General features: G+C 33.6%; 3 protein-coding genes across 3 annotated transcripts; 2 read left to right on the top strand and 1 right to left on the bottom strand.

The window, feature by feature from the left end:
- Nucleotides 1-22,942: 22,942 nt before the first annotated feature.
- Nucleotides 22,943-27,308, bottom strand: LOC143568123 (protein OSB2, chloroplastic-like). Its single transcript, XM_077054357.1, has 8 exons — nucleotides 26,956-27,308; nucleotides 25,779-25,917; nucleotides 25,595-25,714; nucleotides 25,394-25,475; nucleotides 25,215-25,285; nucleotides 23,394-23,571; nucleotides 23,246-23,310; nucleotides 22,943-23,176 (listed from the first exon to the last, which is right to left on the bottom strand). The coding sequence occupies exons 1-8, from the start codon at nucleotides 27,306-27,308 to the stop codon at nucleotides 23,027-23,029; spliced, it is 1,158 nt and encodes a 385-aa protein (XP_076910472.1). The 3' UTR covers nucleotides 22,943-23,026.
- A 20,234-nt stretch (nucleotides 27,309-47,542) lies between these two features.
- On the top strand, nucleotides 47,543-48,987 carry LOC143568122 (uncharacterized). The gene is made up of 5 exons (XM_077054356.1): nucleotides 47,543-47,688; nucleotides 47,745-48,012; nucleotides 48,094-48,360; nucleotides 48,424-48,585; nucleotides 48,640-48,987. The coding sequence occupies exons 1-5, from the start codon at nucleotides 47,543-47,545 to the stop codon at nucleotides 48,985-48,987; spliced, it is 1,191 nt and encodes a 396-aa protein (XP_076910471.1).
- A 4,747-nt stretch (nucleotides 48,988-53,734) lies between these two features.
- LOC143568121 (VIN3-like protein 2) lies at nucleotides 53,735-57,308 on the top strand. The gene is made up of 4 exons (XM_077054354.1): nucleotides 53,735-53,756; nucleotides 55,093-55,708; nucleotides 55,788-56,092; nucleotides 56,660-57,308. The coding sequence occupies exons 1-4, from the start codon at nucleotides 53,735-53,737 to the stop codon at nucleotides 57,232-57,234; spliced, it is 1,518 nt and encodes a 505-aa protein (XP_076910469.1). The 3' UTR covers nucleotides 57,235-57,308.
- Nucleotides 57,309-70,891: the final 13,583 nt, after the last annotated feature.

Raw genomic sequence — 70,891 nt, 5'->3', positions numbered from 1 at the left:
TCTCTTGTCTTCTTTGGGCTCGACGGTTTCTTGGTGGTTGAACGGGTTCAGGTGTTCGGTTTCGAGGGGGTTGTTGTTGTCTTCTATAATACCAACCCCCTTGAGCATCCTCCATCTCTTCTTCATCCTCGAACTCATGAAAATCATCGAACAACCTTCGCCAATTAGCGACCCTTTCATATTCAAACTCGACCCGATTGTGTGGCGGTTCAGACCTTATGGACCGATCATCCCTCATCTGGTACTATCTCTGAGCTCTGCGGTTTTGGTTTTGGTTAATATGTTGATTGAGTGGCGGGTTTGGTGGGTTTAATGGTGGCAAGTCATGGAATGGAGGGTTTTGTGGAATGTGTTGTGGAACGTTTTGTGGAATGGGTTGTTCTTGGTGAGGTGGTGGGTTAAGATTATCGGGTTGAAACACCGGTGGCATTGGGTATTGGTTATGTTCTTGATGATTCATGTCTTCTACTTTCGGCCTCGAGGTTTCACCTTTTCTTTGATTTTCTCGGTTTCTTCTCGCGGCTTTCTCAATCTCAGGATCAAACTGCAATACCTCCTTATCCCGGGAAAATCTCGTATGCATCAAGCTAAGAGATTAACTGCACACACCAAACAAGCACACCTCACGTCAAATCAACGAAGAAAACAAATAAACTGAAATTAAACTAAATTAAACTAAATTATGCTAATTTAAACTAAACTAAACTAGACTAATCTAGCACTAAGCACGTTGAGTCCCTGGCAACGGCGCCATTTTGACGTATGCTGTCACGGTCTACTCAAACAATCAATTAAAAAGACTTAAATACATATAACAAGTACGGGTAAGTAAGGTCGTCTCCACAGGGACTCAAGGAAAGTGCTAATTTAATATTACTAAATTAATTTTTAAACTAAGGCGGACAAATGATGTCAAACTGTTTTTAGAAAAGATTAATTAAACTAAACGATTACTTTGAAAAGCTTTGTAGACAATATTAATAAAAGTATTCATTCTAGGTTCGGTTAATGTGATATTCAACTTAATCCCAGATTCACTTACCTTGATTACGCAATAAACCTAACCGAATTGATGGCACAATTGAACTCGGTTTACCTAATTACCAAGTTATGTTTCTTAAGACCAATTAAGAGACAATATTTGATGATTAATAGTTCAATGACACAAGAGCATAACCCTAAGTGTTGATGAACAAAACCAAACAAGTGATGTATTAATTAATAATCCCAAACACAAATTGTTTAAATAATCAAGCAAGAATTAAACAAGACCAAAGCAATAATTCAATAAAGCTCTTAAACATTAAACATATGAATCTGGTCAGAAGTTAAAATACACAAAAACCTAGCCTAGAATGAACACGGGAACTTAGCCGAGCATCGACATATCGATTATAACACTTATCTTGATGAACATGCGATCAATGATGGAACAGGAAGCTTCGGGATGGATGAAAGTCGTTTTAGCACACCTCTTTTGCCTCTGGAAGTCGTGATCTCTCTAATAGGGTCGAAAAATCGTTTATATAGTGAAAAACCCTAACTTTTGCCGCCTTAAGCATCTTCGCGTATCGCGAAGATGATCTGGCTTGCTTCTTCGTGTATCGCGAAGGACAAAATAGTCGGGCCTAGTTTCTGCAACTTCGCGTATCGCGAAGTTGTTCCTCCTGCATCTTCGCGTATCGCGAAGATGCAATATCACAAAAATCATTTTTTTCTTCTTTTTAATGCCTCGTGATGCGTGCACTTCCAATTTCTCACTTCTAGATCTTCATTCCAAGCTTGTAAATATCCTCGATAAGCTCCATAACTTCCAAGTCCCTGAAAACACATAACAACTCTTGAAGTACCAATGTTCATTCACTTATTTAACTAAATTAACTAATTAATATATAAAATTAACTAATTTTTACCCAACCATCAATACCATTACTTACAGAGGCTGAAGAGACATCCGAGGGAGACTTCCGACCATCCCGAAGCTTCTGGTTCGTCTTGGGTTTGCATGTTCATCAAGATAAGTGATTTTAGCATAATGTCGATGCTCGGCTATAACCTTAGTGTTCACTCTAGGTTAGGGTTTTGTGTATTCTTTCTTAAGACCAAATTCATTGTGCTTCGTGATAAAAACATGATTGAATTTATTGATTTTATCTTGTTCTATTATTACTTGATTGTTTAAACAATTTGTGTTTTCGATTATTAATTAATGCATCACTTGTTTGGTTTTGTTAATCAACACTTAAGGTTAGGCTCTTGTGTCATTGGACTAATAATCATAAACTATTGTTACTTAATTGGTTGTTATAAAATATAAATTGGTAATTGGGTAGATCGAGTTCAATTGTGTCAACAATCTGGTTAAGTTATAGTTTGTTATCACAGTTAAACTAATAGGTCTAGTAATTACTGCGCAATCAAGTCAAGTGAATTTGGGATTAAAATTGAATATCACATTATCTGAACCTAGAGTGAATACCTTTTATTAATATTGTTTACAAACCTTTAAAGTAATTGTTTTAGTTTATAATAAATCTTTTCAAGACCGCTTGACATCGTCTGTCCGCTTAAGTTAAATAATTAGTTAAAAATTATAAACTTGCACTTTCCTTGAGTCCATGTGAAGACGACCTTACTTACCCGTACTAGTTATAGGTATTTAAGAGATTAAAATCAATTGTTTGAGTAGACCTCGACAGCCTACGTCGGTTTCATATTTGTTTAATAATTTATCTATGTTGTGACAGCAAGCTGTCCAAATTCTGTTTTTATCTTTCTTTTCCTTTTTCAAGTACAAGTTATCATATTATCTTACCATTATAATCCTTAGTTAATTATTCGTCAAACACAAACTAAAACTAGCCTCATTACTTTTATTTAGGGCTTACACATTAGGAAATTCACACGCGTAACCAAGACCTTAATCTTTCAACCCACCAAATTCAATGTGACTTTACATACCCCTTTTTTTTCATCTTTTATATATTTGGGGGTAGCATGTATACCTTACGTATTATTCGAATTTTATTACCACATTTACTCAAAACACAATTCAATTTATGTTTATATGTGATTATTGCATGCTCTATGATTATGCTATATGTGCTTAAATGTTTATTTATTGTTTGGTGGTATGGTATCCCATCCTCATCTAGTATGATCATATATTTATCAAAGTACGTTGATTTTGTATCAATAGGAACGAGTCCACATCTATTTAATTGTTTACATTTTCATAAGAATTATAATGCTCATTATTGACATAAGAATTGTGATTTTATCTATATACATCTAAACTCAAACTTATGTATTCTCACCAACATTCGTGTTGACAAATTCTATTTTTACATGCTACAAGTTCAAGTATTTGATGTAATAAAGATCGAAGAATAGTAAGTTGGCCTTAGGATATTTATTCAAAATATGTATTTGATTCGATTATTTTAATTGTGTACTTGTTTTGATGTTAATGAATTATACAATTATTGTCATTTTAATTAGTGTCTTTTGAGCTACTGTCCGATCAATACGTTACGCCCCAGAATGTTCCGTCGCTTTTGGTCGGGGTGTGACATAATCGAACTCGCTACCTTGCTCTCACTACCTTGCTTTTAAAATGCTTGTAGCTTACCAACTCAACTATGATGAATGATGTTAACCTTTTCTTTTTCTTAATTGGTATAAATTCACAAGATATGTTATTATGTATATTATTGAATTTAATTTTGTCTGTTTTATTTTCTTTACCAACCATGTATCACACGGGCTCTATTCTATTATATATATAATATCAAATAATTAATTTTCTTTATATTTACCATGTCTGAGTACTCCCTGAGTACACCAAAATCCTCAGTCGGTCATCTCCTGGTTTATTTAGTTGTATCGTCAAATATCTGTTTTAGTTATGGACTTGTATCAAATGTTTGTTTCATTAGCTTGCTCTAGTAACAAAGAAGTGTGGTTTATAATTAAATGGCTATGACTTCTAGTCTCACTTAAGACATGAAGTTAAACGGATGGAAATAACTTTAATTGTTAGAAAAAAAGTTTTATTCCTGGATTTGGTAGTTAGCTTTATAATATTATCATCATTTAAAAATTACACGGGTTTATTTTAAATGAATGTTAAAGTTGATTGTATATAATCATAGGGTCAAGTTTTTTATAAAGGGGGACAAAAATGAAAAAGATGAGAAGGATTTCTAGCCACACAAAATAAAACCCCATAAAAAAATAAAAAAATATCATAACTCAAAATTTAATAAAAAAACGAAAAAAGTAAAAACACAAAAAATGTTTCCACCGTCTTTCTCGTTCTAAAAAAAAGACACAATATTGAGTGAAAAAGATCATTGTGTCTTTTTGTTTATTTTCGTTATTGATTGTATCTTTTTTTCCTTAAAATTTTGTCTTTTTTTTCTTGATATTGTTATTCAACATTGTGTTATATTTTATTCAGCATTATGCTATATTTTACGATTTATTGTGTTTTTTTTAGTTTTAATTGTGTCTTTAGTTCATTTTCGTCATTGTGTCTTTAATCTCGATATTGTGTTTTTTCATCATTTATTTAATGGGAATGATGAGGGAAACGTTCTAATTTTTTAACTTTTTTTGTTTTTTATTTATATTTTGAGTTAAGATTTTTTATTGTTTTTCTAAATTTATTTTTAATAGTTTTTTTTAGTGATCATAAATACTTCTTATACTTCCCATTTTTGTCTACATTCGTATTTAACTTTACCATATAATCATATAATATATTGTATTTATTTGTGTTGAAATCACTTGGTATAAGTGTATATGTCGATATTATTTATTTATCCCGGTATTCAATATCATCATGGGTCCCACGATAAACCCTCTTGAATACTAAATTACATTGATTGACTTTTTTATTATTTTTTTATTTACTTATTATTTTTGATTAAATTTTTTAACTTTGAATCATCAAGTTCATATTGATATATAACAAGTTCATATTCATATATGTATCACTCATCTAATCTAACTATTATATTAAAACAATACATAGTTTACACATGGCATTTAACTAAGCTATCCACATAGGATTCCATCTCAACAATTTTAAAAATTATAATTTACACCTATTAAACTATTTAATTTTAATACTATTTCCATTTATATAATTACTAACAAAGCTACAAATATCACTTTAAATGTTGTATTATATGAGGTTTTTATATATTTATAAATTATGAAATTTTGTTTATCATTATTTATATCTTATGAATGCATAAGGTATGCTATTATTAAATTAAAATTTTTTTGTTACATTTTTTTTAACCACCCGTGTATTACACGGGCTATATCCTAGTTTAAATATAAAGCGTTTATATCAAGATAGAGGACAAACGGGTAGCGAGTTGCACCGCAAGCCCTTTTTGAATAACAAAACTCATTCTTTTAAACACCAAATCGATAGAGCTTGGAGTCATAACATTACTATGCATGACCCATTGGACTCAACTAAGCAGCCCTATAGTTTCAGGTTTGAGGAAACCAAAAGTGTCAAATGCGAACGGTATAAATATATGTTGGTTGTCAAGACAATTCTTTATTGTTCATTTTTTTAACAATTTTATTATGCAATATTTGTAAACATTTAAGTACACGATCTTGAATAGTTTACTTATCTATATTTTAGTAATTGTAACAAAACTAGTTTTAAGTTTCACGCGCTTCCTGGGGTAAAATCATGAAAAGGTAACGCTAAAACGTTTATATCAAACCCATGAGTTGATGAGCCAACATTTTATCGAACACATGTGCTGAAGGGGGGCATTGGACCCACACTTTGCGACAGTACTTTTAAAAGTTAAAAAAATATGAAAAGTGCACGAAAAAGATTTAACCAGGTTTTACGGCGGGACTTTTGACAACTATTGTTAAAAAAGCTAGGTCTGATCTCTTTCTCATTTTGTTGGGTGTCTTGGAGCCTAAACATTACTCTAAGCTTCCTCTGATCATGATCTTATGATTAGCTTCAAAAGCTAGAAACACCTTAATATTCAGAAAAGGCACTTGCTCCCCGTTAAAGCCAATGGAAAAATTCAAGCCTATGCCGCTTAATTGTATTAAAAATAAGTCTAATTTTATCGCTTGAATTGGTTAAAATGGTGCCAACCCCCTTTTTTCTTTCTCTAATTATATCTCGTTTAAACTTTGCTAGCACAGTCTTAAGTTCTTTTCAATGTTTTCAATGTAATGGACGTGGTTAAAAATTTATACAAGTTACTGTAGAATTTGGTAACTGATATTTGAATTGATACTCTTCCATATATATGAATCAATATGATTATTTAGGACATATTTGTGGATAATAATTTATTTATTTTTCTGAACGGCAAAAAAAATATTATTAATAAAACACGAACAAGCCGGCAAAAAAGCTAGATGAGAATATCAAACTATATTTAAGTAATAGAAAAATAAAGTTACACCAATCTAATCTTTTTACTCTAAAGTATGCATTTTAGACCTATTTCCATCCACAAATACACCGTCGACTTGTTTTTGTCGATTAATCCTTCCAACCATGGGTTTCTTGTCGGACAACACAGATTCATTTCGTATCCATATTTGTTTGAGTGACGTAACGGTATCCATATTTGTTTTGAGTTAAATCATAAATATTGTTATAGAGGCTAGACCCTGTAGTAATCTTTAACGTGACAACAAACAGAAGAGTATGTCGATAAAGACGTTACAAAAATAAAAATAAACAAATAGTAGTAGTATGGTAATAATAAATATGGAGTATTGAATATTAAGGCATTCTACGTGTCTTCTTTTTCATCATTTGTTGATCACTTAAAGTTGAGTTTTTTACCAAATAGTGTAGTTAATAAAATTAGTTATCAAAGTAGTGTACTTTGAAACTTAATTACCATAATGGGTCTTTTTAGTGGGACCCATCACCCACTCACCCACTTCATCTCCTTCCTCTTCCATCTAAACCCATTTTCCTCTCTCAACCTAGACCCGATCGAATAATCCGGCGACCACCAATAATCTTCCACCAATTACCATGCTAGTCCTAACACAGTTTCGTCGTTACTCCGTCACCGGAGTTCTCCTAACAGGTTTTTCAGAGGTGGTTATGGATCTTCGGGTTCACTGAGGCACTCCGCTGGTGGATCTTCGGGTTCACCGAGGCACTCCGCTGGTGGATCTTGCTTTGGAAAGCCAATTAACTTGTTTCATCATGCTGCCTGTGTTTTATCAAACTTCCTGTGTTGGTGTCATTGAGGTTTCCACAACACTTCCAGCTCGTCTTGCTTTAATATTGACTTGAAACGTCAACTAAAGGTCATGATCATATTGGTGGTCGCGAATCGGTGACGGAGTGATGGCGGAACTGTGTTAGGGCATGGTAATCGGTGGAAGATTATTGGTGGTCGCCGGATTATTCGATCGGGTCTAGGTTGAGAGAGGAAAATGGATTTAGATGGAAGAGGAAGGAGATGAAGTGGGTGAGTGGGTGGTGGGTCCCACTAAAAATACCCATTATGGTAATTAAGTTTCAAAGTACACTACCTTGATAAATAATTTTACTAACTACACTAGTTTGGTAAAAAACTCACCTAAAGTTACCATATACAACTACATATTTAGATACATCTGCATTAAAAGTATGCAAAGTTAAAAGTACACAATAATAAATATAGCATAAATGAAAAAGATATAAACGGAATATATGTTTGTATCTGATTTTTTGTTGAATTTTATGTGTTCCTTTTAACTTATTTTTGAACTAGGATAATAACCCGTGTTATACACGGGTGGAAAACATATCAAGAAACCATATAAAATATAAAAAAACATATTCAATCAACACAAATATTTGACATAAGTTTTTTACCAGCAGATATTACAAAAGATGTTAAACTATGTCTATAACATAAAAAAAATACTTTACAAATAACTAATTCAGTAAATAAGGAATAATATAACATAAATGAACCATTATACCTGAAAAAAATAAAAAAACACATTAGTAACAAATTTTGTAATATTATTTGAAAACTAAGCTTACAAATACATACCAGGTTTAAACTTATATTTTCACCCATATAGAGTTTTCGTTCAAAAACCTTTTGAAACAAAAAATGTCGGTTACAAACGATGGGGAGCGTTATGATTTGAACGAAGCATGTACCTTTTAAAGAAGAAATGATGGACAATTTAATCTTAGTAAATTTAATAAGTTTTATAATTCTAACAATAATTAGAATAATTAATATCATAATTACATTAATAAGTTACAAAAATATAAAAGTCAATATCATTGATTAAAATTTTATTGTGAATATGTGGAAAATAGATTTATAGAAGGTTGATGACATGGAAGTAGGCATGTGGAAAACTTAGGTGAAGGATATGTGGACAAAATTGTGTTGCTTTAATATATTTGTTAGATTAGATTTTATGTGTTTCTTTAACTTGTATTACCTATTTCAACGACGGGATTATATTAGCAAAAAAAAAAAAGAAAAAGAAAAAAAAAAGAAAAAGGAAAAAGATAGGGTCTCGGCTTATGCTTGTTACGTGAAACTAACCTTGCTATGCTAGCGAAGTGGTGGTGGAGGTTCAAAGATGAGAAAAAGGGCTTGTAGAGAAGCATTATTTGGCTTTTCATCACAAGGAAAACTCGCGGTCATTCATCCCGGCGAAGGGGTCCTTTGCGGATGCATGGAAACATATAGTAAAAATTTCAAGCGAATTCGTTGAGATGGGTGTGGATTTAAGTACCGTACTGAAGAGGGAGGGGAGAGGTGGTAATAGCGTACTATTTTGGCTTGAACGGTGGTGCGTGGAAGTGGCGTTTTAAATTCGTTTTCCGTTGCTGGTTCAATTAGAAGAAAACAAATGGTGCAAAGTATCTGATCGGTTGTTGATGAACTGGGGGAATTGTGCAGACAATGGGGTGGGCTAGGTCGCCATACGGGCTGACCGAAATAAATGAACTTCGTGAACTATTAATTGCATGCCAACCAGTTTACTTATATGAGGGTGGGATAAGCTTGTATGGGACTTGGATGATAGTGGGATGTTCTCTGTTAGGAAATTTCCTACATTAATCCCAGCTTGTATAGGACTTGGATGATAATGGAAAATACTGATTTTAATAATCCAAATTTTGGCCTATTGGCCAATATTAATCCTAGCTTAACAAATTCCCTACATTAATCCCAACTTTCACTCTATTAGCCTTCATTAAGCCTTTTCTTAGAAGGAACTAATGCGGTTAGTTTTAAGCTAAAATATGTCATTTCTCCAAGTTAGGGGGGGGGGGGGGCAAATAAAAAATGTCATTTAACATAAAAACTTACCACCATGACCATCGCACCCCACCACCGCCACCCTTGCAACCTCGCCACCTCCACCAGGGGGTGGCGGTGGCGACGGAGGCCGCGGTTGTATTGGTGGCGGTGTAGACGGTGGCGGTCGTGGTGGCGGCGGCAATGTTGTCGGCGGCGATCGCGGTGGTGGCAGTGACGGTATTAGTGGTGGCGGCAATAGTGGGGGTGGGGGTGGGCGTGGCCGTGGTGGTGAGTTTTTAAGTTAAATTACATTTTTCATTTGCCCCTCAACTTTGAGAAATGACATATTTTGCCCTAAAACTAACCGGCTTAGTTCTTGTTAAGAAAAGGCTTAGTGGAGGCTAATAGAGTGAAAATTGGGATTAATCTAGAGAATTTCTTAAATTAGGATTAATATCGGCTAATATGCCAAAGTTTGGATTATTAAAATCCAATATACCTATTTAATGAGGCCAAAGCATAAACAATAATTAAGCACTCGCGCATGTAATCATAATTGAGGCATATAAAAGTGATCAGGCAATTATTCGTAAATGAATATAATTATTGAATTGTGAATTTAGTATTGAGCTCTTAAAACTTGTAAGTTTGAATATGATACGCATGCTACCATCCAAAATTATAAAATGTAAAAACGGGAGTGCGATTAGTCACTTGGAAAAGAAACGAGCGACGAAAAAGACGAGTTGGTCCTTAAGCGAATCTTGGGATGTAAGAGATTTGGTTTATAAATTGATTTGGGAGTGATTATATAATGATGAAAATAGTAATTAAATAACAAGGCTTGAGTTTTAGGGTCTCGGGACATTAAGTTATAAATTTGAAATTAACGGATTTAAACAATCGATTTGAACGAAATAGAACTAAAAGAAATCGATTATTGATGGTTGTTAGTGTTACTCAAACTTTGTTGAGTTTAGTTTGTTTTTATTGTTACTCAAACTTTGTTGAGTTTAACATAGGGGAATTGGTTTAATGCAAGTGTGCACGATCCCGCAACTGAAAACATCAAAATGCGACTTTTACGATTGTTCGGTTTTAACGATCCGACATTCTATATTTGATCGAGTTTGGTTCCTACTTATCCAAAATGTGAAATGAAAATAAAATTAAACTAAAATCAATTTCTAAGTGGAAAACTCATGTCTTAACCAAATACAATTTAGTGTAAATGTCTAAACGGTTTTAATTGGGTGATCGGTTTAGCCGGTTCGGTGCTCGATAGAATGTCAAATCCAACCCGACTTACCTTAATGATAAAATGTATGAGATAATTCATAAAAGTCAGTAGCTTAAGCAAGTTTGAGGGTTTTATATATTAAAACTCTAAATCTCGAGTTTAAGCGAGTGTTCTGTTTAGTCGGCCCACTTGAAATGAGACCAAGTTTGGTTCCAACATGTTTAAAGCATGAGGAATATTATAAGCATCAAAATGAAACAATAACCAAAGATAAAATACACGCTTGCTTGTTTAAACATCGACTTAAGTGAAAGTTCGGTCGAAATTAGTTGCCACATATCTAAAACATAAGAACTAATAAGAAACTTAAATAAAATAGAAACTTGAAAGAAATAAAAAAAATACAAGAACCGGTCGCTTAAACATCAACTCGTATTTTTAAGCGAAGATTCGGTTAAGGTGGTTTGTTTGGTTTATTTAATCCGGAGCTTGGCATGAGACCGAATTCAGTACCAATACGCATTTAACATGAAAAATAACTACAAACTGTAGCCAAGTATTTGATGTTCGGTCTGCTTGTATATAGTTCGGTTTATTATTTTAGTCGTTTATTTTAGGAACTTCGGTACTTTATACGTGTTTATTGCATTTCAGTTCACAGGTTCTTAAAGAGACTAGTTTGGACCTGTACGAGCACGAGATGAAGACCCGGGATGTCCAGCATGTGAAAGGAGAAGGAAAAATGGTTTAGCTGGTGTAGCCACCCATGGTGCTACGCGATAGGGTGTGAAGAGGGGGCATCGCGCAGTGCCGTTTAATATTTTAAATAATTGTTGACTTTGGTCCATCGCACTACGCGATGGACCAGGAAGAAGACCCATCACGATACGCAATGGGTCCCACAGACGGGAAAGATTAGGGCTTTGATTATATTTCGTTTTGATGACCCTAATAGTCATTAAGCAGTTACCAGGCAGTTTTGAGAGCAGCAAAGGAGAAAACCATCATTCCCATTCATCTCTAGGCCATATATATGATCCATATCATCCAAATCGAAGAACGAGAGATGACGAATCACGGCTAGTCCTTTCGAGTCATACCCGGGTTGTATAGTTTGTAATTTTTCAATAGTTTACTCATGTACTCGAACAACTAATTGTAATTATCTTTTGTTAATCTATGAGTATTGATGTTTAGTATGTCCGTACATTCAGTCGGTTTAGGTTTTTGTCGATGAGAACGATTAGTTTGTCGGTTGCTATAATAATTGCTTACAGGGTTGTGTTGGCTAGTTATTTACAAGGAAGCACATAATTTCCCTTAGTTGAGTCACACTGGCAGGGACCGTTTGATAGCCAGTGCCGTGTGTTAGCGATTGTTGATGCCTACGGTTTAGCTCGTTAAACAATCTTTAGTTGACTTAGGATAATTAATCTGTTAGGTTGCATGAGGCTACTGTTAATTGCTTATTTGGATTCTCGGGTGTGATTTGTTTTGTTTATTGATTAACTCTTTGCTTAATTACTTGTTTAATATTAAACCAAATCAACTGCTAGTGTGATCAGCACTTTTGACAAGTTACTTCATAATGTTAGGAATCAGTTTCACATTGCACTGATCACATGCTCCTCGTGGTTCGACACCCTACTTAACCTAGCTTGCTTAGGTGATTAGGAACTGGATTTAATTATTTTTTACTAGATAGCGACAATCTAGCATCAGTAGTTTGTGTCTTTTTAAATGAGTATGAATAAACATTAACATCCCAAACAGGTTTAAACGAGTGTTTGGATAAAGTAGGCTCGATGCTTGATATAAATTCAAACTTAGTTACAACATGTCCACAATATAAAAATGAACTTAGAAAAACTTACAAAACAAAAATTATCAGAACTTAGAGGTTTAAACGAATAAAAATCCCAAATTTAATCAAAATAGCGTTGTAAAACTAATGTGTGCAAACGGGTGGCAAAACACCTTATGCAAATGATGTTGAATAATGGGATTTGTCCCAATAGTGTTATATGTGTTATAAGAAGTAAATAAACAGAACACACAACAAAAATCTCCCTGATTCAGATTGAAAAGCAAACAAAGGTTCTGTTTGATTTTTAAAGTTAATTTAGACCAGAACACTTAGTATGCTTGAAAAATCCGAAAATTAAGAGTGGGAGAGGAGTGAGCAACCAATAAATGAAGAAGAGGACTTGTATTTGTAAGACAAGGGTTGAGGTTGGGTCTTTAATTAGCTGGTTGGCCATAAATCAGCCCCCAACCACTTTGCATGCAATGTGGCTTATTGTTTTAAATTAAATAAAAAGTAATTAAAATATAACCAAAATAATCAAAATTTGATAATATAAAGTTTGGAAGTTGGTATATTATTTTTGGGTTGGGTGTTGATTGATTTGGATGGAAGAAACATGAGTTCGGGGCTTAAACGATCGAAAACGAACCAAAAAACAAAATCTGCTGATCTAAGGGGTAGACCGTGGCACGTGAAGGACCGAGGGTCTTCCCTCACGCCGCGCGGGGTATGGGTTTGGCTAACTTTTGGTTTTGGTAATATTGGTCCCTTTAATTCGTTTTAGGTCGATTTCGAGTATAAAATAAGCGAATTAAACACCGTTGAAGATATTAAAACAAAACGACAAGTATGAGACATGATTATAACATGAAAAAAATATATTTTAAAGGATACGAAATATTACAAAGTTTAAAGCGGGTCAGGTTTCTAGGTTTTGAAAATGACGGATGCCACATCTAAGTTGCGTGATTGGTGAGATAAAAGCGCTAAGTTTTTTTGTGGGTGAAGAATATGTCCAAGTGGCTGGGTTTGACGTGGGAAAGGTGGTGTGCGTTTAATTTTGTATAAAATGTAAGGGTGTAACGGGTGAGATAAAGGCATTGGGTGTTGTTGTTGTCATGTTGTTTCAATGTATTGGTGGACTTGACGTTTCTAGCATTTTGCTAGTTTGTGTTGATTATATGAATAATAATATATTTTTGTTGGTCCTTAAAAAAAGAAACAATAGACAAGAAAAATAAAAAAATACAAAGATGAAATCTCTTTAGTTTTGTGTACCAATTTGCTGATGTCCACCATCTTTAGCTATGTTTTTTTTTAATCTATTTTCCGCCCACATAAAAGAAGCAATTTTGATTTATTCTATGAACTTTGTAATAGAAATGTTTTTTGTTGTTGAATACTTGAATATCACGTCATTTCAAGCCCGCCGGATATCGGATGATCGCTTGCATCAATTTCTTTGTAATATTGGATCCGGCCTTGAATTTGTTTGTGAAGACTTAGAAGATCTCGGATAAAAAAAAACACGTATAGGGGTATTTTACACCATTTAGCGACTATTTGTCATAGAAATAGCAAAACCTCAAGAAGTTAGATTATGCTCATCATTTTCATCACATGTGTAATTAAGATGTAGAACATCACTAGAAGGATACACGATTATGTCTAAACACCATCAATGTGTTTATTAGCTATATGCATAATCAGTTCGGTTAATTCGTTATGCAACAATCTTCACCATTGTTTTTGGTTAATCGCTTATGGCTTAACGGAGCCATAGGCTCATATTTTGGTTCGTTCAATTGGGTTTAGGTTCGATTAATTCTGATATTTTTTATTTTGCTCACCTCAGTGGGGGAGTCATAATGAGAGTTCTCATCTACTCGTCTATAGATATCAAACAACGTTATCGCTAATCGGTTTTAAGTTATTGAATGCAAATAATATAACATGACCATATGAATTATAAAATATTTTTGTAGGGTACGTAAGTCGAACAATAATACATTCTTATGTTTATTATTTGTATTAATTAATGTTGTAAAGTATGCCCTCATGTGTCACGATTGAAGCCGCCCAACATGTGACGTACTTTATAGTTTTCCAAAGTAATCTTATTCCTGGATCTGGACATATTATATTTTGTATCCATTCAAAAAAATATTCATTTTTATAACTTGTCCACAAAACCCTACTAAGGAAACGTTTGTAAATTTTTTATTCTTAACTAACTTAACTTTCCAGGTATATTGTCCTAACGTGATATTTTAAGAGAAAAAGAGACGGTAGAGGGTTTTGGTAATCTGAGTTCTATGGACTTTTAAAAGAAGTAATCACTGGGGACCTGCTTTTAGTTGTAATAAGGGGAAAGAGACACTCATGGGTATTACACACCGGTCAATCATTTACCTCTATCTCATTTCTACCCTTAATACCCACAAACTATAAAATTATTGACAGCACATACCCAGAAGTACTCTAGAGCTTTATCAATTCATTTTAATTCTTCAATGGTCAACAATAAAACAATTTTTTGTGATAAACCTTTGACATGAATTGAAGCCATGAACTTTACCTACATGGAATGGGGTGATGTTGTCATATGGTTTGGAAGTCATGCCCCGTCCTCTCTCATAAAGGGGTGTTTTACGTCCTCTCTCATTAAGATAAAACATGGGTATGCAATTTTGTTTTCAGATAATGTAACTAATTATGTCATAGAATCTCTTAATTCACCACTAGGAATATGGAAACATTCTAAATCGTTACAACCAAGAGAGAAATAGCCTTAATTTGCCACCCGAAGATGAAAAACAATATTCTATGTGACAGACTAGAGAGAGTTAATTCATTACGCTAGAGAAATATCCTAATTCGTCATTGTTAGTGGTGTAATAGCAGATTGTATGGCAACTTTACTTACATTCTCAAAAACCAACTTATACACCTATATGATATATCTTAATTCGCCACTAGCAACTAAGAAATACTTCCATGTGACTACATTCTTTAAAAACCAACTTACACACCTATACAACCACTGAGAAATTTGGTTTGCGGGGTATACCAACCGGTACCCGCTATACCCTTTTATGGCATGGTTAGAGGTACCCGTTGGAATGCATTTACCTTGATCTTAAACTTATCTCAAAAGCCGACTAAAAGTGCTAGATATGATATACTTCTAGCAATTCTATAGTTTTAACAAATTTAATTTTCTAACATCTTCAATCTTTCATTTATTATATTTTTTAAGATTGATTATCATCATATATTAATATATTCAGTTTCAATACCGGTAAATAGTTTGAGTAATTGAACAAGTATCACCTAATACCATACTCGCCGTATAACTAATCTCATACGTAGTGCTATATTTGTCACAAATATTTCATTTTTAAATTTTCCTCCCATGCTCGTTTTTTTCCCTCAGTATTAAGAATCCTCCCATCAAGATAAATGCCACAATTTTGGTGTTGTACCAAGGTTTCATAAGTCTACTAAATTACCTAGTAATCACCTGACGATCTAAAAACTATCATTAACTCCACTATATGTAAATATTAATGAAATGGTATATATGCCACGTAATGTTTATTTTAGCTTTTAAGTGTTTAAAACCACCTTAGACTATAGAGTTTTTTATAAGACTACTTTCAATGCTACTTACGTATAGAGTTTTTTATAAGACTATTTTCAATGCTACTTACGTCTTTAACTGTCACGTCATCTGCCACATAATATCCTTACAAATCCTTGAAAACCCTAATTTCATCTCCAATCCTACAAATATTCCCACACTCTTTAATTTCCGACCACCCATTACACACAACATTTATATAAAAGTTTTTTTTTTTTAATTTACTTTGAGCCCACCTCACCTTCAAAAAGCAACAAAAACTAAAGCCCTTATGGAAGGGTTAAGTGCTAGCAAGGGCTTAATACAAGTTATGCATTGGAGATAGTCTAAATGTAATATTTGAAATAACGAACAAAGTTTAATAATGAAGTTTGACATTAGACTCACCAAAATTTAAGATAATCAGGTGATTACCCTGTTATTTCTTTTGTAATGAAATAGAATACAAACGAGCAACAAGCCGCGCCTTTTATTTGCAAGCCATATATATTTTCTAATAAACTTAAGTCTAAAGTGTTTCCAAGTACTTTGCTTAAGCAAACATTAAGATAATGTATCCTAATATAGTTGCTTGCCATGAAATAAAACCACCCCTCCTTTTGCTATTTTCATTCTCTTTTACGATATATATATGCATGTCGGTCCACCAAAAATAGGGGTGCAATTAATTTCATAGTTGCTCGAACTATGAATTTCCCTTTTCTTTTTTTAACCTATATTTTTACCGATCCTTGTTCAATCAATGTTTTTAAACGTATTTGAAAGTTGAAGCCTTTCTTGGTCAGGTTTAAGTGTCTAAAACACATCTAGGATACCTTTGATGACTAATATTATTATAATATTTAAGTTAATAACCCTTTTAAACCAAAATTTGACTACCAATTATCGACCATGACTTTGGTGCTCCTAGTTTTGGAAAAAATACTTGTCAAGTAACTTTTTACTGACTTTTAAGATAAGCAATTACAGATTGTTCCCAATTTAGTAACTTATGAGTTTACATGCTTCGAGATGATAGTTTTGCAAAGAACTATATTGTTTCCAGTTTAGTTAAAGTGAGTGGTATATTGTTCAACACGATAAAAATGTGTATAAGTTATCCCACATGAGTAGATGAACAAAGTTTTGAAGTATTTAAAAGGACAAAAAAAAATCTTGGCCCAATCACTAATTCGCCATCTTCGAGTTAAAGTCTAAAGTCCTAATTGAAGTATCGAGCATCAAAGCCTTACTGCGGTACTGCCCAAGCAGTCCGAATGAGTGAAATTGAAGGTCTAAATATTCATTATTAATTATGTTTTAAACATTTGTTTACAAATCATTCATTTTAAGGCACATGATCAATAAAATATACTTTATTATTGCAACAAAAAACCGACTTAAAAGCTCGTTAAAATAATTTTTCTTGATCACACATTTAAACTTTCTACCCAATCCCCAATTCCCCATATTTATAGATCTAGTCATCTAACCCTAATTTGGTAAATAAGACATTACCATAATAGTCATATTACAATTAGAAAATCAAACCAACTTGTCAAATAAGGCCCTTCCATATTTACCAACTTGTGAATACAGTCCGGAATTACCAACATCATTTGCGCTCAGTTATGTATGACAATTTTTATTCACCTTCATTAATATATTCATTAAAACTTTTTGGGCCCATTACGATTTGGTCTCGTTTTAATAACTTTTTGAGACTAGCACACTGTCATTCATATTTACTTTTAATTGGTTTTAGCTTGCAATATGTCCATTCATCTATGTTAAATCAAGTTTGTTTATAATGATAATTGATAAAAAAAAATAAACAAACATGAATACGTTCATTTTTTAACGATCAGAGATGCATAAGAAAGGGAAAACCCCCAAAATAGCCCATCTACAAAATGAGATTCTAATTTTATCCCCTAAACTTAATATTTTCAAAAATGGCCCTCTCTAACTCATCTTTGACCATGTATTAGGAAATCTAACGCATCTTTGACGACATGTTAGCATAACACGTCGTCAAAGACGTGTTGGATTTCCTAACACATGGTTAAAGACGCCAACACGTCGTCAAAGATGCGTTAGATTTCCTAACACATTGTTAAAGATAAGTTAGGCCTCCAAACACGTAGTCAAAGATATGTTAGCATCAAACGCGTAGTCGAAGATATGTTAGCTTTTTTGTTTTTTTTTAATATTATATTTTTATAACTAGTTTAACTTATATTTGTTTTTCTTTTATAACTTTTAATATATAAAAGTTTTATATTATTTCGAATATACCGACGAGACATGCTTACTTTTACCTACTGGCCGACATAAACTAACTCAAACTCGAGCCGTGCCAAATCAATATCGAAATATTCAATAAAATTTGACCCCGCTCGGTTTTAAATAAAAGTAAACATTTCTCGTCGGTATATTTGAAATAACATAAAATTTTATATATTAAAAGTTATAAAATAAAAATAAATATAAGTTAAACTAGTTAAAAAATATAATATTAAAAAAACAAACAAAAACGCTAACATATCTTCGACTACGCGTTTGATGCTAACATATCTTTGACTACGTGTTTGGAGGCCTAACTCATCTTTAACCATGTGTTAGGAAATCTAACGTGTTTTTAACGACGTGCTGGCGTCTTTAACCATGTGTTAGGAAATCCAACGCGTCTTTGACAACATGTTATGCTAACATGTCGTCAAAGATGCATTAGATTTCCTAATACATAGTTAAAGATGAGTTAGAGAGAGCCATTTTTAAAAATATTAAGTTTAAAGGATAAAATTGAAATCTCATTTTATAAATGGGCTATTTTAAGGATTTTTCCCATAAGAAAACCTAACCTCATTTGTGTTCAATCATTTGCTTTTTTTTTTTTTTTATATATTAATTAGGTGTAAACATGGTCAAGTCGCGGGACTCGGGAGTCGGAAAAGCGGTATGCATTTATGACCTTAGAGAAGTCAAAAGTACCATCTTCCAATCTTTTTTAATTAACGTCAATTTTGGCCTTAAAGTCAATGCCATTAATCAATTTATGGCTACTAAAATATTGTTGTTGTTTCCTTTCAAATAATGGTGACCTGTTATATCAAAAGCTTGTTTGACGAACATTTATTAATAATATCATGGTTAAAGATATATAATTTTTTTTCGTATTTATGAAAACACATGGTTGATTATATATATGCACCATCGCCAGTTAGTTTCATAGATTTTAAAGGTTATGTGTATTTGTTTATAAGATTCGGCCCAACTGATGAAAGTTATATGTTGATTTGGCATTTTGAACTGTTTGTAATAGTAGGTTTTACAGTTTGATAAAAGTTATATGAGTGGCATATGTGTCGGCACCATGTAGTTATACGCAATTATAATGGCGTATATTATAAGCAACACATAAATATGAGTAATTGTACTCGTTACATTCGTTTCATTATACCATTTACACATGTGTAATTATTAGAATTGATCATGAGTTTCTTTAAACTAAATATCTATTTACTTTTATTTTAACCACAAACTGATCACAGTAATAATTCTATGCCATTTTGTCTACAATGAAGAAAGATAACCAATTTTAAGGGATGCTTTTTCAACAAACCTTGATACCAGATTACTGGCTACGTTTGGCGTTTATTTACACATATATATATACGTATATATACGTGTGTGTGTATATATATATGTGTGTGTGTTTATATTGCTTATCCATTTTATTTTCCTATGTGTAAATTTTCATACTGATCATCCATCTTTCAAAGTGATCGTCAATTTACACATATGTAAATGCTCATATCAGTACGCCCATTGGTTATAATTTTGATTGTGTGTAAAAGCTCTTCTTAATGTTCAGCTATATAATCCAACAATTTAACAATACTTTGATACAAAAACTTTAATGTCTGATTTGGGATGTGGTTTAATAAACAAAAGATTTTGGATGTTCAGCAACAAAAGGAAGACTAAACTTAATGGCTACATGATAAGACTAAACATATACATAACCACATATTTTAAATTGAAAAAAAATCCCAATAATAAAGGTTAGACGACTATTTGTTCGGCTTATAAGGTTGGTTTTATGTTCTAAACCGTCGATCAAACGGTTAAAACTAGGTTTTCCAAACCATAAACCGGCCGTCCCAACCAATTTGAATAAGCGATTTATAAACCACCCTAGTAACTACAAACCTTTTTATTTATGAAAATTTTATAATTGTAAAAGACGTCATCAAGATGTGGGGTCCTGATTCCTGAATATGATATTTGATAGCACGATTACACGACAGTACAAAACTCAAAATCATTGAAAGTATAAATCTCAATCATAATTAGGGGTACTATGTTGTTAGAATTATTAACACTATGAAGTAATGCAAAATTTGTTATACGGAATAATGTAACCTAAACGTGTGTATATGTTGATGCCTTAACAACATTTTAGAATACAAACAAATTTGTTACATATATTACTTTTGTGTACTACATGCATGTTCAATGTCGGACCCAGAAATTTTTTTTACAAGGGTTAGTTGTCTATCACTATATATGAAACTATTTCGTTACGTTAAAATGGGGCCGCGTCACATAAAAAAATAATTTACAAATTAAAAAAAGTATGTCAATCTCGAGACGTATCGATGAAATCACGCTTGAGCCACGGCCAAAAAGCGCACTTAAGTCAATCGCGAGACGCGCTGATGAGACCATGCCTGAGCCGCGGCCCAAAAGCGCACTGTTTAATGTATGTGAAAAATATGAATAAGCTTAATAATTTTTTTATATAAAGACAGTGACGGGACCAAAAAAATTTTAACTAGTGTGTCAACATATATGTATGTGCATATATATATATGTGTGTGTATTATAGTGTAATATTTTTATGTAATATAAAAATAAGAGAATAAGATAACAAAAGAAATTAAATAAAATTTAGTTGAATTAGACAAACTTAAAAAACCATATGCTTTGCAGAAACTCAAGTAAAAGTAAAAACTTAGTATAGGTTTACGCTTAACCGTTGTTAAAAAAGTTTAGTAACAAAATACTAGTCAAATTGAAAAGGGAAAAAGACATGGAAATTGTGTAGAAAGTACTCCGACACCTATTAGGCTATTAAATACTAGTTCATCCTCAATATTTTTCTTGCCGCTGCAAATCCAGATTCACTCTAGCCGGAAAATTTTTAGGCGACAATTTCTTTTTCTCCTTTCTTATCCTTTTTTCTTCTCATTTTCTCATTATTCCACAGAGGTCGATGTCAAAATTTTTATAGTGGTAGATTGGGATTTTAACGATATCGCAAATAAAATTAGAATTTCACATGGGTCAGCTGACCCCTATGCCATAGCACTAGGTCCGCCCCTATGCATGTTCAGGACATCAGGTGTGTCATGTGTGGGAGAGAAGCATACGCCGTCAACTCAGTCATCGACAACATATATGAGTGTCTAATATATTTTCTAAAAGAATATGAACACATTACATCCGTAGACATAACCTATGTATATGTTTGTAAACACGAATGAAGAAATAAACTATTTTACAAGTGTGTAAACACATGTAAAATACACATCATTTAAACATGCATAAGGATAAAATTAGGTGCTAATAACTTGGGACCAATAAAACATAGAATGGGCCTTCCTACTCGAGTTAAAGAGCCGTCCTCATTTGTCTGATGAATATTAACTGAAACCAGCCCCTTCACAAACCTAAGACTATAGTGTTCTAGAACCTGCTACTCCACTGGTTTGGCGAGGACTAAGAGCATTCTTATCCAACCCCTCATATTATGTGAGGGGTGTTTTTATAATTTAGATAATGATTCAAGATGTTGTGAGTGAAGAGTTTTTATATTTTAGAAAAAATAGTGATTTTTCTGTATATTTGAAAAGTTACTGTTCATCCCATATAATTTTTTAATATATTTTGAAAGTGGTTGTGAGTGAAGGAAATAAAAAAGGTAATGATAAAAGGTATAAAAAGTATTATTTAATTGAAATGGAGAGAGAAAATAAAATAAGTTTTAGTGTAATTTTTGGTTTGGAGATAGGGGGTGGGATAAGAATGCTCTAACGAGTAATCAGCATTAAACGGATACGATTTTTTAATAATAATTTTCAGTTTATATATACACAAGTTCTAGTCGGAAATTACAAGTTTTAGCCGACTAGAACTGATTTTGACCATTGATCGTTCTGCTAAAAATTAGTCGGTGACAGATTCCCTATTAACCACTGAATAATCGATGCTAGCCTCGGATATTTGTAAGTGTGTCATTGTTTTTACTTGATTTTGGCTTTTTTAAAAACAACCGCTAATTGATGATGCTTGCAAAAACTAATACAAATTCACCAGTAAATTTCATCAAGTAGTTGGTACTTCTAACCCACCAAAATTATCTTTTTTGATTAAAATTAGCACCTTCACTCTTACTGTAAGATATATAAGATATGCCAAAAGAACTAAAGATGATACAAAAACACATAAGAGGGCCTCCACAGCAATCAGAATTTGAATGACTGATAAATGAGTTCCATGTAAACAAACAGGGACCTGAACAAATCACAAATAACTTTTCTATTATTGTTAATCGTCATCATGAACACCACATGCATGACAATTACGACTTTGAACACTAACATATATAAACACATACAACATACGTGTAATCCTGGGGGTATGTAGCAAGGCATTTAACGAATCAACCATGCCTCTAGCCTATTTTAAACTAACAGTCGCAGCCACTACCGGCCAAGTTATGGTTTGCCTACTCTGGACAACGTACAAAACCTATCATGAATTCATGATAAATAGGAACTTTTACAGTTATACTGAGACGGTCACCGAACAAAATTTGCAAAATATCTACCATGGCAGTTACCTCATCCATCATAAATATGCAAATTCAAATTTACCTAAGTTAAAAGCTCCTTACTTTCAAAACAAAAGGAATTAAAGCGTAAAAATAGAGGAAAAAACAGATCTACCGTCTTCCACTGAGATGCCAGAAGGTCAGATTTGAATCTTGAATGTTGAAATTAACTAGAGGCCCATTTCTTTTTTGTATTTACATAATCTGTTTTAGCTGCCACAGGTGGTAAGCTGGATAATGCCCATGAGGGTGCACTTGTTAGCCATAAAGCTTTACCAGAATCTTTGTTTTTGAAGTCTGGTCCCTTTGCATTTTTCTGTGTCAAATCAAAGATGTTATTTACATAATTACTACATGTGTGTTGACTCTGTGAGAAAGAGAGTACCTTGTCCAATCTGTTGTCCCACCATTTATTAGGATTTTCAATCAAATGCTTCCAAAATTCACCATCTACATTGCAGTCAATATACATATTATGAATACATAACGAAAATTTTGATCAGCAACTGTACATGAGTTAAAAATGTGCATACCCTTTTCGCTCTTGTTAGGTTTACTAAAGCTCTCTTTAGATTGACTAAAGCTCTTGTTAGGTTGACTAAAAAATTCTAGTTGATTAAGTCCTTGTAAAACCTCCACTGGTGTAGCTTTGTTAAGCCACCGTGCGACACCGGTGTCTTTGTGTTTGAAGTCCGGGTAATTAGGTTTCACCTGCCAAATTTAACGGGTTAAACTAAATGATTCAACTAAAATCCGAAACGAGTCAAACGTCAACCAACTGCTTAGAGTCTACCACGGTGCTTTGTAACAAAGTTTAGCATATTAATTATTTAAAAGTTTTATAAAGAATGTGTTATGGGTCAGCCCAACCTAGACAAGCCAGTTTCAAGTTTCAACCCCTGTTGACCGAACCCCTTTTTAACCCATTACACAAACCTAACAGACTAACATGAAATTCCCAGGTTTGGGTTTAGTCTAACAGGTTCGAGTCAGTTTCGTGCTGAACCCACAAACACGATTAGCTAAACGCATTGTGTTCGTGTCAACCCACCGAGTTCACAGGTTGACCCGTTTTAACTAATTTGTTTATTTTTTATGTAATAATAGTTTTATTTGGGTAAATAATTTGGAAAAACATAAAAAGTTCAAAAATGGATTGGCATAGTTTAAAACATAATTGCTTTCAAAATTAAACTTATATGTAAACTTAGAGTTTAAGAATAATAATATGCAAAAAAAAAAAAAAAAAAAAAAAACCTTTAATTTCGGGTTAAACAGGTTGCGTATTGAGTCAACCCACGATTGCATGTGCCGTGTTCGGGTTCACATGTATGACACAACTTTCGGGCTCGTTTCGTTGTAAACTTTTCGGTTTTGTGTCAGACTATCGGGTTTGACCCACCAACCCACAAACACATTTACTAAAACAGGTTTGTGTTCGTGTCAACCCGGCAGTTTTACAGATTAACCCATTTAACTCATTTGTTTATATTTTAAAATGTGCTTTATGTATTAATAAAACTACTCGACATTTTTTGTGGCAAATTTCAAAAGTTCATTTTTAGGTGGGTGTTCATGGTTCGAGTTAAAACCATGAAACTGCTCAAATCAGTCATTGGTTTGGTTTTCAAGGTCGATTTTTCTCTTTACTTCTGGTCAGTAACCGCAGCTAACGGCTGGTTTCCAGTTTATACCAAAAACCAGCCGTACAAAACGGAACCGGAACGTAAGTTTGAATATACTTTAAAGTAATTATATCATATACATCTACTTATGTATATTTTATTTTATCTATTGAGATAAAGTTTAGTTGAGCATCATTTTAATTTAAACAGAGTGGACTTCCTCGACCCACAGTGGAAGACTGGAAGTTATGGCTTTTCACTTGACAACCTATTTGACTTCCTGTACGTGTCGGTTTCTGTTAACATGTTATGGACTTTTTTTTCCTTTCATTAACATGCAACTAAACTTGGTGAATGATCAATAATAATGGCGATTTATTTATATTCTTTTTTATGCTACTTTGGATAGTGCTTTTATCTTTCTATTTAGATTATTTTGAACAACTTGTATCAAGGTTAAAAAAGCCCAAAAAGTCCAGACCATGAAACCAAAACCTTTACTAACAGTTCGGGTTTAAATTTTAATGGTTCGGTTTCAGTTTCTATTAATGAAAAGCGGTTGGTAATGGTTTGGCTCATGGTTTGACCTAAAAATCGTTAAAACCAGACCGTGAACACCCCTAAGTTAAACGGGTTGTGTTTGTGTCAACCCGCGAATACACGTGTCGTGTATGGGTTCGTGTGTGAGATGTATTGTTATACGTAGGGGTAGATTGATAGAATAATCACCAAGCCCTTGCTCTTCTTTTCACGATTATCAACCCACAGTTTGGAATTAATCAAGAGATCCCTCCATGAACCTGAAAAAATAAAACAAAATTAAAAATCATTATATCATACCCATCATCCGCGTTGTCATAACTCATAAACAAGTAAATGTAAAAGCACAGAGAAAATGCATCACATACCATAACTGCTTTGTTTATCAGCTTTACGATCAGAATGCAAATGTCTCGTTTCCTTTGAATTATAAACTGGGGAAGGTTTAGACTCAATATCCATTGTACCTTTCTGAAATATACATCAATAAAGGATTATGAAGAAACAAATAATGAACTAAAATCAAATTATTATGAGAAAATGAGATCATATACAACCTTTGACAATGCGCCCTGCTGCAAAGATATGAAGTCAGGTTCCTTCAATGACATCTTAGTAGGCAGCTCGTCTGGAGTAGAGATTTTCTTTGATTGAGAATTTTGCACAAAATTGATTGTATTCGCCATCACCTGTATATTTATATGCACTTAGAATAAAATTATTTTTAAACCTAAACCTGATTTACCGCTGTACCTGGACATTAGCTTGAACTTCACTTAATTTAAATGGTGGGACATCGACACTTAAATGACCAGCGACATGCACATAATCTTTTTCCTTCAGATGACACATTGCAATATGTGCCAGATCACCTTCAAATATTACTGGAATCCTGTATTACATAAAAAACAAGGAACAAATAAATAGAAAACTACGAGAAACAAAACAGTCAAGAAATGTTACACAAACACCAGCAATATAATTCAGATCAGAGGTGCACAAAAAACCGGTCTCTCAAGTCTCAACTCAATCCAACCCAAACCGGTTTAAAGCATTCTCTATTGAAATTGGTCCCAATCCGGTTAACCCAAACTGACCAGGTCAAAAAAAGTCCAAAACCGGATCATAACCCCCTAAAACCCCGCCAGAACCCAAACAGGTGATGACTTTGGAACAAGTTTGTGCACCTCTACTACAGATAAAATCATATGTATAGTCACAATAGTCATTCACATACAATGTGCATGATGTATAAACATGAAAAGCGTGCATATCTTCAAGTGAAACTTAGAAATCTGGTTGAACCTATTAAAGCTCTTTTTGGTCCACACTTAGGCTTTTTGTTGTAACCCGAGTCTTTTTTGAATGCAAAGTTTTATAACCTTAGTAATGTTAGCTCAAAAAAGCTTTAGATCATCATACCTAGATTTTTGTTGCAAACACAAAGTTCTCTCTATAAAACATTGTAGTTTGTAACACTGAGGGATTTTGTAGGCCTGTAAACGAACCCAATGTTCATTTTCATTTATGTTTGTTCAGGAAGTTCGTTTACAGGCCTACAAAAATTGGGTTTGTTCATTTATTGCGTTCTTTTAAATTTTATCAAGTACATAAGTTACTTAGTCATATATAAATATAAACAAGCACGAACACAAACATGCTAATTTCGTGCTATTTAATCTTATATAAATAAATTAGCACATGAACATAAAAACGTGTTGAATTATTTCAGTTAAAGTTTAATGAACTATCACGAACACGCACTGTTCATGTTTTTTCAGTTTATTAGCAGACCTAAGATTTTGGATGATTTCTAGCTTTTAAAATGCAAAATAAAACACAATATGAGACCTAAAGTAGTTTCCTTTTTTTTTTTGGCTACATATTTTAGTTCCTTTATAAGTAAATGTAATAATATAATTATAATTACCAAAACGACGTCGGAGAAGTGGATGAGTCATCATCATCTTGGGATATGATAGTGCCGGCCCAGCATTTACCGTCAGGAGAAGCTTCGAACTGAACCGGAATCTTAACCCGGCCGATCAAATTAACGGAGTTAACCACCTTGGCCTGCCACGGAATCTCGCTAGGTTTAGGCCACGTCACTGCGGCGTTTAAAGTCGTGGGCGGTGGTGCCCTAGCACTAGCTTTGGAGACCCTGAGAGTGGGTTTACGAGTAGTAGTAGTACTATAGAAAGAAGCCTGTGAGGAGGAGAAGGAGAAGGAGAAGGAGAGGTAGAGGTATCGTTGGACGGTGATTGCTCGGCGGATGGAGTTCATGACGGCAGCCGGAGGAGACTGAAATTGGGGCTCAACGATATTTTTAAAATCCTCTCCAAATTTAGCCCATGCTTCTTTGCTTTTTTACAAATTATATCACACTAACACCTAATATCTGGTTAAATATTATTTGTTCGTTTTAAGTTTATTTCCGTCTTTTGCATATATTCATTTACGTTTCTTCATATATGTTTGTGAAATGTCCGTTTAAATTACCAAGGAGCAAGCAGGAACATGTTCATTTTTAAGCAAACGAACATGAGTATTTGTCCAATTAACTGTTCGTGTCCATGCACAAATGCTCGTTTAAAGTTAAGTGAACGAATACGAACATGTCCTTATTCGTGTCCGTTAGGTTCGTTTACAGACCTATTCTTTTACGAAGGTAAGATTGGTTATTATATTAAAAAATATATATTATGGGTAATACGACAACATGAGATGTAGTATGGTTGTAAGGTGTCTTTTGTGTTTCTTAGAAGTGGAGGGTTCTTATCTTGCAAAGTGTAAAGGGGTGTTTGGCCTAGCTTATTTAACCATGTTTATCGCTTTTTTAGCTTTTTTTTTACAAAATAAGTTTAGTTTGGTGTTTGTTTTTAACTTTTTAAGCTTATGCTTATAGGCTTATATAAGCTTATTTGAAGATGGTTTTGTAACTTATTTGAAGAAGCTTATTTGTGTTAAGGTGCAAGTTATTCATTAATTGATTCTTGTTCATATACAGTTCGAACAATCTATGGGGTATTAGGCATAAAAATTTGGATATTTATAGAAGGTAGATAATGATGGTTGATTAATAATTATTGAAGCAACTTATTACTGTTTTGGTCAAAAATTAACAAAGGTGATTTTGCAACCAAATTAGTAAATGGGACTTGGTGCTTGGTTAAAATGAATGTAAAATTGCTAGAACACAGAGATTTGTTACGAGGAAAAAACTCGTTATCCTGAGGATAACAAGAAAAAAACCCCGGGTGTCGAAAACTATCACCACCTGTTTATTAATAACAAAATCGGTTACAAGTGGTGGAGCTTCAACTGGATCGTGATTACAGAGTGCGAGTACTAGGAAGTCTCGTGTGATAAAGTGTGCGTTATGATCCGAGTGTTGCTCTATTTATATACAAAATTAAGTCTAACTACCATGCCTATAATTTAGGAAATAATAGACTAAATCCAATCAGCCGTTAATCCCTTCATTTAGCACGTTTCCTTTTTGAGCACGTCCTATTAACTGCAAGTCCGAGTCTTCAAGGAATCATCATAAATCTCTTGACCTGGTAAAAAAGGAAAGATGACGAACAATTTGTTAGTGATACAATAGATCTAGGATACATATTACCTTGGAGGATACCATATTCTGGAATTATCCTGAACATATTGCTTGTCTAAGATACAGAAAATCCGAGCCCTAACAATTGCCCCCAAAATTAACAGCGGTTGAAATGGATTACAGCTGTAAATTTTTGAATTTTAAATTTCGCCGCTTGTGTAGATTAAGAGCACGTGTCAACCATCCGTGTCCATATTAAACCCTTAGATATCTCTATATTTATCCAAGATAAATATTTCCCAAATCACCGGATCGTCTTAATAGGTAATTTTCTCAACTTCTCTGATCTTTCATATTCTATAATCATGAGTCCAAAGCTTCGTACTTCTGGTATTGAAGATTTTGTGTCACAAAATCTTCTCGCAAGCCTTGCGAGTGAAATATGTACCTTTAGCGATACCGACATTATGAATCTGTAGTCTCGGGGCTGTTTCCCTCCGGGAACTGTTTTTAGACCATTCGATGCTGCCGTTTCTTCTGATCTTGTTTCAAAAACCTAGATCTGTTTTCCATACTTGCCGTTTAAAATCGGCTTTTCTTATCCTTTCCCGGCCTTTACCTCCGATTTCTTCACCAGAAACGGCCTTAGCTTTGCCCAAACCATGCCCATGGTTTGGAGGACCTTGTTTGTTTTGGAAATATTAATCGCTGACCATGCCATTGACTTCAGCCTTTCTGAACTTGCTTTTGTGTATGACCTTCGCAGCCATGATTCCTCAAGATACCTTCTCAAAACCAAATCTGACCGGACCCCACTCGTCTTGAGAAATACCCAAAATAACGACCAGCGGAAGAAACAGTTCTTTTTTGTTAAGAGAGATTCCCTTCCGAAAACCTTCCATACCTTTGGGTGACCAAAAGTAGGATACATTATCTTGACGTCATATGCTGATATGTCTGTAACTGATATGTTTTATCTTGTTTTCTTGCAGCCTTGAGGTTCTTTGAGATTATGCCTCCCAGCAAAGCGATCGAGAGCAAGCTAAACTCTTTTTACCTCATCGACGAGGAAGAGAGGACCTTTTACTTCCAGTCGGCCATTCAAGAACCATCCCAGTCATCAGGCTCCGCTATGTCTGGTAAGAAGTATTGACATGTTAGTTAAAAATTTAAGGATCAGAGATACTAACCTGCGTTTTCCTTGTAGGCAAATCTGCTCCTATTTTCATTCTTGACGACATTGATAGTATGGTCTACATCCGTAGCACCAAGAAGAAGGAAGTCGTTCCTGTTATCTAGCCAAAGCCCGAAAGCAGTCGAGCTAAGGCCCCCAAGAAAAGAAAGACCCAAGAAGTTTCCAACTCTTCTCCGACTTGCAACCTTGAGTTCAATAAGGTATGTCTTCTTATCATATCCTCTTATTTTGAAGATAATGTATGCTGAGGATAATTTGTTTTGAGCAGGAACTAGAGCAGCTATCCTCCAGCTTTAATGATCTACACTATGAGCTCCTTGATGCCAACACTCGTATTGCTGAGATGCTGAATATTGGAACCGCTAAAACAAATCTTCTTGACAAGAAAACTAAGGAGATCGAAGACTTGAAGCAGGAGCTTGCGCTGGCCAAGAAGGAACTCGTTCACCAAGAAGCGGATCGTTTGGTGCAGATCCAAGAGGTTACTGAGGGAGCAAAGAGGTCTGCTGCTATTTGCATCTTCCAATCCCGCCTTCGTATGGCAAAGGAGGCCCAAGATGCTGGTCTTGATACTCCCTTTTGGGATGTAACTTCTTGGAAGAAGGTGTTAGCCGAGTTGACTGGGGAAAATGTGGAGGAAGTGGGTCCGAGTGAAGTGGAGAAGGTAGTTGGTGAGGCTGTGGAGGTGGCGATTAAGGATGCGGTGAAGGCAGCTGATGGTGGCGAACAGTTGGGCGATGAGGGCGAAAAAGACAAGGTCTGAGCCCACTTTTTTAATGCTTGTGTGGTGTTGATGTTGGTTTGTAATGGTTTGTTGAACAATTTACTTTTCAGTATTTAAACAATTATGCTTAGGATAATAGGATACATGGGTGGAGGGATATTGACTTTTCAAGACGAAGCCCATGTTATCTTGACTTTTAAACATCCAGCAATGCTTGGGTGGAGGGATCTTCCACTTGTTGAAGACGAAGCCCTTGCATTGTCTTTTTATCTATCTGCACTTAATGTTAGTAATGACATAACCCTTTGGTTTTAGCATTGTGTTCTGTATGTATGTTAATTTGGATAATTTGTCTAAGTATGTTTTGATTAGAGAATGTTCATGAAATATTCTTAAGTTTTTGAAATAGAGTATCTTAAGGATAAGGTATCCTGAACATACTTCTTAAATTAACCATACTTCAGAATAAAATATTTTGAGGATTGTATCTCTAGAATATATGTTTTGAAACCCTATTATATATTAAGATGAAATAACTTTAAGGACAGTATATCCTCAAGTCTTGTGTAAATATGATTTGTCACAATTAAACCAAAAGATTATGTCTTGAAAGATAAAATATGTAAAAAGACTAAGTGTAAAGAGTACCTTTGTGGAGAACATTTATGAACTCAACAAGTTTACCTACGATGTCCCCAACTGTTGATCTTTTTAAGTATCATGCTTCTGGAATTTTGCTAAGTTAAGAACAACTCAGTAATGTCTCTACCCTTACTGACCTGGCCGATCTCCGATCTGTCAAAACAATGTTAGATAATTCTGGCGGTAAAGCCCATTTACTGGCGATAAAGCCCATTTACTGGCGATAAAGCCTTTTTATTGGCGATAAAGTTTTTTTTCTGGCGACAAAGCCATTACTTGAGAGACTTGAAAATGTCTAAACCTTAGATAAAATTGGAGAAAGTCCCAAACATGTGGACATGAAAATGCCGAAACTTTAGATAACATGAAAATGTTATAAACCTTAGATAACATGAAAATGTTATAAACCATATGTGTGAAACGTCTGCCACTTATCTTGAGGATCCGACTTATAGCCAACAAAAAATGGATTATCAGCTGGTCTGGTCCGCCTGCCTCGAACTATACTTGGTCATCGTGCGCTCCAGGCGGGGTGTTACCCAATTCGTGAGAAAGGTGAAGACCTTTAAACCTTAAGGGATATCAGGGATATCATGTTCGTATGGGAGGTGATCAACCTCTAACTGTTGTCAAGATAACGTATCCTTAGGATAACTTCAAAACACTAAACTCTTAATGAGGGGTGGGTGTTAGCCTGACTAACACCCCTCCGATGCTTAAGGCAGTAAACTTGATAAAGAAATAATAAAATTTTTAAATATTAAACAATGTAAAAGTAGATCAGAGAACATGCCTTTATCCTAAGATGTTGAGGATTTAAACATACCATAGGATACTAGCAAAAATATGCTTTAAGATAGATAGCATTCCAAGCCCTTGGTATAGGAACACCCTCCATAGTGATAAATCTGTAGGCCCCTTTGCCTGCTTCTGAATCGATCAAGTAAGGACCTTCCCACTTTGGAGCTAGCTTTCCATCTGCTGGGTTAGTGATATTCTTGAATGCCTTTCTGAACACCACGTCCCCTACTTGGAATCTTCGAAGTCGAATGCTCTTGTTGTAGAACCTGGCTATTCGTTGTTGAAACGCTGCCATTCTGATTTTGGCAAGGTCTCTGAGTTCATCAATAATGTCAAGGTCTTCAGTGAGGCTTTGTTTGTTGGACTCAGTATCTTGGATGCTGGTTCTTGCTGTGGGGATCACCATCTATGTAGGGATAACAACTTCAGTTCCAAACACCAAAGAGAAATGTGTTTGACCCGTTGCATTTTTTGAAGTGGTCCGATCAGCCTACAATACAAATGGTAGTTCTTCAGCCCATTTTCCCTTCTTGGATCCCAACTTCTTCTTTAACTTGTTGATGATAATCTTGTTACTAGACTCTGCTTGACCATTGGCTTGAGGGTGTATTGGAGTTGAAGTTACCATCTTGATTCCCCAACTTTCACAAAAGTTGGTTGTTCTACAACCGATGAACTGTGATCCATTGTCACAAACGATCTCTGCCGGGATACCAAATCTTGTCAGGATATTGCGTTTGATAAATGAGATCACATCCTTCTCTTTAACTTGAACAAACGCCTCAGCTTCGATCCATTTGGAGAAGTAATCTGTCATGGCAAGCATAAAGACTTTTCCACCAGGAGCCTTGGGCAGCTTTCCCACAATATCCATTCCCCATTTCATGAATGGCCACAGGGATATAATAGGATGTAATGGTTCAGCTGGTTGATGAAATATGTTGCTGTGTCTTTGACAAGTATCACATTTCCTGGAGAAATTCATTGCATCTTTCTTCATTGTTGGCCAGAAGTAACCTGTACTCAGTATCTTGGATACTAAGGCTCTGCCCCCAGTGTGGTTTCCGCAATCACCTTCATGTATGTCTTTGAGGACTTCTTGTGCTTCATGTTATTCCAAGCATCTCAAGTATGGACCTGCAAATGACTTTCTATATAAAACATTATTTAGGATAATATGCCGGGTTACCTTCATTCGAAAGGCTCTGGGATTTTCTCCTTCTGGGATCTCGTTATCTTGAATATACCGTATTATGGGACTAGTCCAAGATACTGGATCGTCTTCAGGTTTTGAAGTCTCCATGATTTCGTGGTTCTCCTTTGTTGCTGGAGCCAGGATATGCACGATGGGTATCTTGATATCATCTGTATCTTGAGAGCTGATGCTAAATTTGCTAAGGCATCTGCTTCAGTGTTCTCTTCTCTTGGTACCTGTACTATATCAATGTTTCAAAATACATAGCTAATTGCTTAACTATTTCTAAATATTTTGCTAAGTTTTCTGCATTTATTGCATAAGAGCCATTAAAATGGTTAGCTAATAATAATGAATCAACATAAACTTGAAGATACCTGACCTTCATATCCTTAGCTAATTGTAAACCAGCTATTAAGGCCCCATATTCAGCTTCATTATTAGTAGCCTAAAATTCACAAGATATAGATAGAGGTACAATGTCCCCCTGTGGCGATTTTAGCAGGATACCTAGACCTGTTCCTCTTATGTTGGAGGCACCATCGGTATGAAAGGTCCAATTCTCCTTGACCTCCAACTGCTGAACTTCTTTTTCTACTTCTACAAGTACATCCTGGCTAAAATCAGCCACAAAGTCGGCAAGCGCCTGAGATTTGATGGTTGTCCTTGGTTCATACACAATATCGTATGCACTAAGTTTTACAGCCCACTTTGCCATCCTACCTGACATTTCTGGTTTTCTCAAAACAATTTTAATAGGATAGTTAGTTTTTACATGAATATCATGAGTTTCAAAGTAATGTCTTAATTTAGTAGAAGCCATTATAAGTGCTAAAATTGATTTTTCAAGATAAGAATACCTGGATTCAGCATCTAGTAGACTTTTACTTACATAATATATTGGATGCTGTTGACCTTCTTGATATTTAACGAGGACAACACTGATTGCATTCCTCGAAACAACTAAGTACAAAGATAAGGGTTCACCATCAACTGACTTCATCAGGAGTGGTGCTGAGGGTAAGTATTCCTTCAAGGATACCAGCGCTCTTTCTTGATTGTCTCCCCATTCGAATTTTTGATTCTTCCTCAAGATATCATAGAAGTCTTTACACTTCTTTGAAGATCTTGAGATGAATTTGTTAAGAGCTGCTATTATTCTTGTCAACCTTTGGACATCTTTGACGTTTCTTGGTGATTTGATATCCAGGATAGCCTTGATCTGCTCAGTGCTTGCTTCTATTCCTCTTTTGGTGACCATATATCCGAGGAATTTTTCTGCTTTCACCCTAAAATGACACTTGGCTGGATTCAACTTCATGTTATACACGTCCAGGATATCAAATGTTGTTGCCAAGTCTTTGAGATAATCCTCAGCCCTCATTGACTTTACCACCATGTCGTCTATGTAGACTTCCATCGTGTCCCCCAGTTGGTCTTTGAACATCATGTTGATTAGCCTCTGGTATGTTGCACCTGCATTTTTTAGTCCAAAAGACATTGCAATATAACAGTATATACCTGTGGGAGTCATGAAGGCTGTATCTTCTTGATCTGAAGGCTCCATTTGAATTTGTTGAAATCCTAAGGATGCATCCATGAAGGTTAGTAGTTCATGGCCAGCAGTTGCGTCCACCAACGAGTCAATGTGTGGGAGTGGAAATGGGTCTTTTGGATAGGCCTTATTCAGGTCTGTGAAGTCCACACACACTCTCCATTTCCCATTCTTCTTCTGGACTACAACTAGATTGGCTAACCATCTAGGATATTGGACCTCTCTTATCATCTTGGTCTTGAGCAGTTTCTGCACTTCTTCTTGTATGATAATGTTTCTTTCAGGAGCAAATTTCCTTCGCTTTTGATGTATCGGCCTGAAAGATTTATCTATACCAAATTTATGAGTAATTATAGATTTAGAGATACCTGTCATATATTCATGTTTCCAGGCGAATGTAGAAGCTCTTTGCTTTAAGAAGGATACCAATCCTTGTTCGATATCCTCAGACATACCCGATCCTATCAAAACTTTGATCTTGGTATCCTGAGGATCCAAGGATACTTCCTTCACATCCTGGTCCCTGACTTGCAGAACCTCCCCTGGTTGCTTCTATAATTGCTATGCTTGAGTAGGCTTTGTAGTCCATTTCATTGATGAAGCATAACATTCCTTGGCATCTTGCTGATCGCTTTCAATATTGATGACTCCCCATGGGCTTGGAAGTTTCACACATTGATGATAAGTTGAAGGTACTGCCTTCATGCTGTGGATCCAGGGCCTGCCTAATATCACATTACAACAAGACAATGAGTCAATAACACAAAATTTTTGTAGAGAGTTAGTTCCCTCAATATATATTGGAAGTTTGATATCTCCCAAAGTATCCTTGGTCTTGCCACCGAACCCTAAAAGGACTGAGGATTTCGGGATAATCTCCGTTTCCGGGATATCCATCTTTTTCAAGGCATCCATCTGGATAATGTGCACAGAGCTTCCTCCATCAACGAGTATCCTGCGCACAAAACAGTTAGCTATACATATAGTAATTACCAAACCGTCATTGTTGGGAGCCACAGGATCACATCGATCCTCCTCATCGAAGGATATAATTCTTTGTGTGGTCAACGTGGAGGTACGGAGAGGTCTTTCTCCGTTGTCCATCTTTGTTTCTTCGGAATGCTTCTTAGCTGCTGAATACGAGGTTCCGCGAATGTCAGATCCTCCCGAGATAAAGGATACAGCCTTAGCTCCGGGTGGTGGAGAAGGTGCCCTTTCAGGTATCTTGATAGGATCTTGACTCTTGTTTTTGTTTCTTCCAAATAGTTCCTTCATGTATCCTTTGCTGAGAAGGTATCCTATTTCCTTCCGAAGTGCTATGCAATCATCAGTGCGATGGCCAAAGTCTTCATGGAATGCACACCATTTGGACTTGTCTTTGCTGGATCCGGGCTTTTCATTCTTCTTGGGCCATCTATCCTTGTCACCTAAATCTTGCATGGCACATATTATACCACCAATATCAATATTAAAACAATATTCGGAGATTTTTGGATACTCCTCATCATCTTCTCCTTCTTCCACGGCATTTATCCTGAGATTATCTTGTTTGGAATAAGGCTTGGGCCTAGAGAACTTCTGTGGAGAGTCTGACTTCCTGTTAGTAGACTCATACTTCGGGATAACCAAACTTCCATGAGCCTTCTTATCATCATCATCTAGCCGGATGTATCTTAACGCCCTGTTTCTGACTTCATCAAGATTCCTGCATGGAGTCATGACAAGATCGTCATAGAAGGATGAATCCTTTTTCAACCCCATCTTGAGAGCTTCAACAGCAGCCGCCATGTCAAGGTTGGGGATGTTCAAAGCTTCCCTGCTAAATCTAGTTATGTAATCCCTTAAGGATTCATTATTATGCTGGACAATTCTATATAAATCACCTATCATTTTCTCAAAAGATCTACTACAAGGAAATTGATTATTGAATAAGTTAATCAAATGAGCAAATGAAGTACTAGTGTTGGAAGGAATACTCAATAACCATTTGAGGGTCGGTCTTGTTAATGTTGAACTGAATCCCTTGCATATGCAAGCTTCTTTGATGTCAATGGGGATGGGGTTGATCTCCATCCTTTCTCTGTACTGAGCTACGTGTTCCTCAGGTTCTGTAGTGCCATCATACAGCTTCATGCTGAGCGTCTGGAACTTCTTGGGGATCTCCACACCGCATATAGGCCAAGTGAACCTGGACAATTTGTACTGCCTACTGGAACTTTAGCTATGGGACGTATTATCCCTGGGATATTGGAAATCATATCCTTCATTTTCTGCAATTCCTTGGCTTTATCGGGGGATATCCCCTTATCCTGCACAAATCTACGGTTAGCGTATAAATTTGCATTAAATAAACTGTTACCGAGATCGTGGCTAGGCCTCCGGTATCCTGAGCCTTGACGATTGGCATTCCCATTGAGGGTATCCTCAGAATAAGGCGACGTCTACATAGGGATATCATCTCCAACATGCACTTCAGAGGACACCACGGGAGATCCTGACGAGAATATGCCGGCTGGCATGGTTGAACGAGGCTGCATGTTGATGGATTCTGGCCTCATTGGTCTGGGTAACTCCGAGGATACCGGAGGGTAAGTTCCCTAGTATCCTGACTGTTGTTGAAACGGAGTCCTTGTTGGTTATGCCCTCAAGGATCCTGGATTCTAAAGGATAGATGATCCTGGAGAACCAAAATCAAGAGCCTTGGGCATGATTGGAGTAGCCTCGTGCCCTGGTTTCTTCTTGATCCCATCAATCTCCTTAAACAACCTTGAGTTGGTCTTCTCTTGTTGCTCCAAGTGAGTTTTGACCTGTTTCATCAAAGCAAAAATGTCACTTGTCACACCTCGACCAATGAAGACGGAAACGTCGAGGCGCGACATGATTGCTCATTGCACAATGACACTATAAAGTTAGAATATTTAAGCAACTCATTTAAATCCATATCATCATAAATAACACAACAATTGTTCATACAAAATGCCAAATAGATAGATAAACAAATAACTTGTTCTTTTATTTTCTAATATCCTAAAGCCAAGATAATAAGTTTCTTCAAGTAATCCAATCAAGCTAACATCAAACCTGTAACATTGCATAAAATAGAGTTTGTCAACACGAAGGTTGGTGAACAATTTTCATAGTTTTGGACAATAAGTATATAGTATGAAATCCACAACTAGTATATGAAAACAATAAATAATAGCAACAATTTAGATAAATGAAACCGTCAATAAGAATACATTGACGACAATAATGAAATCGTCAATAAGAATACAATGACGACACCTTTCTATATGGGGATACCATATATACTCGGAATTAACGTATGATCATACTTTGATGAGGCTACCCGCCTTAACATTCAAGAGGCTACCCGCCTTAGCATTCAAGAATTTGCACATTATCATGTAAAGCATATAACACCAAATCGAGCATTTATTTAAGTAAACATATACAATACGTGTTGTGGTTTAAGACTCAAGTATAAATCATTTGAATTTGAATAAGTATGCAATGCCACCCCCAAAACGAAAGATGGAAAACGGGGGATGAAAAAGTACTCACATTAACAAGTAACTTGAAAGATAGTGTCGTGAATAATCGGAGAGATCGGTTTAACGAGCAAGACCTATATTAAACGGGTCTTGTGTTAGTAGGTAGTCTTGGAAGGGTTTAAAATAAAATACATGACAAATAAAGTAAATAAATAAAGTTTAGGATTTAAAATGTAAATATTTGAGAAATTAAAAAAAACGAGTTTTGTAAAATAAGTTTACTCGAAACCGGGTCTCGGTATTCTATTCATTAGTTTTTTTTCTTTTTTTTTTACTCAACCTATGTTAAGTAATAATGTGGGTTAAAATGGGATATTGCAAAACCTTTGGTTATAAGAATACCAAAACGAGGTTTAAACGAGTGTTCGGGTTTGTCGGTTCGAGACTTGATAATTGACCAAGCTCACAGTTAACTTCCCAAAATAATAAATATTATGAGATAACTCAATAAAATCAAAATAGACTTAACCAAGTATGTATTTCTATTGTGAAGAACCTTAACGTTCGTTAAGCGAGTATACGACCTTATCGGTTCGAACTTGTTATAAGATCAAGTTGGTTACCGACATGCCAAGTATGTTTAGAAATTAACTAAAATTGATTTAAAATATAATATTGAAGAAAAATATGAGTTTTGGTGGCTAAAAACACACTTGTGTGTCTTAAGCGAGTGAACTCGGTTTAGTTCGGTTTTTGGTTCGGTCCTTGACTCGGAATAAGACCGAGGATGGTTACCACATACCCAATTACCATGGAACTTGTAAAATAACTTATAAATAATAATACTCAAGTTTTACATTCAAAAAGTTAACAATAAAGCTTTTAAACAAAAGTTCGGTTTTTTGGTTCGGTCCTTGACTCAGAATAAGACCGAGGATGGTTACCACATACCCAATTACCATGGAACTTGTAAAATAACTTATAAATAATCATACTCAAGTTTTACATTCAAAAAGTTAACAATAATGCTTTTAAACAAAAGTTCGGTTTTTGGTTCGGTTCTCAACTCGGGATGAAACCGAGGCTAGTCACCACATACCCAATACCATGGAACTTGACAAATATGAAAAATAAACTAAAATATGTAGAATTTAAGCAAGTATAACAAGTTATATGGTTAGATTTGTTAAAAATATAAACAAGGACTACAAAGTCCTCCATGTAACCTTGCCTTACTAGTCCGACATTTCAACCGGCCGAGACCGGAGAAATGAAAGACCGAAGGTAAACAAGGAGTGTATATTATATATATGTTGTAAGATCAAGCTTTAAGTATTGAGAAGTTAGTTAAAATGAAAGATTAGCTTATGAAGAACAACCTTAGAATTCAAGAATTTGAGAGAGAAATGAAGAAATGAGCAAGCACAAATGAAGAAGATGGGTGTGTATATATAGGGTAAGTTGAATGTGTCTTTCATAAAGGGTGTTTAGTGAAAATGCGTTGGTTATAGACCCAAGAAAGCACAAACTACAAATGGGTCATTCAAGTCTCCATTTTGGTAGTTTTAGTCCCTGGAGTTCGTTTTGAGCGTTTTCGGGGAATTTTAAGAACCGAAAAGGGTGTTTTTTTTTATCCAACAATTATAAAACAAATATTTAACATACAATTCATCATTTTGATAATATCGAAAGGTTCGGGATACAAAACGGGTCGGGTTTACATGAAGAATACAAATATAAAATAACCCGAAATTGACAAATGTCACATCACTGTTAGAGATAACCGGATCTACCCATGTGGAGGATCCCGCATATGGTGGAAGTTCTTCTTTGGGTTGAGTGTTCTTCTTCGGGACTGGTGGAGGACTAGGGTTAACACTTGGAGCAGCGGTGACCACCGGAGCAAAAATGGAGCTAGTTTTTGGTTGTGAGGCCATAATGAAGGGAATGTAAGTGATTGAGAATTAAATAAACGGATTTGAAGGATTGAAGCACCGATAGCCCCACGGTGGGCGCCAAATTGTTTTGGTCAAAAATTAACAAAGGTGATTTCGCAACCAAATTAGTAAATGGGACTTGGTGCTTAGTTAAAATGAATTTAAAATTGCTATAACATAGAGATTTGTTACGAGGAAAAAACTCGTTATCCTGAGGATAACAAGAAAAAAAACCCCAGGTGGTGAAAACTATCACCACCTGTTTATTAATAACAAAATCGATTACAAGTGGTGGAGCTTCAACTGGATCGTGATTACAGAGTGCGAGTACTAGGAAGTCTCGTGTGATAAAGTGTGTGTTATGATTCGAGTGTTGCTCCATTTATATGCAAAATTAAGGCTAACTACCATGCCTACAATTTAGGAAATAATAGACTAAATACAATCAGCCGTTAATCCCTTCATTTAGCACGTTTCCTTTTTGAGCACGTCCTATTAACTGCAAGTCCGATTCTTCAGAGAATCATCATAAATCTCTTGACCTGGTAAACAAGGAAAGATGGCGAACAATTTGTTAGTGATACAATAGATCTAGGATACATATTACCTTTGAGCATACCATATTCTGGAATTATCCTGAACATATTGCTTGTCTAAGATACAGAAAATCCGAGCCCTAACAATTACTATAAAAAATTAAAGAATTGTGAATTTGACAACTTATTATCAACTTGTAAAATATAAGCTAATCCAAACACTTATAAGAAGCTTATCAAATAATATAAAATAAGCTATAAGCCACTTTAAAATATAATATAAGCATAAGCGAGAAAATAAAAGCTAGGCCAAACACCCCCTAAGTATTTGATGGTTGATAGGAGACAAGGAGCATTAAGAGTATGTTAGTTTGTCATTAAAAAAAGATCTAATGGTATAAAATCAAACTTTCACACGATATCAGTTTGGTAATAATTATCATAAGAAATTACAGAGGGGAAAAATTAACTTTTGTAAGAATTATATGGATTCGTTTGTTAATAAGGGAATGCAAACTGATTTGAATGATGTTAGCAAATTCACCATTTAGATTTTCATATGCTATTATTATATATTATTTAATCTTTTATGTGTTTGATGTTAAAGATGAATGCATGATAATTAATCTGATTAAGAGTTTTTGTTACGTGAATTTAATGAATTTGTGTTTTTTCTTTTTTTATTATTTGTCTTTTACATCAAGGAGATTGTGGACAAGAGAATGAAGAATTAAATTCAAGTAAGTGACTCGTAAACCGTCATATGTTTCGCCCTTAAGATATCAATTTTCATCAAATTAGGTATCTAACTATATAAACCATAATTATTAAATGGTTAAATTGAGAGAGATAAATACGAGGGTTATCATTAAGAAGGGAACATATCATTCACTTGGTTAGCCTTGTCATTCATCATCATGGTATACTCACGCACACGCGCACACTACCAACCTCGTTGTACTTATGAGGATCAAGATAAAAACATTAGTTTTTTGAAGTACCTTTGTATTATTCCTCAACCAACTCTAAGCAGACCTTAGCATTACCTAAATCGATAAACATATAGCCGATCAAATTACCTCGTTTCCTAGTTCGTTACTTGCTCAGCAATCAGCTTGTTAAAAGCTCAATAAAAAGCTAAACAACTCGTCTTAATTCATGAACGAGTAAAGAATACATTATAATATAGTTTGCTTGTAGGCTCAAGCTAAATTATAAGCCTGTATTTGATTCCCTATTCTTTTTATGTATTGGTAGTTAGTTATGTCGTTATTTGAAACTTGTACAAATATACACACAAAGTCTTGAAATTATCAATACTAGAGATCTTACTTATTTCCTAGTATGTATCAAGACTAAGTGTGTGCAAAAGGCTAAGGAAGGAGAAATATCTACTATATAGCATAATTACACAACTATATGTATTATCTCTTGAACATTTAATCAAAATATCAAATACCATTAGTTTGAGAGGACTTTATTAGTTCATATAAAAATTTGTTTGAAGTTGGGAGGGATGTATTTGAAAGTCAACTTGGTAGATAGGAAAGGCCCCACATGTTTCTAAAATGAATCTCTACCAAGGGCCAACTAAATTATCAAATCGGCTTATTGTAATCAAAATCATTTGCTTGGTCAAACAACCATCATAAAAGTCAACTATATATACTCAATGTTCCTTTGCATCACATTCATCACAAATCCTTTTTATTTCTAAAGTGAATCCAGTAGCAGTAGATTGTAAGAAAGCACACGAATAGCTAATAATCTTCTAAATTATCTTACTAACTAGATTTTATCCCCCGTATTACGAGGCTTGTTTTGTATTATTCGTTTCTAATATGTGTGTGCATATATATATATATTGGATTTTAATTTAATTCATTTTAAGAAAGTTAATAATTAATATACTTGAGGTTTGATAATAAAATGGTTTCACAAATAAATGATATGTTATAATCCGGTTTAAAAGTCATCTGGGTTTAGTGATACCTATTACCCGTTTATTTTCTTTATTATAAAATTGTTTCTTAATTATAAATAATATCTTTTTTAAATAAAATAGGATATTAATTTTTAGTATGTCCCTATTTTATAAGATTTTCATATCAAATATTTGATAAGATTAATTTTTAATGTAATGAGATGTTATAACCCGTTTAAGAGCTATCTAGTTTTGGTAAGACCCATACCCATGAATTTGGGTTAAATTAATGAGAGGTCTCCATTTAAAAATCAAGCAATCTGATGACTTCCATAAAAGGGGGGAGCGACCACATCGCGACACGTAGGATTTTAGGGTTTTCATTTAGATATATTATAGGTAGATATATTAAAGCAAAACAATATTCACATGACATCTTTCTAAAGTGTCCACATATGATGACACATAAGCTATTTCTAAAATTAAACTATATTTAAATCTATTAAATTAATTTGCTACATTTATTATTATTTTTAAAATTCTTAAATTAAATTTTCATTAACTCTCATTTAGTGTGATTTACAAAAATAAAAAAATGTTTAATGTTTTTGTTCTTTATTTATTACATCTTTAAATTAATTTTTTAAATACTTTATTTTAAAATATTATTATTATAGATCTTTTTGGTTTACGTAAAACAACTAACATATGCTTAAACTATTAAAAGACTATTTTCAAATGTGTGTATATCTAGATACCTATAATTTGCCTTATGTGAAAATTTAGTTAAACTTGTCTTAACTTTTGATTTATTTTATCATTTTAAAACCTTAAAGTTATTCTTCATACCATTGAATAATTAATATGGGAAAACCACATATGTAGTGTACAATTAGATATTTGAAGGTTTAAACACTAAACAATTTTTGTATTTAATGTTTTTTCAAATTTATATATAATGTAATATTTAATTTTATATATGAGAAATTGTTATGCATTCTTAAATTATATCACGTATATAGACATCTCTTTTATTAATGTTATATTATTTATTCAGCCCGTGTACTACACAGGTAATTAATCTAGTATATCTATATAATCAAATGAATTAGCTAACGCTTTAATAAAATTATCTAAAAAGGTAAAAAACAAAACTATATAGCTACCAATGATTACTATTTGTTAATATATTGCTTCCCTAACACCTGACCAGAATTTTATTAAACTTTGGGGTAGTTTGATGTTTGAAAAGTCGGTTATAAGTACTATTTTATTTATATTACAAGTACAACGAATTAATAGTTTATCTTTAAATAAAAACTACTTTATCTAGATCATAACGTGGTTGTCACTTCTAATATTGTTATATACCCTATAAGAAGAGCCATATATGACACCTTCATTTCCTATTACAAGTTACAATAAAATGGGAAATCAAGATTCATTTGACATGCCACACTCCCCTTCTTCTGTCATCAAGGCTCTTTCAAGAGATCATTCTATTGCTCAATCATCGTCAACTTACTATCGAAGTGCCGTCAATGAAGGAGTGCCTTTTGATTGGGAGATGCAACCAGGAACACCAAAGCATCAACCACGAGAAGAGGTTATCCCACCACCAACACCACCACCAGCAATGCAAAGCTTGGCCTTTTCCCGACGTAATGGTGATCTTTATGGCGAGCCGGCTAGAGAGTCAACGTCTTGGCGGTTTTGGTTATGGAAGAAAACATTAAGTAAGATCGTTCAAAGGCGTTAAACATTAATGACTACCATAATGAGTGGACCACATGGTTCGTGAGTTGGGTGTCTGGGTTCAAGGTGCTTCAAAGGGGTGCATTTTGTTGCATTGCGCGAATAAATCAGAATTACGTATAGTTAATAGTTTACATTGCAAAATGCATTTATATGCTTTTGGGCTTTTATATGTAATTTAAAAACATGGTGAGTCTCGTTTTTTAATAACCTTTTTTTAGATGTTTGATGAAATTGACTTGATTAATCGTGCGATCTGAAAATGACCGGTATTGGGCTCTAGCCCAAACATATAATACATATTAAACACACATGTAAATATAATTTGGTTGGCAGAGTGACGGACCTAGGCATTTTTTTCATGGGAGCGATAAGAGAGCTTAACACTAATTTTAAGAAGGATGATTGGTATTTTTACATACAAATAACATTAAAATAAATAAATAAGGTGGGCGGCCGCCCCGCATGATACGCCTAGGTCCATACCTATTGGTTGCCGATGTTTGTTTTTTTAGGGATTCTACGTTGAATCACCTTCTAACGGATTACTTTTAAACCCACATCCAAACTTGTGAATTGTGATAGCTAAAACCGGGGCCAACCCGAAAACAATCCCTACGCCCCTACCCCATAGAAATTGTAGCAACAATTCCAAATCATATTAGATTGAAACTAGTTGGTTCTTGAGTCATCTTCTAACGGATTTTATTGGGTATTTAGTATTGTTTTAATATTCTTTTGGCTCAAACATGATGAACGAACTTTGGAAATTTATATTAGGGCTGAGCACGGTTCGGTTCGGTTTTTAGGTGAAACTGAAACCGAAAGCGGAAAGTCGGTTTTTCAAATACACAACCGTTCGGTTTTCGGTTTTTCGGTTTTTTCGGTTCCGGTTCGTTTATAATCGGTTTGTTTTTTTGTGTGTGTAGAAAATTCCAAAAAAAATGAAAATGCATATTATATTCAAAACACAAAAATAGACATTTGTTACGTGGAACCAAATGAATACAAACTTGCAAGAGTACTAGAGTTTAAAATTCAACAAACTTCTTAATCAAAAAACACTAAAAGTTTAGTTCCAATCTTCATTCTTCATCTTCAAAGTTTACTATCAATCTTCGTCATCTTCATAATCTTCATCACCATCAACGGTAGATCCTTTTTTGGTGTGTTTTTTTTCCGATCATAACATCTAAAAAAACACATATAATTGTATTAATATTTAAGTAAAAACACATATTGGTTCGGTTCGGTTTTTCAAAAAAACAAAAAATTAACCGTCGGTTAATGCTTCGGTTCGGTTTTTTCGGTTCGGTTTATTCGGTTAATTTGGTTTCGGTTCAGGTAATTCTGTTTCCTGCTCACCCCTGATTTATATTTCGATGGACAGCTAACATTACTTGTATAAAATCGACTTAACTGAACTGTGAACAACTCTAGTTAGTGCAAATCGAGTTTTGCATCCGATTAATTATGTTGAGATTTGGCCTTCTGTTAACATTTTCTAAAATACATAGTGTTTCATGATTCTATAAACTGACATTTTTTTCAGAACTCTTTTATGACCTCTCCCTTTTCATTTGTTTTTTCATCTTGAAAAAACAAGATTCCACTAAAAAGTATTTCTTTTCACGATCCAAAAAATAATATAACTTCTATAGGAAAAGAAATTAAGACTTGTTTTCACTTGTGACTTGCTTAACTAGTTTACACACACTTTTTATAAATAACACTTCTTACAAATATCATGAAAAGGAATCAGCAAAGAGATTTTCAAGTAACTTAGTATTCCTTACCAGTTACCACTATTCTTTTTTAGTTGTTTAACATCTATCGGATGTTAAAGCTTTATTTGGGATAGATACTGACTAGTGAAAGAAATTACTTTGTTAAACCTTATTCGGTTTAATTATTTACATGCCTAAAAATTTGTAGTAAAATAAACCTTTATGTTATTACGACCAAAAGATGATAGGTGACACATGGCCACACACCTTTAATATTTTAAGTTATCTACCTTTGAAACGATTCCTTTTTTTTATGACCATATGTAACACCTTTGGTCAATTTAGGTTTTAAAAAAGTGAGATTTGAAGATTATTGGATTACTTTTGATCTAGTCTGAAATCCAAGATGTTGTTGGTCATCTGTTTAAGAGTCACAAAATGTAGCTCTTATCATCCTTCTTGATGATACGCCCTTCTTAAACTTAAAGTCAAATTATTTATTATTATTTTTTGAATTTTTTAGTTTTACTGATCTGTTTTGTCAGAAAACTACTTTAATCGAATATTCTTGATATGAAGCCAAAAACATGAAGAATAATCTTGAATTATCAATAAAGTTGAGGGTTTGTTTTGTAAGTTTATTTTAATATGGATTATTCTAGAATAAGTTTGTCTTGTTTCCCAAGTTAGGTTTGGTTTGAAGAGCAAGTTTAATTAATCTATAAATATGGTCTAGATTATTAGTTTTAAGTGAGAGAGTCAGGAGAAGGCTCTTCTCCTTGTAAGTTCATGAAGTTATGTTCGTTTGTTAAGTTCGTGATTATATGAAAAGAGTCGAGGGTTGTCACCCCAATATCTCGTGTTCGTTTGTTTGATAAGTTCGTTTGATATGATTGTTTGATACATCTGAGCCAACAATTCAGAGCTACGGCTCGGATTCACATAAAGTTTCATGTTGTTTATCTTTGATGGCTTTGTTCCATTGAGAGGTTGTGTCATTAAGTTCGGTCGTAACCTACAAGTAAGAATTGTTACATCGGAAGAAACAATACACCCATTACACCATAGATTGAAAAGGTTGGTTCCTTTTATCTTTTTTGTTGACCAAGAATTAAAATTAGTGATATATATTTTTTTGGGGACTATCGAAAATCACCACAGAAAGGTTTTTTGGTTTGTTTAAATAATCAACACAGATTGTGTTTTTCCTTGTACAACACACAAAGTCAAACCATACTTGGTTTATGAGTTTATCGACCAACAGGAAGACCAAAAGCAACATCATTGCTTTGTGTTTCCCCCTTTTCCATCAAAAAGATATCAAAGAATAACATTTGGTTATCGGGTTTAGTTTTTTTAGTTTAATCGTCAAGTCATGGCCAGTGATAAAGAAGCAGGGAGCTCAGGAACAGTAAAAGAATCGATAGGTAGTTTTGTTTTGCAAGCACCGAAGTTAACTTTAACCAACTACGCGTCATGGTGAAAATTATTTTGGGTGCGAATGGTTTGCATGATGCGATTGATAAGGAAAAAGGGACAGGAATTGAAGAAAGGAAAAAGTTTATGGCGTTAGGTGTTATCTTCCAAACCCTACCTGAAGACGTGATGTTTCAGACGTCCAAGTATTCAGAACCGAAAGATGTTTGGGAAGCGTTAAGAGTTCGTTATCTTGGTGCAGAAAGAACTCAGAAAGCTCGTGTTCAAATGCTAAGAGCCGAGTTAGATGGATTGAAGATAGGGAGACAGAAAGTATTGATGATTATGCAGCGAAGTTGGGTGGAGTACAGTCAAAGTACAAGAGCTTGGAAGCGGTACTTGAAGAAGAGGTTTTGGTAAGAAAATTCTTGAACTCTATGCCAGATAAATATTTACTAGTTGTTTCTTCGATGGAGCTACTCGCAGACATCGAAACATTGGCGTTTGAAGATGTGGTTGGACGTTTAAAGGCATATGAAGAAAGAAACAAGTTCAAGAATGTGAATGGAAGTTCATCCCAAAGTCAGCTCATGTTCACCCAAATTGAAAAGAAAGTTGAAAACTACCGAGTCCGTGGAAAATATAATGGACGAGGAAGAGAGAATCCAAGATGGAATGATGAATGTAAGAAGGATGAACGGGTTGAATACCGGAAAAAGAACCCGGGAGAATGGCAAGATAGAAGGAAGTACATAACGTGCTACAGCTGTGATAAGATTGGGCACTACTCGAATGAAAGTAAAGAGCCAAGCAAAGGGAATGAAGAAGTGAATTTGACAAAGAAAGAAGATGATGTTGATCCTTCTTTGTTTATGGCAGTCTGTTCAATAAAGTAAGTAAGTTTGAATGAAGAGAGGGTTATCCCTGATGTGTTTGAAAAGGATGAAAAGAATGAAGGAACGTGGTACTTAGACAATGGTGCAAGTCATCATATGTCAGGAAAGAAAGAGTTTTTTACTACCTTAGATGAACGAGTTTCGGGTCAAGTGAAGTTTGGTGATGGGTCCGAGATCGAAATCAAAGGTAAAGGTAATGTAACCGTGGTAAGTAAGACTGGTAAAAAGAAAACGTTTTATGATGTTTTCTAAATGCCTAAGTTGAAGACCAATCTTCTTAGCTTGGGTCAGTTGGATGAAGAAGGATGTAAGATTGAAATAGTTAATGGAATATTGAGGCTATATGATCAGAAAAAGAGATTGTTGATGAAGGTTCAGAGAAATCTGAATAGGACATATAACATCAAGCTTCAGGTATGTTGTAAACCTAATAACTTTGAAGTTGAAAAGAAAGAAAGTTATGATGTGAAATCGATTATGAAAGTGAAGGATATTCGGTTTGGAACGATTCCAAAAGATTTGTTTGGAGTTTGTGAAAGTATTTGTCAAGAACGAGCTGATGAAAAGATCGACTTGAGAAAGAAAATAGCAATGTGGTTTCAAAGTTAAGCACGAAAGGAACGAATGCTAAGTATGAAGAATCAGTGAAGCAAGTATGTTATGGTCAGCTGAAAAGAAGGAATAAAAGCGAGAAGAGAAACAATTCAAGATTAAGAGGGTGAATGAAGAATAATCTTGAATTATCAATAAAGTTGAGGGTTTGTTTTGTAAGTTTATTTTAATATGGATTATTCTAGAATAAGTTTGTCTTGTTTTCCAAATTAGGTTTGGTTTGGAAAGCAAGTTTAGTTAATCTATAAATAGGGTCTAGATTATTAATTTTAAGTGAGAGAGTCAAGAGAAATCTCTTCTCCTTGTAAGTTCGTGAAGTTATGTTCGTTTGTTAAGTTCGTGATTATATGAAAAGAGTCGAGGGTTGTCACCCCAATATCTTGTGTTCGTTTGTTTGATAAGTTCGTTTGATATGATTGTTTGATCCGTCTGGGCCAACAAAACATATACAATCCGAACCAAATACAAACTAATAATCTAGATCATCATTTCAACGATCTAGTAACAAAACTCTCAAGAACACAAAATACAGACTCAAACCCTAGTGTATGATCTGAATCTCAACAGAGGAAACAATAACGAATTGATGAAAGAAAATATCTTGAATACACTCATACAAACAATCGGAACATCAATGTGATGAACCCTAAACACTCAAATTCAAGACTGAACAGGAGAGAACAAACCCGATGCGTGCAAGACGGTGAGAGGAATATAATTAGAAGATCATGTATTTAGACCCCTTGATATTGAGCGATAGAACCCTTGTTTGTTGAATGATGGAGTCGGCGATCAGATATTCAGAACGATCAGATATTCAGATGTAAACCACAAACTTAAGCTCACGGGCTGCCACAAGTCCACATCTCTCATAGTTCCATCAGGCCCATTAATCAGCACAAGCTCATATGCAAAACACAAATAAAAATTTATAAGTCCACATATATTTTTGGATATAAATTGAAAGAATGCACTACACATTTTAACATGTTTGTTGACTTCACTAGAATTTATTTGTTAAATGTGTAATCTTGAATCTCATTTTAGTAGAACAACGTGAGACTAGTTTTGGTTCCTTTGGAATGGCTTAAGACTGTATGTAGTCAGCAAGTTATCCAGACGTTTTGAGCCTAAAACGTTGGGGCACACCGTCCTCGCCGGCGTTTAGGGTGGCTTTATGGGATGCAACGTTATGTACATGACGTTGGTGATGGCTCACATTTTGATAAAAGAACAGTTGGCAGCCACCACAACCACCATATTCATCCTCTTCTTGTACCATCGTGATGATTAAAATCGGACCTTCACGGTCAAAATTGAATCATAAAACGGATCAAAACTAGACCAAATGGTCAAGGGGAACTAGTTCTTACCTCATTTTAAACCAAAATTGGACGAAATCGAACCAAGCATGGGGCTTGCTCTTCATCAATTTGTCTTCAATGATGAAGAAAGGGGTGTTTGGAAGATGAGATGTAAAAAAGGGGTTTGATAAAGGGATATGGGGTTTTTTAATTAAGTTTGGGCACTATAACAATTAACCCCATTCATCTTGACTTATTTATAACTGGTCTCTAAAGTTGTAAGTTATACATAAAAAATATATAAATAATTGGCATAAAAAATACCACTAATGTAAGGTTAAAAAACCGATGGAGTTAAAAATTTGTACGTAATTAGAAAGAGGTGGGAATTAATATAATTTTTATTTATTTAATGAAATTATTTGTTTATTGTTAATTAAAAAATTTTAATAAAAAAAAATGATTGAGTAATGATTGTTGCAGAGTTATGAAGAGAGTTTGACTACTTCCTTTTTTTTGCAGAAATTTGAAATGCTGACTGGATGTTACATGATTTGAAATGCCTGGAGGTAAAACATTATGACTACGCATGGTCTTAGCACCAACCTTTGAAGCCAAACCTTATATTTTTCGAACTTGTAGTTGATATGAGCTCGGCTAGACATTTATAACTAGAAATCTAGAATATTGAGATTTTGTAGTTGAGATAATAAAAATTACATTGTAAAACTTATGAGACAAGGTTCAAATTATTCTTTCTTTCCTGGTCAAACCAGAAAGTCAAATATACTACTTTTCAATTTTCACTGTTATCTCAAAGGTATGATCTTCAATGCATATGCTTATGTCACTTATGTGTCCATATTTGTATTCTTGTGACTTTTAACTGCAATTGTTTATAAAAAGGAATAAAGGATGATGATTTAGCTGTGTAAACAAGAAGCTAGTACTTCTGTACTAGTAATCAAGATCACATGCACCATTAACATACACTGCTCCATCAAATCAAGTCAAGTTTTCAGCTATCCTTTGGGTCGAATTAATTAGTCTTTTCTTTGTACATACACACAAAATCACACAGTGATAGATTGTTTCTATTAGACCCATTGAGTCAGAATTGATCTCTAGATGAAATGAACCACAACCTCAGCTTGCTAAGATTGGTGAAGGCTTTGGGTTTGGGCTCAAATTAACAAGATGGAGTAATGAGCGGGCCTATTTCTGTTTCCTTTTTATTAAGTTTCTAAACATAATTAGTTTCTCTCTATTTATACCCTCTATGTAATTGTACTCTTTGTATAGAGTTACTATAAGATAAAACACTGGTCGTAGCTCGTGGATGTAGGTTGTCTTGACCGAATCACGTAAATTCTCGTGTTCTTATTTTACTTTTATCATTTGTGTGTGTGTGACTTGATACTCTGTTGTGTTGTTGCTCTGATCGACACCTAACAAATAGTATCAAAGCCGAAGGTTCTAGTTTTCTAGGTAGCGTTCGTCTTTCCCCTGCCTGCTGGGGTTAAGGGTTTAGGGTTCAACATATAAGCACGAACCCATAATGAGCATTTAATTGAATTCGAACAAGAGTTGTTCCAATCCTAACCCGACCCGAACAAAATTCAATTTTTTAGTGAACCCATTATGACAAGAAGCCGCATCTCAGATTTGTACAGATTCTACTTGATCATCACAACTTACTCGGGTTCGAGACCATATCTCTTTCACTATGCATACATGTATGTATGCACAAAGCCCCCATGGCTTCACCAATCCAACACATGACAAACAAACTCACACATTCTTTTAGGATTTACACCAAAAGGTGAAAGAAACATAAAAGGGTAAAACACTATTACACATATGCATAAAGTAATTACCATATTAGAGAGTTACATCACTTTGGTAGGTTGACAAGTCAAGAGTGGTAAAGTAATTTCAAACCACACCTCTTTTTCCTTTCACCCAAACCGTGTGCCACCCCCTCCTTTTAATCAGATACAAGCCTTATAAAACTTAAAACCACACCACAACATTTTCTAACATCATAACCGAACCATCTCATCTCATCTCCACCTCCATATGCTCGTTTAAACTTCAACCACACTTACACAACTTGTTCTTGGCTCTTATAAACCGAAACCACACCTCATCTCGCTATAACCACCATCTAAGCTTGATCAAGCTCAAGAAGGGGTTCATGAAGGAGAACCAAGGATTATGAGGATATGTGGATCTGGAGTACCAGTGTTCAAGATCTTATTTTCTTTACCTTCATCATAGGAGTATTCCATTTATAGTAAGCTTAAAACTACTCCTAATCTCCATTTATTTATGTATATCTAAAAGTTTAGGCTATGATAGTTCATCCTAAGTGGAAATAACAAGATAAAAGCTAATAATATGTTAACAAAGTAAGTGAACTTGTTAAAATAACATTATGTAACTTGAGGCATAACATAAAAGTATAGATCTAGTATTTTGTCATTTAAAGTATGATTATAAAGCATAGACTTAGTAACGTGTAACTAGTAAACATAAAAAAAAATATATATAACTTATGATGACTAAAATGAGTCTAATATGGCTTTAGTGGAGTAAAACACATAGATGTCTTATTTATGGGCAAATGGACAATAAACTAGATAACATTGCTTGCTAATCATATGCTAATAATTACATGAAGTTATAAATTAAGTTGGATTTGTAAAAAGATTAATTGGTTAATTTAACAATTGAATTTCTAAACATATATAAACAAGTTATAAATTAAATGAGTTAGATTTATAAAAATATTACTTTGTTGATTTAAAAATAGAATTTCTGAACACAATTATAAAAAAGCTTTATTTTAAATGACTTGTTAAAACATTGTCTTTACTAATATGGATTTTTCTACGTAAATAAATTATATAGTATATTTTATATAGTTATATATATACAAACTAACAGCTAACCGACTCGTTATATGAATTAAAACCACCGATTAATTGAAACCGCTATAACAGAATGATTATCTACATCCAGTTATCGTTGTGACTTATGATAACTGATCCACACCCATACCCATCTAATTAAATTAAATTAAATTAAATTAGAGCAACGTAACATTAATATAATTGGGCGGTCGCATATTGTAAACCAATCATCGGAACGATAACATTAAATGATCATCAAGTCATGTGTTTATTTAACCAATAAAAATAAATAAAGCAACTCAACTCAAGTCACATATAAAACACTCCCATTCCATTCGCCCACCCATCCTCAGCATTCATTCGTCTTCCACTTTCTCTTTCCATCTCTAAATAAATATATACACATCATAATAATAAAGTTTTATTTGTCCGTATTTGTACGTGATAGAGTCGTGCGTGCTGCAGCAAGCGGTTGGATTTATATCACAAAACATTCTGCTAATTTAATTTGCTCTTGAAAGCATCATGGATTCTGCTTCCTCTGAAGGTATTAATTGATCGATCAATTTGTGTTCATTATTATCATCTGTTGATGAGATTATTGATTCTGCTTTCTGGGGTTTGATTGTTTTTTCAACCCACATCATAAAAATTAAATCTTTTTTTTTATATTATTATTAAGGGTTTTTTTTTTTCAATTTGTTGATGAGGGTGACATGTTGATGGATCTGATTCCGTTGCGTATCTGCATGACTGTTATGTATCAAAACCTACCTAGCTAGGGGCTACCCTAATCTTACCTTTTTTTTATTTTTATTTTTTTTATAAGGTTTGATCAAAGAAAGTGCATAAAAGATGTTGCATGTGAAATCTCTTATTACAAGATTAGTTGAAGCTGAAGCATACACAAATTTATTTTATTACCCCAAACCCGACCTCAGAAACTTGAAACCGAACCATGGAACCCGAACTCTAGCAATTTGGTTCAGTTAATGGTTACACGTTCTGGTTTCGGGTATTAAATGGGACGTTCACGTTCCAACGATTAAAACTGCGAATCCCGAAAAACCTGGAATCTGAAATTTTAACGTGAAAAACCTGTCATGTTGTTTTGGTTAAGGTAAATTTTAAACAAGTGAAATTTGGAAAAATTTGTGTTTAGAGGTAATCTGGTATGGAATATAATGTTGTTGGTGATCTGTTTATGGGTCAAAATGTAAGTATCTAATCCTAGTCCTAGTTGATGAGGTGTTTTTCTCTGATTAAAAGTCAAATAATTTATTATTGGTTTTCAAAAATATTAGTTTTGTTAACCTTTTGCGTGCACTAGAATATCTTTATTGAATATATATATATATATATATTATTATCTTGAGTGTCTTTTTTTGGTAGAACAGAAGGTGATTGATTTTGGTATCTTGAAACTAATGGTTCACCAACCTTTGAAGTCAAAACATAATCTTTTTCAGGTTGAGATTTTGATGCGAAGTTTGGTATAGATAATAAGATTACTATATGAAATGGTGAAATTAGTGAAAAATCAAAAGTTTAAAGCTTTCTGGTGTGATTTCAAAGGTCAAACATCAGTTTTTTAGAATAAATATTCTCAAGTATTGAACATTCGTTTTTCTTTTGGCTTCAGGGCATGCACTAGATATATGAAACAGTTTTTTATCTTGTTGAAATTTCTTGGTCAAGTCAAAAGTCAAACATACTACTTTGCACCATCAGATCTTAAATTTATAGAACTTTATTTTCTACGGAACTCTAAATAAACAATAAATCAAGATTTGAAAAGTCAAAGGGTCTAGTTTATAGATTCTAAAATTTTTACACCATTATAACAACCTTAAATCATAATCTGATTATCTTCTTCACTTTAGGATTTGTGTTAGATTCATCAAAGTCTAGAAGGTTAAGTATTGAAGAAAAGAGACAACTTGTATATGAAATATCAGATTGGTCACAAGGTGCACCTGAACTGTTGCAATCATGGAGCCGGATCGACATTCTGCAAATTATATGCACCGAAACAGGAAAAGAAAGAAAGTTTGCTGGATTAACGAAGTCAAAAATCATTGAAATCCTTCTAAACGTTGTGGCCGATAAAAAGTCACAAGAAAAGACCACCAAGAGACAGAAAAAATCCGAGTTTTCAACCTATACTTCTTCAATCAACAACAATGACAGTAGTTTAGATTCTAATGATATTAAAATTTGCAAAAATTCAGCTTGTAGAGCTAAATTAAGTCAAGAAGATGGTTTTTGCAAGCGGTGTTCATGCTGCATTTGTCATAAATTTGATGAGAATAAAGACCCAAGTTTATGGTTGACTTGTAACTCGGAATATCCTTATGAAGGGATGTCGTGCGGTTTTTCATGTCATCTTGAATGTGCTTTACAAAATGAAAGATCGGGTATTCCAAAAGACGGGCTTAACAGAGGGCTAGACGGGTGTTTTTACTGCGTCTCATGTGGTAAAGTGAATGATTTGCTTCAGTAAGTTTTTTCTTCATTCGTTAAATCTTGAATTTTTGACCCGTTTACTTATTAACGAGTCAATCTTGGTTATATACAGATGTTGGAGGAAACAAATGATAACTGCAAGGGACACTAGGAGTGTTAACATATTATGCTTTCGGGTTTCTTTAAGCCAGAAACTCTTGACTGGGACCGTGCGTTATGAAAATCTTCACAAAGTTGTGAATGAAATAGTTGAAAAGTTGAAAGAAGATGTCGGCCCGTTGACTGATTTACCAGTCAAACAAGCCCGGGGTATTGTCAAGCGGCTTTCTTCGGGTCCAGATGTTCAAAGACTATGTGCACTAGCAGTCAAGTCCCTTGATTCGCTTTTGTCCACCACACATAACCTTGTTACAAAAGGTCTGTTTTTCCTTGATCTTTTTAACCTTTTGTTTGTAAAAATTTGACTTTTGATGATTTTACAGTCTTTGTTACAGTTACAACTCTTAAACAAAGGTTTGTTTTTTCTTGATCTTTATAACCTTTTGTTTGCTGAAGTTTGACTTTTGATGATTTTTACGGGCTTTGTTACAAATCTTGTAAATGGTTTATTTTTTCTTGATCTTTGTAACCTAATGTGGACATGTAGTTTGACTTTTGATCTTGTTAACCTTCTATTTGCCAAAGTCTTTTTTACAGCTCTTGCAAATGGTTTTTCTTTTCTTGATCTTTTTAACCTTCTGTTCGCTTAAGTTTGACTTTTGATGATTTTGCAGCCTTTGTTACAAATATTGTAAAAGGTTTGTTTTTTTCTTAATCTCTTATAACCTTTTGTTTGTTACAGTTTGGCTTTTGATTATTTTGCAGTCTTTGTTCCAACTTTTGTTAAAGTTTTAGTTTTTTTTTTTTTTTTTTGGGATCTTTATAACCTTGTGTTTGCTAAAGTAGACTTTTGATGACTTGTTACAAATCTTGCTGATTTTGCAGATGTTGAGGAAGTCAAACTAAGTCAAAGCCAGAGCCTAGCAACAAACTCCAGCAGTCTTTCAAATCCCTCTTCGGTTGAAGATGAAAACAACAACGTTGTAGGCTGCAAAGACACAAAAGTCAAAGAAACTAAAACATGTAACGAACAAGAGAACACTGCTCCCGATGACATAAACAAACACGCTGAAAACGTGAAAGAATCTGATCCGTTTGTTCACATAACCAATGCCGAGTTACCCGAGCCTTCAAAAGACAATCTTGATGATGGGTCAGGTAAAGAACATGATGGCAGCTGTTCAAAAAAGAGAAGCAGTGACGATCGTGATTTTGGATATTATATGAAGGTGATCAGATGGTTAGAGTGTAAACAGCATATAGATGCAGATTTCAGACAGAAGTTTCTAACTTGGTACAGCTTGAGAGCAAGCCCAGAAGAGGTTAGAGTCGTGAAGGTGTTCGTGGACACGTTGATGGAAGATCCGGCTTTGCTTGCGGAGCAGCTTGTTGATACGTTTTCGGAAGTGATTACTAGCAAAAAGTGTTCAAAAGGGTTGTGTTTGAAGCTTTTTCATTGAAGAGATTGGAGAAAATGTGAAAGTTTTAGGATCATTATTATATTATTTACATTCTTGGTTTAGATTATCATCATTCATGCTATTTTTGGTTTAGGATTTTATATACAATATTTATGATTTTAATTTAAGTTAGATTATGGAAGTTGAATGTTTGAAAACATGGCTTGGAAGTTGAAGTTGAATGTTTGAAAACATGGCTTGAAAGAAGTCAAGAAATGACGTATGTGAGGTTATAAGGTATGGATGTCTTTTGCTTCCCATTTCATAGTGCACGTCAACGCCACATCATATCTTATCCCACTCCACTTCTTGAGTTCTTTTCATAATATCCAACCAATTCACCACTTCTTCCATTTCAAATAAAATAATAATATTTATATAACTCAAATTAAATTAAAATTTAACATATTACCATCTAATTAATTAAAACTATTTATTTATAACAAACATATAAAAAATATTGATTTGTAATTGATACATCTTACTATACTATTAAAGCAATACAAGGTTTTCACATGGCATTCAACTATCACATAGGCTTCCAACTAATCAATTTTTCATTTATATAATTTCCAAATATTAATTTGAACGTTAATTTTAAACATTAATTCCTAAGTTGAAGAAAGTTTCAAAATAAATTGTTATAATTATCATTTATTGAATGTGAAAGACAATCAATTGTTTTTATTGTTTTTTAAATTTTGAGACTTTGTTATTTTATTTATTTTTCTTTTTGGATTTTGGGAAATTATTTATGAACGTTTGGACCGGTTGTTTGGATTGAAATGGTGGTTTAAATCACAAGGTTTGGATTATATTGTTGCTTTATTAAACGCGTGGTTTAATAAAAACTATAATTATATCTCATTGTTATATTCATATTTTTAGAATTTTATATGTTGTGTACTTAAATGTTTTATAATTTCAATAAAAATAGTTTTATAACACACAACTTATGTTACAACACCTACATGTTTACGCTTCATAGTTTTCAACATATGACTTCAGTAGATGATGAAAATTTAATTAATATGTATTTTTGGTTTTATGGTATAAGTTAGAAATATGTGAAATAACTTATAATTATATTTTAAATTGTTATTTTTTTCTATTTGTCTTTTGTATGTTGGATTCTTTTTAATTTAAGTAACAATGTGATACCTTATAATAATAATAATAATAATAATAATAATAATAATAATAATGTTATATTATCTGACGTTTACAATTCATTAAAAGTATATAACACACACGTGTGCGCGCGCGCACACGCACACACACAGATATATATATATATATATATATATATATATACACATATGAAGTTTTATATATTTTCCGTCCGTGTGTAACACGGGATCCAACCTAGTATAAAATTATAACATCATTAAAATGTCAAGCCCAAGCCTACTCTTTAAAAGATTCAAGCCCATTAAATTAAATATATAAAAAATGAAGAGGAAAAGAAAAACCCTAATGATGTGCTGAAAGTGGTCTATAAAAACTTAACCTAACCTAGACACTCTAGTTTTAAATTTATAAATCTAGACTATCCTAATGCTATAATACTAGACAGGCAAGTGTACCTATCGAATGTAGCAAAGCCTAATGAAGTCCGGATATCGAACCCAAAGGACACTAGCGACACCTAAACTAGACTCTGACTAAAAACTTATATAAATATATTTAATTGATCTTTTTGTGTTTTTTATTTATTGGCTATTAACTAAAGAATACTTAAACAAAAACTGACACCGACACTAATTATTTTTAGATTTTTATTTATTTTATTTTAAAACTAATAATTAATTAAACTAAATTAAACTTAAAAACTCTAAGACTTAGATGAAAACAATAATGAGGAAGGCTTTACCTAGGCTTGAAATCCTATTTGTGAATCTTTGATGCTCATCGGTTATGGAAACTGTGATGGAACCGGGATCTAAAGATACGACGCCCTAGACATCCTAGTGGATCCCTGATCATTCTCTGGGTGTCACCGAAAAGGATTACCTAAGGGACGTATGACGCAAATCAGTTTGTTGGATTACCTCTCAGTATCTCCAATAATATTAAAGTACTCTAATGACTAGATCACTTCTCAGTCTCACTAATCACAATACATCCGGAAGTGTAAGAGACGTAAGGAGTAACCTAAAGATGCTTAAAAAGACTTAGGATAGCAAAAATCAAATGACAATAAGGGGTAAATCCACTCTCGTGTAATCTATACCCAAACCGCCTAATGACTAAGACAACCCCAACTATCTATTACCTCTCGGTCTCAAGATAGGTATAACACTTGAAATCTCTAAACCCTCAAACTATAGTTCCTATGGATTATGCCGGCTATAAACCATAAACTAGTTACGAACACACAGTAGGTAACCTAATATGCGTCTACACATGAAAGACATTCACAAAGACACATATGGAACTATTGAATAAGAGTTAATTAATAATAAGTATGCATATTCATCTTTTCAATTACCAATAATTTGGTTACAATAATATTAGTCCAACACCATTAACCAATAAAACCGACAAGCAAACCAAAAGTCAATAAATATTCATTCAAACCTAGGCAACTAAATGGTTTTAGCCCATAACCATTTTCAAGAAAATAAAATAAATAAGTTTAAAGACTGGGTTCATAACAAAAAGTAATAATTTCAAACCAAATAAAAGTGCTTTATCCGTTCTTTCTTGCGATCAAATCCTCTTTTTTTTTTTTTTTTTTGGGTCTGACTTCTGCTTCTTTTTCTTGTTCTGTTCTTCGGTGGCCTTGTGGCTCAAGCCACACCCCTAACGACAATATTAATAATATTCTTTCAAGAAAACTTCTCTCAATCAAGTTAATTATTCCCCTGTGCTTCTGCTTCACGAAAATATATAATGTGTATGGCGGCTCTCTCTCTCAAATCCTTCGTGAATCCCCTGCCAAAATAGGGTTAGAAAATATAATATCTTCCAGAATCATCAATCTATTAATATACTATCTTATTATTATTATTATTATTATTATTATTATTATTATTATAATAATATACTAGTATCTTATTATTATTACTAGCATCTCTCAATCAAGTTATTATTATTATTATTATGTGACGTTTCTTTATGTTATATTTTCTTTTCTTTTTTTTTTTTCATTTTCTTTCTTAAAATACTTTATATAATTATAACTATAATAATAATTGGTATTATACATCAAATGCTCGACTCTTCATTCGTCGGTCTCAAGTCTAGTAAAAATGTTTCATTTTAGCTCATTGTCTTTTGAAATCATTAAACTCACATGAACCAAATAATAATAATATTCAATAAAAACTTGACTTAAAAGCATTTAAAAGTGAAGATAATTTTTATATAATAACATTTATAATTGAGACCACATCACCTAACATTCAACCCCTATCTTCTTTTCCACTGTTTTCTTTCCGCAGCCTCCATCCATGGCCTCATCTATTCATCAGCATCCTATCTCTGTTTGTGTTGTAAATTGTTTCTAAAAAGAAAAAGGCTTTAATGGGCAAGATGATTTGACCGTTGATTTGGGCGGCGAATTTTCCACGATGAAATTATCGCTGAGCGATCCCAACACCACCGGGGTGGTGTTCACCGCCGGCACTGCTTGCCATGTCATCAAGAGAGCGGCATTTCAATGACCATACCGTTTAGTCTGAGTGATATTGTGAGGTATGACCACCCGCATTACCAGCTATGCTTGAAGAGTGGGCACACGTTTGTTGGGACGGACGTCCACGAATGACTCCGTGTGGGTCCCTTCACAAGCTTTTTTTTTTAAAAAATTGTTTATGGTTAGAAATAATAACTATGTAAATATGTTTATATATTTAATTATAAAAATTAATATATAACATTTACTAGTGAGAAAATTACCGTTTGCGTCCCTATGGTTTCAGGGCGGAGGCACAATGAGTCCCTGAAAAGAAATTTGAACTGGTTGAGTTCTTGTGGTTTCAAAATTGAACCATTTAAGTCCATACCGTTACTTAACAGTGTTGGCTTCAGGAACAGATTCGACATTTCACTTCTATATATACCATTGTCGCCCTGAGTCATTGAACAATCATAATTGGTCACATTGAGTCCCTTTTCTCTTTTAACAAAAATAAATGAACTAGACTAATGTTTTTCAACAAAAATAAACAAACCGAATCACCTTTACAACAAAACTTAATGAACCGAACTACTTTTTAACAAAAATAAATGGACCAAATTATTTTTTTTTATCAAACTAAACAAAGCGAATCACTTTTTTTAACAAATAGTCTATTTCGTTTAACAAAAATAAATGAATCAAACTACTTTTTTTAGTAAACTAAATGAACCAGACCACTTTTTTTTAACAAGCAGCTAGTTCCTTTCCTTTAATAATAAGTAAGTGAATCCAACTACATATTAACCAAAAAAAAAAAGAATCAAAATTATTTTTAACAAAAATAAACAAATCGAACAACTTTTTTTTAACAAAAATAAAATACAGAAATACATTTTTTTAATACAAATAAACAAAACAAACTACTTTTTAACTAAACTCAACGAACTGAACAATTCGCTTTAACAAAAACAAACGTAGCGAACTACTTTAAAAAAAAATGAACCAAACTTATTTTTAACCCAAAAAAAATATGAATTGAACCACTTTTTTTTAACAAAAATAAATAAACCAAACTTTTTTTTAAACAAAAATAAGCTAACCAAACTTATTTTAAAAAAGTAGTTCGGTTCGTGTATTTTTGTTAAAAGTAGTTCGATTCGACAACATATTTTAGAAGTAGTTATGTTTGTTTAGTTTGGTAAAAAAAGTAGTTCGGTTCGTGTATTTTTGTTCAAAAGGTAGTTTGGTTCGTTTATTTTTGTTACAAAAGTAGTCTGGTTTGTTTATTTTTATTAAAAACTAGTTCGGTTCGTTTATTTTTGTTAAAAAATATTTCGGTTCATATTTTTTGTTAAAAAAGTTTGGTTTGCTTATTTTTGTTAAAAAAAAATTAATTCGGTTCATTTATTTTTGTTAAAAAAAGTTTGGTTATTTTAGTTAACAAAATTTCGGTTAATTTATTTTTGGTTGATTAAGGCTTGATTTGTTATAGTTTGGTGGTTACTTCTTTATTTGTAGGGAATTTTTAATGAGGGACTAAAACTAAGCAAACACTTAAACACAAGATTTTATACGGATCATAAAAATAGGTAAATTAGTAATTTCACATTTTCAGTTAGCGACATGGACTCAAATTATTCGTTTATGAAACCATAGAGACTCAACCAGTTCAAAATTTTTTCGGGGACTTATTGTACCTCCGCCCTGAAACCATAGGGACGCAAACAGTAATTTTCTCTTTATTTTATTAGTTGAAATTAGTTGAGTTCACTTAAATATGTTTATGTATTTTATAATTAACATATAAATATTGTATATTTATTAGTTGAAATTAGTTCGAGTTCACTTTGTTTCAACATGGGTTCTTAATTGATGGTCAACCGAACCATCTTTTCGAGTAACCTAATTTATAATTGAAACAAAGTGTAGTGTAACCAAACCTCTAAAAATTATGCAATATGTAAAGGGGTTACTTTATAATACGTAAAGGGATTATTTTATTAAATATAAACTAAAGCAAAACTATTTGTTACAGTTAAGAATAGACTTTTGCAATTTTTGTATCTTGGGTTTTAGATTGTTTCGGTTTAGCTCTTAAAGTTTTAGACTGTTTCAATTTAAGTCTTTTAAATTATTTCAGGTTAGCCCCCCAAGTTAAAACAATTTTAATTTGAGTTATATAATTTTATTTTGCTAAATTATTTTTACTTTGCAATTTAGCCTCAAAGTTTTCATGGTTTTAATTTGTTTACTAACATTTGTTTTACTTTTCTCGGACATTTTTGTTATTATTTATATATTTAAGTTATTGACCTTTTTAATGATGGTTAAATAGGTTACTTTTTAAATTTTTGGTATGTCGTTACGACATGTTTGTATTTATCGTTTACGCACGCTAAAACAGAGTTGTATTTGCAGTAAAGTATATAAGTTTTGATGAAAGAAGTATTCGCAACAGAGTATCTTTTTTGTATCGTAAGCTATATACAGAGAGTCAAAGTGTCAGTGTCACATAGATATGTAATGAACCGAACCAATAGCGACCAAGTTCTTTAAATATTTAGATAATGCTTTTTTTTTTGTCCAATTAATAATCGTTAAAATGTATTTGTATATCTGCATTTTAATATTTGGGTTCGTTGCCAAACTCCCCACTCAACACGCCAGGGGAACATCTAGTAAAGATAAGTGAAGAAATTGTGCTAAAATGGATAAGATGATTGCTTTAAGACAATAGAAGCTTGTAGCCCAAACTCATTAACTGCTTTAAGGCAATAGAAGCTTGTAGCCCAAACTCATTATTAAATTGTTCAAAAAGCAACATAACTTAAGAAGCTTGTAGCCCAAAGCCATTAAAATTACTTTCAAAATTTAAAACGAGTCATTAAATTAAGCATAACCATGCTTTAAGTTTAAACACCATTTATTTGTAATTTGTTATATTATTAAACTTGGTTATGAGACCATGTGCAATATGGGTTAGAATAAATAAATTTATTCAACGATAACATAATATAAAACATAAATAATGTGTTAAATTGTTTATATAGATATGTAGTTTACAGTAGTTTTCTAGATAAGCTTATATAGTATCCTAACTTTAAATTTTTTGTTTTTCTTACCAATTTTATGAAATCTTTCATTTTTATTTTAATCCATATATATATATATATATATATATATATATATATATAGGGGAGAGATATTTTGAAAACCATGGTGAGTTTTAAGAACTTAAGAACTTCAATTTTAGGCGACACATTTAATTAAATGGATTGGAATATATAGTTGAGATTAAATCTGACAAAAAAGTCAAAGTAGGAGAGAGAATAAATATGTAAGTGGTTACACTAACTTTTACGTCCGTTACACATGTGTAAAAAGTCGACTCGGAGCGTAAAAAATTGTGTAATTTTTTTACGTGTATGTAACTTACATATATTACGCATGTGTAAAAAAAAATCGTTACACTGAGTTCTTTCGAGTTCTTAAAACTCAAAGGGGTTTTTAATTGAAATATCCCTTATATATATATATATAAGGAATGATTGAGGAGAGAAGTCAAATTATTGTGAGAAATGTGAAAAGTTATTTATAGGCCTTGATCAAGATTGATCAATAGCTTACTTCCGTTATGGCATATTTATAATTAATAGGTCAATAATTTAATGAAAATATGATCTAAAGGGTAGTGCAGTAATTTTGTAGTTGATTGAATCATTGAAATTGGTCTCTCAATTAAAAATTCCAAACTTAACTCTTCACTCATTACTGATGACTTCTTCCCTAAATTAACACCTAGTAACACCAACAAGTGAATCTCACAAAAAAAAAAAGAAAATAATAATCGATTCTTCGTATCTTCCTACATTTGCAGAAAATCGTTCATCAGTATTCTATAAAAGGGGATTTTTTTTATCAAAGGTTAGGTTTTTTTAAGAGCGTCAACTGTCAAGGTGAAGCCATAGCAGCCGTCGGTGAAGGATCCTACAATTACGAAGGTTAGAAGACTCTTGTAAATCCTATTTCTTATATTGTGTGTTCCAATTAATAATGACAGTCATGGATTTATGTTACTTTGAACATAATCGGTGGTTAAGAAAGCAACAATTTTGTTTATCCAACTTATTCTTATTTTTTTGTTTGAATCGATGTAGGAGTTTTTTGTGATGTGCTAGTTAGATGTTAATCAGTGGTACAAAATGTTAGGGTTTTTGCTTTTGGGTCCAATTTCATGTGTTTTTTTTTTGTATTTCAGTGTTTGTTTATTCACTCAATTTCATTTACCGAAACCCTTACTTTGTTTCTGAAGAACTGAATTGTGATAGGAAGTAATGAATCATAGCAATCACTTAGAATGTAATTTGTTGTTCGAAATGGTTATTGGGTATAAGTGCTGTGAAGTGAAGTTTGAGACAAACAGAGAAATGACGAGGCAGTGTAGGTTATGTTTGCGTTCATAATGATTTGGATTTTGTTTTTTTCTTATGCTGATAATGATACTTATTGATGACGATGCGTGTGTAGGTAATTTAAAAATGAAGGGTAAGATGTCATTGAAAAAAAGGCATGCACAGTATGAAGTTAATATGTAACCTACATAACTGATGTAATTCTTCATATGCATACATATAACCCTACGCTAATCCTACATTGATAGAGTGATACCTACACAAATTAAATCAAATCCTACACAATTGTCATAAATCATACACAAGGGGATAAAATACACTAACAGATCGCATGATAAGCATTTGTGTATGATTTATGTAATAGGTAGTGCTGTTTAAATTGTTCGTGGCTCGCTCGAAGTTTGCTCAAAAATAGCTAAAAGAAGCTCGTAACTAAATGAGCCGAGCTCGAGCCAAGGTTGGTTCGGCTCGTGGCTTGGCACATTTATAGCGCTAGTAGAAGGTGTACTTATACCAACATATTATACCTATATAAGTGCAAATGAGCATATTGGTCTCATATCTTAGTATGATTTGTGACATTTTTATGCTAAGCTTCAAGAGTTGACTTAACAACATAGATAAATGGTACAACTGTACAAGGGTTACTCCCTAACACTGCGTTAACCAGAGCATGAAAGTATAACTTGTTTTTACTCCACCCATTTAGACCCAATTCGTTTCGACTTGACTCATTTAGACGCGACTTGTTTTGACACCATCAACAATTTTATCCTATACACAAAAAATTCTAGGTGTGCCATTGACCAAAATGATTTTCTAAAGTCTATGCTTGGCAAATCGTTTCATAAACGTTCACCACCTTCGCACCACATGTGTTGGTGTAATGCCTAAACAACAACAATTACATGATTATTATTTTGAACTAGTTGCTGTATATTTTAATTCAGCAGTTATAGAGAGCCACTATCAGTTATGCCTTTTGGGTTGAGTTAATTAAGAATACATCAATCCCACATGAATGATTATTGTTAAACCGAGGACGGAACCATTAAATGGTGGGCCAGTCTCGGTCTTTTGGGCCAGAATTGAATTCCCATTTATGTTTTGGGTACCTTTGTAAAATATAATGTTACAGCCTACAATATGGGATGCAAAATGCAGTAGTTCAGTAGAGTTGTTACTGTCGAAGTTATGGCATCTTATCTTTTGCTTTATCTAACTGTTCATAGTAGCATCTTCCCCTTTTCTTTATCCTTCCTTTATCTTGTTTTCCTCATTTTCTTAACTCTTTACTTTGTCTTGGACCGAAGCATATTGCCCCTTTTTCAAAGTCAAGTCTCGGACTCTTGGTCGTCCTTTGGGTTTTGACCGAACTGAACCGCTACCGATTAAACTAAATATTTAGGACAAGACCTGTATCGATTAAGTGTTTGTGGCAGTCTCGGTCCAGGGTGGTTTCTCGTGATTTTTGTAGCTGATAAATCATATTCATAACAATACAGACCGATGACATGGAATCAGTTGAGTTACGGGATCTAGATCGAATGATATTCCCTAGTGTATTTATTATTCTAGTTATATGCTGTCGTGAGTCCAAATAAAAAATATGACCCCTTTACAAAATTAGGGATGCACATAGCCACATATTGTGTATTTATGTTTATATAAATTGGGCTTTGGAGTTTGGACAAAGAGGTAAAAATCCTCAGCAGGAGATCATGGGCCGCCAACAATGAGCACACAGCCCAATATCTTTCTGCTTGATAGCCTTGGCCGTTGGCCATAGAGGTGCAAAAGAAAACCGTGGGCCCAGTAAACCGATACCCAACGTGGCCCAAAACTGGTTTGAAACCGGTTTGGGTTAAACCGGTTTGTAACCTGACCCAACCACTAGCTCATATTCTCGTTCTTTGAAACTGATTTATAATCCGAACCGGCTGAAACCGGTTTTTTCTTGTCTCACACCGGTTTGTAACATGGCCTGAATTGGTTTGATAGGTTCGGAGTTTTGTCTTTCAAAACCAATTTGTAACCCGAATCGGTTTGGCCCTAAACAGGTTTTGACCATCGGTTGACCAAACTGGACCGGTTTAGAATTAAACCCGATTGTACATGTCTAGTTGGCCACTCACCCATAAGTGGAATTTTTTTAGCAAATGCCCCTACTCCTAGTTCTACACTACTCCAAACTAATACGTCTAATGGCATGGTTTGAACCCGAGACCTCCCATCTAAGAAGCAAGAGTCTCTACCAAATGGACTAGTCCCACGTTGACATTTGTAAGTCGGTAACCGAGCCGGAAAGGGAAAGAATTCAGATATCATTGAAAAATGTTATATAAAACGACTTAATCATTATCTATAACAATAAAGACAAACTGTATTTGGATTTTTCAAATTAGAAAACGTGATGTAAAAAGTCTCAAAAGATCTTTGGTTTTAATTCACGTGTAATAATATATTTTAAACATTTATAATAAGAACGAAGCTAAAAAAATAGTTATTAGTACTTGAGGTATTCACGAAAGGAACCAAGACAGGGTAACTTAAAATCTTAAATGTAGCTTGCTTACAACTTGGTTGTTTTCAAGTGAGATTCGAGCTATATGAATAGGCTTGACTCAACATAATCATTACTTTTCAGTGTTACCGATTATATTAATTCTTTAATAGATGACATTATGAAAAAAAAAAAACCCAGAACCCTTATGACACTATTTACATAATAAACTCCATCAACATTTCAAGATTAAAAGAAATTACACTATGCATAGCATTATTAATTAAACCAAATATAAAGTGAAGTTCAACAAAACACAAAATTTACATACACTGCCAAGGCTTACCAAATTACTCATGAAGTTGATTAAAACGAGCAGAGAAGTTCCTAGCAAACAATTAAAATGGACAATGGGTAAACTAGGGCACTAATCTTCACTTTAAAGCATATGACCATGAGCAATTGGTCAAATACTAGAATATTAGGTCACTAATTTAGTATAGTAATTATAGAAAACCGACGTCACTCATCACCAAATTAGTTATAAATATGGAAATATAGTGTGAGCTGAAAAAGAGCAAGATTACTCCCACACATAAGTTGCGATTAGACACTTGGGTGGGTGACCTTGGCCAAACGTCAAGCCAAGGTAGAGTCATATCGAACTCAACTCGTTTACAAACCAGAGCAGGCAGAACTCAACTCGTTTACAAACCAGGCCAAGCAGAGCCTGCTCGTTTAGAAGTAAGCCAAATTTTGAATGAGTTATTTTCAAGCAAGTTCCTTCAAACTTTATTCTATTTTTTTTTCAAAATATTAATCAGATAATTAAAATGTAGTTTTTTTTAAAAGACAAGATGTCTTTAAAAAACTCTCTCTTTACTACCGGGTTAGGGGTGTTTACGGTTCGGTTTTCGCGGTTTTTGGATCAAACCGTGAACCAAACCGTTATTAACGGTTTTTGATTCTTGTAAACCAAAACCAAACCATAGAACTCTCAAACCGAACCGAACCGAACCGAACCGTTAGTTAGGTTTGGTTTCACGGTTTGAACACGTTGGGTTTTTATACAAAATGTTCAAAATAAGATATGATAAATTTATAGTGAACCGTGAATAATTTGCAAAAGTTAACATATTTAGATACAATTCGTTTAGTTGATAATCACGTTTAGTAATTTAATAGGATGAAGGCCAATTAAATTTTTTTAAAATAATGTAATATTCTTATTATATATACCCTAACAGTATATATTTAAAACAAATATTGATACATATATATCAAATGAACTATTTTAAAAAATAAATATAATTAAATTATATGGTCCGGCTTATACGGTTGGTTTTTGGTACAAACCGTAAACCAAACCGTTCGCTACGGTTAGAAAATTTTGAAACCGACCGACCGAAACTTGGAAAAAGAAACCAACCGTGAAACCGAACCGATGATCGGTTTGGACGGTTTCACGGTTTCAAACCAAACCATGAACACCCCTAACCCAGGTAATTTTATTAAGCTATTTAATATATTTATCGAGTGTGTTTGTACATTTATTAAGATATATTTGAAATTCACACTTCCAAGGTTTATTGAAGTGGAATAACAACTTTCACGTGTAACAGGAAAGACGTGTCCCCTCTGAGCAGGGTATGTCTTGCTTTATGTGTTGTATCTCGTGTACAAGAGGGGACCAACAATCAAGCTCCAATATTAAACAAACAACCAAACCAATCTCAAAAGAATCGGAACGTAGACGACTCACATTGATTTGCAGTTAAATAGTGAATCAACCGTCCGGTGGTCCAACGGTAGATCAACTGTGTCAAATGATGCATTATCACTGTGGAACGACGTGAAGTTTTAACATGGCCAATCTTATCTTACTAAGATATTAAAGCAAAATAATGTGGACACATAATATCTTTCCAAGACACATAATATCTTTCCAAGATGTCCACATAAGATATTTCTAAAATTAAACTATATTTAAATCTACTAAATTAATTTTGCTACATTTATTATATTTTTAAAATTCCTAAATTAAAATTTCATTAAGTCTCACTTAATATGATTTCTAGAAATAAAAAAACGTTTAATGTTTATTTATTTATTACTTCTTTTAAACTAATTTTTTAAATACTTTATTTCAAAATATTATTATTATAAAGATTCTTTTGATTTGCGTAAAACAACTAACATATGCCTAAACCATTAAAAGTCTCTTTTCGAGTGTGTGTACATCTAAGTACCCAGATGTACCTTATATGAAAAAATTTTAGTTAAACCTGGCTTGACTCTTGATTTATTTTACAATTTTAAATCTTTAAAGTTAACCGTTCGTACTATTGAATAATTAATATGAGAAAACCATATATGTTAGGTACAATGAGATATTTGAAGGTTTTATAAACAATTTTTGTATTTAGTTATCTTTTTTCAAATTTATATATAATGTAATATCTAATTTCATTTGAGAAATTGTTATACATTTCTAAATTATACCGTGTATATAAACATCTTTTTTATTGATGCTATATTCTTTATTTAGCTCGTGTATTACACGGATTAGTAACCTAGTATATATTCAATCATTAGGAAATTTTGTTATTATTCTCACTATATAACAAATCGCATAATCAACTAAGACGATGACACATCATCGATTTTTGGTGGCTAAGTTTTTAATTAATGGAATATTAACAACTAGCTATAGTAATTAAACAAGCACATTAAAAATTGTATATCATTTAAAATAAATATTTAGCAAGTATAAACCTTAAAAAAAGATAAATATATGCATTTCATCGTAGTCGGGAAGTCGAAGTGCTAATTGCATTATGCCAATACAAAATTTCACTCTATTTTCAATACAAACTCGAGGTCACACCTATACCGGAATACACAAACCGAATATCTGATTGATTAGTTGTATAGCACCGGCTTGGTATCGATATGGTACTAGTACTTGGTAGAAAGTGTGTGAGAAATATAAAATTAATTGAAAACTAAATGGGTTTAAAAAAAATAAATGAAGCTATTGATCATCTTTTCTATTTTGTAATATATATAACTAGGAAGATTCCCGGCACGTTGTGCTGGGTTGATGTTGTTGACAGT

The sequence above is a fragment of the Bidens hawaiensis genome, unplaced genomic scaffold (assembly GCF_021521415.1).
Source record: "Bidens hawaiensis isolate Kalapana, Puna unplaced genomic scaffold, B.hawaiensis_p1.1 tig00023812_1, whole genome shotgun sequence".
NCBI classification, from domain to species: Eukaryota; Viridiplantae; Streptophyta; class Magnoliopsida; order Asterales; family Asteraceae; genus Bidens; species Bidens hawaiensis.
This window is presented reverse-complemented; position numbering and strand designations above follow the sequence as displayed.

What these genes read in the sequence shown, in the direction of transcription:
- LOC143568123 (XM_077054357.1), bottom strand. Translation starts at nt 27,308, where the DNA reads ATGAACTCCATCCGCCGAGCAATCACCGTCCAACGATACCTCTACCTC. An exon ending in TCATATCTTTGCAGCAGGGC is followed by an intron (nt 25,476 to 25,594) that starts GCATTGTCAAAG and finishes ATGGATATTGAG; the next exon opens with TCTAAACCTTCCCCAGTTTA. An exon ending in AAAAGAAGAGCAAGGGCTTG is followed by an intron (nt 23,572 to 25,214) that starts GTGATTATTCTA and finishes TAAATTTGGCAG; the next exon opens with GTGAAACCTAATTACCCGGA.
- LOC143568122 (XM_077054356.1), top strand. Translation starts at nt 47,543, where the DNA reads ATGGTGAAAATTATTTTGGGTGCGAATGGTTTGCATGATGCGATTGAT. An exon ending in GTGATGTTTCAGACGTCCAA is followed by an intron (nt 47,689 to 47,744) that starts GTATTCAGAACC and finishes ATCTTGGTGCAG; the next exon opens with AAAGAACTCAGAAAGCTCGT. An exon ending in ATGTGGTTGGACGTTTAAAG is followed by an intron (nt 48,013 to 48,093) that starts GCATATGAAGAA and finishes CAAATTGAAAAG; the next exon opens with AAAGTTGAAAACTACCGAGT.
- LOC143568121 (XM_077054354.1), top strand. Translation starts at nt 53,735, where the DNA reads ATGGATTCTGCTTCCTCTGAAG. An exon ending in GGATTCTGCTTCCTCTGAAG is followed by an intron (nt 53,757 to 55,092) that starts GTATTAATTGAT and finishes TCTTCACTTTAG; the next exon opens with GATTTGTGTTAGATTCATCA. An exon ending in ACATAACCTTGTTACAAAAG is followed by an intron (nt 56,093 to 56,659) that starts GTCTGTTTTTCC and finishes CTGATTTTGCAG; the next exon opens with ATGTTGAGGAAGTCAAACTA.